The 72,089-nt window shown below is 38.9% G+C and overlaps 2 protein-coding genes across 2 annotated transcripts; one reads left to right on the top strand and one right to left on the bottom strand.

Moving 5' to 3' along the window:
* Positions 1–37,735: 37,735 nt before the first annotated feature.
* Positions 37,736–52,314, top strand: LOC108677712. The gene is made up of 6 exons (XM_018165980.2): positions 37,736–37,867; positions 46,665–46,846; positions 47,045–47,240; positions 47,571–47,693; positions 49,259–49,453; positions 49,733–52,314. The coding sequence occupies exons 2-6, from the start codon at positions 46,669–46,671 to the stop codon at positions 49,896–49,898; spliced, it is 858 nt and encodes a 285-aa protein (XP_018021469.1). The 5' UTR covers positions 37,736–37,867; positions 46,665–46,668; the 3' UTR covers positions 49,899–52,314.
* A 3,437-nt stretch (positions 52,315–55,751) lies between these two features.
* LOC108677707 (ELMO domain-containing protein 2) lies at positions 55,752–64,389 on the bottom strand. Its single transcript, XM_018165973.2, has 7 exons — positions 63,225–64,389; positions 61,834–61,990; positions 61,365–61,548; positions 59,057–59,154; positions 58,392–58,460; positions 57,302–57,441; positions 55,752–56,335 (listed from the first exon to the last, which is right to left on the bottom strand). Exons 1-7 carry the CDS (start codon positions 63,388–63,390, stop codon positions 56,124–56,126), a joined length of 1,026 nt encoding a protein of 341 aa, XP_018021462.1. The 5' UTR covers positions 63,391–64,389; the 3' UTR covers positions 55,752–56,123.
* Positions 64,390–72,089: the final 7,700 nt, after the last annotated feature.

Raw genomic sequence — 72,089 nt, 5'->3', positions numbered from 1 at the left:
TGACGTACTGAAAAGTGATGAACGTTTTGCACATGGTTGAACTATATAAGGTTGGCCCACGAGAAGTTCCGTCTTTCAGTTCAGCTTTCTTGTTACGTCACGTAGATCGAGAAACGTAAACAAACCCGTCATTCCCATGCCTGATTGGTCGACTGTTGATCGCATTTCGGCGATTGGTTATGCCCATGACGTCGCTGAGATCAGTGACGTCACAGGCGAACAACGAGCTACATCCGCAAAAATGGGCTTCTGATGGGTCAACCTTATAGGTTTTGCAAACGTGAAATCGTGGATATTATGCTGTGACAGCATCATTTCATTTGTTTGGTTGGTCCGCGCTTACTGTATAGTATACGATGATTTAGCAGTGCCAAGGAAAATGTGCTTCATATTCCTGAAAACTATATTCGTCTGAATGGATTGTTTTACCTGAGAAACCTTCACAGAACTTGTTTTGGGGGGATCGGCAGGCTTTCCGGAGGTTTGTCCAGAATACCATAGAATTCACCAGTAAAGCGATTTAGAGCGTAGCAGAAATATAAAACAACTTGACGTTCCATGCAAAAAAAAGTACGATATCAGGTATGAATAAAAACCTATAGGAGTGCCGTGCATAATCTCGCATAATCCATAAGTAACGTGCAGAATCTCGCAATAATTATTGTACAAATAAATTAAGCTTGGTGGAGCCAAAAAAAACTCGGTGGATGAACAGTACAGTTTTAGCTAAGCTGAACACAAGGGTGGAAGCATACCAGCGTTATTTACAGACTCGTAGCGATGCTGACTATAACCTATACGCAAGAGCTCGAAATCAAGCTAAAGAAAGCTGTCGCACCGCTGTAAAAACCCTCGAAAACGTATTGCTAAAAATGCAAAAAAGAACCCGAAAGCCTTCTTTTTATACGCTAGCTCGAAGTGCAAGATGAAGGACGGTATTTCTGATTTGAAAGTAGATCAGGGAAAGATATCCTCTGATGAGGGCAAAGCCAACGTACTTAATCATTTTTTCAGTAGCGTATTCACTGAAGAGGACTTGAACAGTATTCCAACTATTGAGGAGCGCCCAGTCGGCTCTAAATTAACAAGCTTTGAAATACGTACAAGAAGAAGAGGTTCTCAAGCGCCTTATCGCTGTAAATCCAAACAAGTCATGTGGACCAGACGGCTTCCACCCCAGATTACTCAAAGAGTTAGCAACTGTCCTAGCCAGCCCTCTGACGTCACTTTTTCGAAAAACTTTGAACGAAGGAATTCATGGCTTATACAAGGTCCCAGAAGGATTACTAGAATTTGAAACAAGAACCAACACCAGGGGCCACGGCTATAAACTAAAAAAACAGCGTTGGAACACATCCATGCGACAACATTTCTTCTCGCTTCGAGTCACCGACATGTGGAACAGCCTCCCTGATATTATCGTTGAAGCTCCGAGTATGAACATCTTCAAAAACAGACTAGACACTAGACGAAGCTATGCAGGAGCATATGTTCAGTCTTAAAATGCCTAGCAAATTACGGATCAGGCAATAAGTAAGATCGGGTTCCAAAGGCCGGATCCCTTGTGAATCAAGTCACGAAAAGTTCAAGAATCGGCAACTGGCCATGGGCCTATTTCTTCAACGCCGACACTTCTATTCTATTCTAATAAATTGAAAACCATGCTCAACGTAGTTGTAGTGCGATGTAATGTCTTTGAGCGACGTAGGGCCTTTGAGGAAAATTGAGATATCGCGATATACGTACAGTTAATCCAAATTACAACCTGTTGTTACGCATGTTAATTATATACATAAACATTTTACATTTGTGGCCTAAATATATGCTGCTGATGAATTATTCATGACATGAATAATTTTACCTGCAAAATAACATGTCAATACACAATATTATGGTTTTGCTGAGACAGCTGAGTATTAAATACCGCCATGGTTGAATTATTACATTCAACTATGATATACCCAGCAGCATCAGGTTTGTCGATACCCGCTATCCAGGTCGAAGCGTTACGAAATCGGTCTGAATCCGGGAAAGTTTGCGTTAATTCGTCCAAATTTATCAAAATTGTACATAATTACACGTTAATTAATTATTGTACAAGTTGTTTGAAGTGATCTCGAAGAAGAAAGTTTTGCATTGATCACTTTTACCATGGTTGAACTACCTCGAAAACCGGTGTATAGGTACTAACAGGCGGCAGGCACCATCCCGCTCAGCGGCCGGCTCGAGTTCGAGGATTCGACTTCGAGCCGATTGCTAGTTGCCACGCATGCCAAACGCTGTTCGATGCTGTCGTGTCATGTGCTGCCCTCGTGCCTCGTTCTGTCATTCGAAACGCTCCAACACTTGCCTCTGAATTACTGGTGTACCTAAATGTAAAAAAATAATAAAGTTGCTCTGTAGATTGACAAACAGTCTGACTGTCTGAGCACTATTATCAATTGAATTTGACATGCATGTAGCTAGGTACTCTAACAGTCTAACTTTTAAGAGAGCTTTACGTTGATCATGGCGTTAAAAATTTAAATGATCAATCATTAAACTACCTAAATGATGAAAGCACCAGATTACTGGTCAATGTTTCAGAAATGCCTTTTATTGGATAATATTTAATGGATTAATGCTGTTGTGGGTTCAAATTGTAGACGAAAGTATATAGGTATACGGTTATTTATGTTGGTTTTGTTGCTACTTGCTAGGCTACTAGGCAGTAGGCTAGCCTACTACCTACCTACTTAGTTAGTAGTGAGTTAGGCTACTGGAAACTAGGAACTAGCCTAACTGGTAAATTGCTATTTCTCTTCCAGTCTTTTTAGTTTTTGGTCCTATGTTTTGGCATGGACAGTTCATAGTGCCAATTGGCAAAGGCAAAGCAGAAATTTTTTAGGCCTTTCAATTTTGAGTCCTAGCTAGGCTACAAGCTACCTGCTACAACATCAACAGTCAACAACAGTAGGTATTCAACATACATTTAAAAACCAGTAAAGTATGTTGAATTGGATAAAATTATTATTATCATGTTTATCATCATGTAGATATAAAGTAAAATTTTTAATTTGTTCTGGGTCAAAAAATGAACTGGTTTCCCAGGTTTCATAGTGTGGCATAAGAGTCGTTGTAATAGTATCTCAGGGGTCATCTGGTCGTTGAAAATCCACATGCCAATCGTTGGTCGGTAGGTTTTCCAGTCGTTGGTCGGTAGGTTTTCCAGTCGTTGGTCGGTAGGTTTCTTAGTAGCTAGTTTGGTCACAGGTCACTTAACAACAAAAAAATCATCATTAATAAGAAGATTAGTAGATAACCTCAAGTTTTTGTACATTGGATTGTTAATATGCAACAAACCACATGTATAATGCATTAATGGTTTAATTTCTTCACACCAGGTACCGTGCCTTCTTTACTCCTGAATGAGCACTGACGTCTGACCGCTTCTAATAGTGATACGTAAATATTGCACATAATCAAACGCAAGCTATCCCTAAAATGCAGAGGTCACAGCTTTCTCGGAATGGCAAACTCATTTTTAAATACAAAAACTAAGATAATGATTTTGTTTCATTTTCAACTCTTTATCCTATGCAGATTGCATCGAATTTATTCATTTTCAGCGTTGTCAGCTGCACCTGACAATAAAATAAGAGACATCAATCCAGCACATTCCAATATGTTAGAGTAATCGGCAATACTTGAAATTAAAAAGAAGCACAGAATAGGCAAATCATGCAAATGAAGCTTGTGCAATGTATAACAGGCCATGACAAACTTCTTTGGCTATTAAAAGGGCTTTCTTTAGTCAAGAAGTTTAGTTAACTTTAGTTTAGGGTCCAGTCCTGGTCCAGACTGACCAGTTATCAACTTATCAGCAACAGTTACTATAACAAAACTAAGAATTTTTATTTTAATTTCATAACCAGTAGCACTTCTTGCACAATTAAAGTTACAATGAATATCCAATGCAAAATCACGTATCCAAAGCTAAGCATGTCGCATCGAACGGGTTTGCATCTTCCGATGATGGCAATGAAATAAATTGCAAATGTTGCCTTGATCTACAGGTTGAAAATTCTTGGAAAACTAAATACAGGGATTAATCGATCGTTGCGTTAGAAATGTTTGAAAATGTTTTCCATGTAAACAGAACTTGATATACTGTCAACCGGGGCAACTCGGGACTGGCGGGGCAACTCGGGATGCACCTCCGACACGGCGTAAAACTGTTATAGTAGCGAAACTAATTGGAATATTGGAAAACTAAATATAGTGGCGTAAATGCCAACATTTTTCCTATCTATGTAGTATAAAGGCAGTTGAAAAATACGACATTTACTAGCTTTGAATAATTCCTGAAAAAAAGGTTGAAGAACGCTGTTTTGAAAAGTTACTTCTGCTAAGGTCTGTAGCAAAAAAAATATTCACCGTATTAAAAAATTTTACTTACATAAAAGTTGCACCCAGGTGTCGGCTTCAAAACATAATTGGCAGATTTTGCCTATCTCATTCCAAAAAAAATGGCGGCCATTTCCGCACGGCGAGGTTACTCAGGCCACCCCCCCGGGGCTAGTCGGGACACCTCCAAAAACGCNTTATACACATCTAGATGTGTATAAGAGACAGCCCCCCCGCTGAGCCGGACCGGGCGATGCTCTTGCAAACGCATAAGTACTCACAATAATTCCCTGCCACCATGCCGCACTCCACGGGCGCTCCAAGGCTCCGCCGCAGAACACGGCACGGCCGTGGAACACGGCAGAGCCGCAGAACACGACCAAGCCGAGGAACGCCGCAGAGCCGAGAAACGCCGCAGAGCCGAGAAACGCCGCAGAGCCGAGCAACGAGTCAGAGCCGCAAAGAATATCTATATGCACAAACATCTATATCTATACAGCATATCATATCTCTATATATACACATGGACCTCCTCAGAGAGGCGGCCCAACAACTTTGGATGCTACCACTACGACTACGGTCAGTCATCAGGTAAGTATTCTTTTCAACAATTCTAGTTCAAATCTAGTATTAGTTGTCACAGTCACACCCATGCCCTAACTTGCGCCACACATGAGATCATTATGCTAACTGAAGGTCCAGCCTGGGTGGGGGCAGCCTGGAGCTTCTTCGGACTCAACAGCGCCGTACCTACTCGAGTCGAATTTTTCGGGCAATGAGTCGATTGCCGGACCGGTCCCGGCGGTCTGGGTCCGCATACTTGTCAGTTCCATTCCAAACGTCCAACACAGAGCATTTGATTTGATGCCGGAAAGCCGGTTTGAATGTGAAGAAGAAGTCATGCGCCGACCTCTTGTGACACCTGGACTAAGCAATATTTCTATAATTTTTGTCTTCATTTTCTCATTTCAGTTTCTTTCTTCTCTCAGCTAGTGCATTCTCTTCGCGTTGTCATCAGTTTCTCATGATTCGAAGCGATGAGAGGGTTAAATTAGTAATTCCTTTTTGTTAGAATGGTGAGTGTGGGAGGCCTTTAAAAAAAAGATGGAAATTGTCATTAGACCCATAAATCCCCATTCCCAGTGCTCTTCATTGGCTATAAGGTAGTTAGACGACCAGATTGTGACTTTGTGTGAGATACGTAGCAGTTGCTCGCACTATGGAATGCTGAACTCTTCTGAGGTAATTGCCTCCGCCAAGAAGCACACGCACTGACGCACAGAGATGAAAACACAGTGCATGAAATGCATTTGCATTTTGCGTGGCAAACAGAATCTATCGATCGCAGCGGAGCATCGTGCTTTTCCGGAATTTGAAGAGAAATAAGTTAAAATATATAGAATAGCTGAATAGAATAGAAGTGTCGGCGTTGAAGAAATAGGCCCATGGCCTCTTGCCGATTCTTGAACTTTTCGTGACTTGATTCACAAGGGATCCGGCCTTTGGAACCCGATCTTTCCATAACTGACCATTAATTGAGATAGCTGCTGGACTTATTGCCTGGTGGACTTGCATGTCTAAAATCGACCATAAATGCTCGAAAATATTCATGCCTGGTGATTGTGTTGGCCAAATGAGATGCTCAACTTCATTAGAATGTTCAACTTGTGGGAGGATAATTCATTGGCGTCTGAGCAGCGCTCCATCTTTCAGTATGTGATCGACCTACAGTCCAAATTGGAAGAGTCGGCAAAGCTTGCCGCCGACAATTCTTTCATCAGTGCATCGAAATATAAAAGCTATTTCGATGTGAAATCCCAGGCACGTTCCTTCTCTGTGGGGGACGAAGTTCTCCTCCTCCTTCCCGACTCAAATAAAAAATTGCTGATGTCATGGAGCGGGCCGTGGAAGATTTTGGAAAAACGCAATAGCGTAAATTACGTTGTGAATGAGAATGGTCAACCCAAATTGTACCGCATGAACCTTTTGAAAAAATACTACCGTCGTGACGACGACCACAGTGGGCCCGGCAACGTCAGAGCCAACATCCCTGGACCAGCACTCGGGTACTATGCTGCTAATGTTGTCATCGAAGAAAAAGAACACCACCGCAGCGAGCTACCTGTCATTTATGCTAACGCTAGAGAAGAAGATGGCAGTTTGGATATAAACCCTTCCCTACAGCCGATCATGTACAGAGATGTAAGAGATATCTGTTCCGCGTACAAGGACGTTTTCTCGGATATCCCTGGCATTACACGTACTGTTGTTCACGACATTGAATTAACTGTATCTCAGCCCACTAGGCCCAAGAGCTACCCCGTCCCAGTGCACCTAAAGCCGCACTTTGAGAAAGAGGTGGATGAACTCCTAGACTTGGGAATAATTCAACCATCAACGTCACCGTTTTCGTCCCCCGTCGTGATGGTTCGGAAACCTGACGGGTCGTTCCGCCTCACGGTCGACTACAGGTACCTAAATTCAATTACGGTCTTCCGAGCGGAGCCCTCTGGCTCCATGGAAGAAGACCTTCATAAATTTGCGAACTGTCAATTTTTTTCAGAGATTGATATTACTAAGGCCTACTACCAAATTCCACTTACTGAACGAGCTATGAAATTGTCAGCCTTCCAAACCCATAGAGGTTTGATGGAGTTCACTCGTATGCCATTTGGCGCCGTGTGCGCTTGCGCCACTTACGTGTCACTCATGAGGTTAGTGTTGGACGGCTTAACTAATGTCTGCTTTTTTTTGATAACATTTTCATCCATTCAGTATCCTGGCAAGACCATTTGCAGGCCCTGACCGCCGTCCTGGCTCGTTTACGGCACCACGGGCTGACCGCCCGCCCCACCAAGTGCCGCTTCGGCTACCAAGAGGCTCATTACTTAGGATTCATCGTTGGCCGAAATTCCGTTGCTCCCAAGAACGACAAGATTAAGCCATTGCTTTCCCTAAAGCCACCTACTACAAAGAAGAACCTTAAGTCACTTCTAGGACTAGTGTCTTTCTATCGCAAATTCATCCCGGGGGCCGCTACCCTGACGGCACCCCTAACAGAGATGTTGAGAAAAACCTATCGTGAACCGCTTCTCTGGGACAGACACTGCACTGAGAATCTCGCAACCTTAAAAACCCTCCTCGCTAGCGATCCTGTCCTCGCTCTCCCGGACGTGGCAAAAACTTTCATCCTCCGCACGGACGCATCGCTGGTGGGGCTAGGAGCCGTGCTACTTCAGTACCATGAAGACGTCCCTCGTCCCGTCGCTTACGCGAGCCGAAAGCTGCTGCCTCGCGAACAAAGATACTCCACCATTGAGAGGGAATGCCTGGCAATTGTCTTTGGCGTTGACAAATTTAAATTCTACCTTATGGGAAAAGAATTTGTCCTCGAAGTGGACCATCGCCCACTGGTTTATCTTAACAAGTTCAAGGGAAGTAATAGCCGTCTCGTTCGATGGGCCCTCAGTCTTCAACCCTACAGATTCAGGACTATATATATTCCGGGAGCGGAGAACGTTGGAGCTGACTTGCTCAGCCGTACGGTAGAAGAGTAACCACCAGGACTCAATTAGCATTGTTACGCGTTTATGATTTGTTCTTGTTTCTAGTAGTTTAGTTGTTCGTATGTTAGTTATTTAGAATAGCAGTTTGCGCAAAGTTGATGTTGCGCTCTGTTGAGCCTAATACTGTAAGGATCCTTTGGCGCCTGCCCTTAAATTTAGTCATAAAATCTTAAGCTGCGCTAGATTTTCTTGAAGGGGGAAGTTGTGTAAGGGCACGCGATCCGCTCTACTTAAAGTCACTTGTTCTGCATTCTAAAGCTAAACTCGACGCTAGGGCCGATTGTAGACTTGGATCTTGTCCACCCACACTCGACAGGTGAGCTTGTTAGCAAACGGCTAATTCTGGTTCTATAATTTTGTACTATATTTTTTGTGATGAATTATCCATTTTGAAATAGACCTTGAAATGCCCAAGAAAGCAATACCTACATGACTGTTCAATCTCGACAGGTCGGACCTGAACGGCCGAACCTACCGTCCCGCAAGCTCAAATCTCGTTGCCTTATTATACTTTAGATTTTCCGGGTTACATTCCATTACTTTACGTAACTCAGCTTTACTTTACTGCACTTAATGTAACTGTTATTTGCTACCGTAACTTTTCCGTCACTTTGTCGTAGTTTTGCTTCGCGTAGCGCCTGAAGTTGACTCCCCTTTATTTAGCATTCTTTGATCTATTGTTAATAAATGTTTCTGTTTACTCCTGAAGTTGTATTGCATCCACCCCATACGTTAAACGAACCGTATCCATTGACACTTGTGATATTGATTACAACAGCACTTCTCACGCTGTCGATACGCTTTATATGTTCGATGCTAACATCTTCCAAGGTACTCGTAAATGATGTAAATACCACAAAGAATTCAAATAGTAAAAGTATAACAACAACTCAGTCTACAAAAAATTATGCGTTCATTTTCTCCGGAGAGCTCTTCCATCAAGTAAGCGGGTCTTCCGTACTAGCAAGCATATTCCCTAGGTACTCTAAAATTATCGAATGCCTGAAAGCACGTTATGAGAATTCTCATAACATATACACGACACGTTTGAAATCATTCTACGAAGGATGCAAATAAAACCACGAGTTGCAGTTCATGCAATCCACTGACACAGGCTGGTCGTTAATTTTTCACTTGGGAGAAAGCTTGTGATTAAATATGTAAATTTGTGTCCTGTCAACGTCGAGAGGAATCACTGGATTATGTTCTAAGTTTTCCCAAACTTAAAAATATTTATGTATCCAAACAACATTCATTGAACTATCGGACCGATCTTCGAAGTATAGTTCCAGTTCTCGGGAAGACTAAAATGGTTCCAACCAAAACGCACCTCTGGCAGGAAATTGAGCATCCAAAAACGGTTTTGACAGCGAAGACACGCCTGATATTTGGCATATTAATTCCATGTCATTCATATCATATCATAGTGATGTCGGTGCTGAAGAATGGGCCTGATGCGGCCTGTCGCCGAATTTTGTACTTTTCGTGACTTGTTCACAGGAGATCTGAATACAGGTCCTTTGACCGGGTCTTCAAAACTGACGATAATTTGAAATATAATAATGTAACATATAATAATATAATTTAATATACATAAGCGGTATATTAGGACGTAGGCCTGTCGCCGAATCTTAACATTGCAGGACATCCAAAGCTTGTTACGGGCTTGAACTCACTCACTGCTTGAGGTCCCCATACAGACGTCGATAACAGAGGCTTGGAAGCTTCCTAATCTTTATTCACTTGACAATTTAATCATGTGATAAATATAGATAGAATTCCTTAGAAAGGGGTAAAAAACTGTATAGTAAACCAATAGAGGTAATTACGGGACAAGTTTGTTATTTAATAAAATCACCTAGAAAAAAATGTTCATCCATACCTACACTCATAGCTTTGACAGATGGTGTTCAATTCTCAGCTGACAAAAGAGCAAAATTTAAAAAAAATTGTATCTGAATGATTACCAACAACAGTGTGTGGCAGCAGCGGGTAGTATCTATAAGCACTAGATTTATGAGACTAGTAAAATACCCGACGAGCTTGCTTAAATCGCTCAAGTGTGCGCGTTTAGATCGATTCACTTGAATATTAAGTAAAACAGAAGCATCCGTGAAGAAATCCAGAAATTCTTGCGTACTCAAGTTTTGATAATGCCAAAATTAGGGTGTGCTGTAGCAACACGTATCTTTTTGAGCGTAAGTATAAAAAGTTACAAAGTTTTGATAATCCGGCCCCTGTACGCAGCGTAGATCGTCCGAAACGGCGGAGATGGAGGCGACGGAAAAGTTAACTGAATTTCGGCAGCTACAAAAATCTACTCGACAAAGAACGGCATTGAGTTCAAGAAGCATGAGCAACCGGACGCTCAGGTGCTTATTTCTGGCATCAAGAAATAATAAATTTTAAAAATATTCATTGAAAAGTGACTCGACAACGAAAGAAAATGAATCATGACAGAGTTTGTCTAGAAGTACAGGTACAACTCTCGCGCACTGTGCAGTGCAGCCAACTTAAAATTCTGTCGAAGTATACACAAACGAAATAAATAGATAGTACCTTAACACCTGCCTCGCTGCTTCAAGCGTCGGTGACATTTATCATAATAATAATAATAATTCATTATTGAACAAAAAACTCATTTCATCTTAAAGGATCAGTAACGAATTTGTTTCAACTGCTATGCCACAGTGTCTCCAGTTTAACACCCAACGCACTTTACACAAAAATCACATCTGCTTGCAACACAGTGAGATTGAGTTTATTTGCAATTGCGCCAGATACTCGATCCCTGAATACTGTCTATACTTTGTCTGCTCGTCTACGACATTCGTCACCTACTAACCCAGAGACTGTCTACAGTCGGCGCCCCTAATACGCTTCTAGATTTAAATCCTTGGTGACTGGGCATGATTATCAACCTTCAAGTTTCACGCTCGTGAACATATGCCACTGTAAATAAATGTTTGCCTCTGGTCATAACTTACTTTGAATGGAACGCTATATTTTTGCGCCCGTTTCTCTCTGATCTCCTTAGTTGTGTCAAAGAGCGAGCGCGAGCAAGCGCCAGCTGTGCATGCAGGTTTCATCAGCCACATGTGATCCTAAGGGAATAAAGTGCTTAAGCTCTGAAACACGACTGAGAAAATATTGTTCCCTACTACCCACTTACAATTCCCGTTCCGGGTCTCTAAACATATGGCGCGCGTTGCGAAATCAGGCTAGAGCTGCCATCGCTCTCACATGCATGACATCATTTCCTTAGCGATTTAGGTGCGTGCCATGTTATATCTTGAAATGATGATCGAGGATTTGTACGAATTTCGTTGTGAAATTTAATAACAACTAAGAATTAATAATTAGTTATGCTTGGTTAGAATTTACATCACTGCTGTATAATAATAAGCAGAGCTGTAGTAATTCCATTGACAGCTTGAACCATTGCAGTGCAAGAAATTTGAAGGCTGCGTTTCGGCAAAAAAGTAAATAATTGTCAAGAAGCATCGTCCGACAAACAATTATGGAACTAAAATTTCAAAATTTCAACCTTTGAAGTTATACAAGTAAATATCGAAATGATACCAGTGTGGTGCAGAAACTATGTCTGTATTGAAAATGTTTCTTATCCATGGATATTATTGCAAAATTTTACATGATGTCCTGCACGAGGCTTGCTATATTACTTTAAACATTTACCTGGTTTTCATTGACAGGTTTTACTCACAAAATTTCAATGTTTTTTATAACGGGGTTAAGGGCACTAGAGATTCTTGTTACCCTTACAAAAAATACATGTTAGCTCTGGAAGGTTTTGTCTAGGACTGCATGCTCATTGCCTCTCCAACAACATCCTTGCCTTTGATTTCTTCTTATTCGACAATCAGCGGCATTCAATGTTTTTTATACCGGGGTTAAGGACACTAGAGATTCTTGTTACCGTAACAAAAATACATGTTACCTCTGGATGGTTTTGTCTAGGATTGCATGCTCTTTGCCTCTCCAACAACATCCTTTCCCTTGATTTCTTCTTCTTCGACAATCAGCGGCATGTGAGTGGCGACGGAACGAAAGTCCGACGTTGATTCATGCGAAGCCAAAGTGGCCATAACGCACGTAAACACGCCGATTGCCGTGCCCTACCTGACTGTAAAAAAGAAATGTCTATTCATTTCAGATTTCAAGAGATAAAAATTCAATTGCCATAAATGAATAATTTTAGAAAAAAGTTTCTGTGCTTATTTTAAGAATTAATTTGTACTAACTGTGCCGATGTATTTAAGAAATATGCTACTGCAGTAAACCTGCAGGTCACGAGCGCGATAAAAACTGTTTGAGAGAAATTTTTATTAAAGTGTTATTTAAATTTACTGGCAATAATTGAACTGTAATTACAACATTTGCTGGTGAAAATTCGATTTGCCTATTGTAAATATTTGTGCACTATTAAATTCAATAACTGTTATTAATTTTCACCTCATTTCTAAGCAGTATACAACAAAGTATATGACAACCAGCCATGAAAACCGCGTTCAAATGACACATAATTATTAGGCATGCGATTGAGGTACAAGAAAGAGCAATAAGGATAATACGCTCACGTTATATGTACATGTTATGTCACCGACATGTAGAACAGCCTCCCTGATAGCATTGTTGACGCTCCGAGTATGAACGCCTTCAAGAACAGACTAGACGAAGCTATGCAGGAGCATATGTTCAGTCTTAAAATGCCTAGCAAATTACGGACCAGGCAATAAGTCCAGACGAAGCTATGCAGGAGCATATGTTCAGTCTTAAAATGCCTAGCAAATTACGGAGCAGGCAATAAGTCCAGCAGCTATCTCAATCAATCGTCAGTTATGGAAAGATCGGGTTCCAAAGGCCGGATCCCTTGTGAATCAAGTCACGAAAAGTTCAAGAATCGGCAACAGGCCATGGGCCTATTTCTTCAACGCCAACACTTTTATTTTGTTCTATGTCATGCTGCATAGTAGTGCAATAGTGTGACATTGCAACATGAGGCATGCCAGTGCACTAGGTATGATGTTAGACACGAGGCATGACAGTGCAATAGGTATGATGTTAGACATGAGGCATGACAGTGCAATAGGTATGATGTTAGACATAAGGCATGACAGGCATGGGTATGATGTTAGACTAGACAATAGGTATGATGTTAGACATGAGGTATGACAGTGCAATAGGTATGATGTTAGACATGACGCATGACACTGCAATAGGTATGATGTTAGACTAGACAATAGGTATGATGTTAGACATGAGGCATGACCCTGCAATAGGTATGATGTTAGACTAGACAATAGGTATGATGTTAGACATGAGGCATGACAGACAATAGGTATGATGTTAGACATGAGGCATGACCCTGCAATAGGTATGATGTTAGACTAGACAATAGGTATGATGTTAGACATGAGGCATGACAGTGCAATAGGTATGATGTTAGACATGAGGCATGTCATCATGCGATGGCTGCAGCTCATGCAGGCTGGGGGGGCAAGGAAGGGGGCGGCGCGCAGGCTTTCTCCACGAGTGACGCTGTGTCGCTGTATAAGCGCACTCAACAGCGGGTAAATCGTCAGAATTTTTGTAAATAAAATCTCATACATCATGTTCAAGTACATTATCACGCATATAATTTTTCTATTATTTGTGCTGAAAATCAACTTCGCTAAAAATACCATGCGTTCGACTTATATTCTGGTTTGTAGGATATAGGACTACTGGAGCGCATAGTGGAAACCTCAATGGTAACTTGCGGTCTTGGATTACCTGACTATTGGATGGCGTCGAATTGATGGGCCAAAAACCTTTTCAATGTTTTTGTTTTAAACGTAAACCTGCAGATAATGTATGAGCCGTTTATGTTGGAATCGTAGTTCATGTTCAGGCGGAAATCTCATTGAAATTGCCTTTTTGGAATTCATGAAAAGTTCATGATTATGATCATTTTTAACACGTATTAATCGATTAAAAATTAAACTTGCAAGTCTGAAGATATTCACTGAGGAGCATAAATTTTAAAGTGAAATTTAATCAACAAAACAAAACGAGATGGCGTAAACTATAATCAAGTCAACCGCTATCTGGTATTTATTACTTCACTGCTGTTTCAGCGCCTTGATTGGTGAGCAGTTACTTCTTTGACTGATAAACACCATGACTATGGCCATGGTTAAAATAATATATCTTGGTATAATGGTATCCTATGGTTGAGAGATATAACTGTATCAACCATGAGTATGGTCATGGTTAAAATAATATATCTTTGTATCTTATGGTTGAGAGATATACCTGTATCAACCATGACTATATGGCCACTCCTCTCACAGCCTCACTCGTCCGTATCAACCATGAGTATGGTCATGGTTAAAATACTACATCTTGGTATCTTATGGTTGAAAGATATACCTGTATCAACCATGACTATTGACTATATGGCCACTCCTTTCACAGTCTCACTCGCCCGTATCAACCATGAGTATGGTCATGGTTAAAATACTACATCTTGGTATCTTATGGTTGAAAGATATATGTACCTGTATCAACCATGACTATGGCCACTCCTCTCACTCGCCCGGGCCTGGGCATTAATTCCTGCCTAGCTGGATAAAGAAATAAGGCGAGGTTCACTTTCTTTTCCGGTATGCCACGGACATAACCTCTGTCCGGGTCTGTTTTCTTTCATTCACTGACGTGGCAGACTTTCGCTTGCCGCTGAACTAACATTGTCATCCATGATCTTTACGCGAGATACCCCAGTGATAGTTTAGGTGAATGGCGTGATTGTTTTTTATGTAATAGTTTATGCGTGTGAATATAGTGAAAAGATATTTCCTTGTAAAAAAGTTATTTTCTACAAAGCAAGCGTCATGGTTACGTGAAACGTTCTTCAATTATTGCTGGGGTTCAAATAAATTGTTCGACATTTTTCGAAGAAACAGTTTAGAACAAAATTATGGTTCCAATTAATCTGATGTATGATGTTTCGTCGTAACTAGAATATTTTTCTTGACTCTGAAAGGATTTATACTAATACAATTCCAAAGTGCCTGAGTTTTTATGGGGTAAATGTAAAGATTAAATTGGGAGAGGCTCGATGACAATACCTTTCGCAGATTAACTTTCTACAGGGCTATGGTATGTATAATATTTTTAATGTTGGACTTAAACTATCATTCATACAGAGCACCCACTCTAACGTTGCGTCAGGAATTATTTATTAGTATCTAATTTTAAGCATTTATATAGCTAATTTTTATTTATGTAGAGCTGTGTGTGCAACTCACAGTTGTCAATTATAATCAAAGACCTCCTGACTTGGTATTGAAAGCAAGTGATTCACGATCCAGCCGCGGACCGACTACATACACTGAAATAAATGATGGGTAATTGTGTCCAAAAACTGACACACTTTCTTTCCGTATCAATGATACGCCTTTTGAGTGGGTCACAATGACTCACACACAAACAAGAAGTGCATCAATATTTGGACAAAATCTCGCTCACTTCTCTGAGTGTATCCGCGGTCACGACCCTGTAGGCGGAATATTCATGTCAATGAATATGTATAGCTACATGCGGCTATATACTGCAGTATAGCCGCTGTACTGTATATATGCGGCTATACTGCAGAACCGCAGCCATAGCAAGAGGAGTGTGCTGTTTACATTTTTTATTTAAGCCAGCTGGTTTCTAATTAATTCGGGAGAAAACCTTGGCAAAAGAAGCGTGATAATGCAGTTCTGAATGTCGTCTTCTTTGTTATTCTTCAATAGTGCAATTATGAACAAAATCACGTCCAATTCTCTTGCATGGCATGGCATGCAATGAGTCAGATATTCAAATGTAAATAAATAGATGAATGGTTTGGTGGGCTGAAATGCACAACGTTACTTCCCACCTAGAGTAAAACTAAACTAAAATGTGCTTGTGCAAAATGTGACGTCAGTATATAAAGGCCGGATCCCTTGTGAATCAAGTCACAAAAAATTCAAGAATCGGCAACAGGCCATGGGCCTATTTCTTCAACGCCGACACTTTTATTCTATTCTATTCTAATATTCATTTACCGGGTTACCGCTTCCCCTCAGTTTCAATCAGGCTATTTCTTGCGCTGTGCAGGCACAAGGCATATACCTAGAGCCAAAGATTCTGGCTATGCAGGCTTAATTTGCTCGTTTTATTTAGAAATGAGCTGTACTTTTTATTTAAAAGTTATTCCAAACGATTGGTTTCTCGCTCGAAGTTACACGTTTTCAATTCCGTTTCACACAAAAAGGAGAAGGTGATGAAACAAATCGATGACGTGCATGTAAGCAGTTTAGGATAAAAAAATTAAAAATACCTGATGAAAAGAGCGTTATTAATCCCAAGGCGGTTTTTACTATTTCTTATATGCCGAATGATTTAATTGGGTAAGCAGAAGGCGCTTCAACGCTAAAACACTCATTTTTTTCAAATAAATTTAACGTCAACTGAAAGTAACTTTGAATCTGTCACAGTTGCACCTTCTATGTTCCTCCGGAAACCCTGAAGGGTTAGAAGTCACGTTCACTCGAGCACATCGCAGACACAACAATGTAGGTAATAGAATAGAATAGAAGTGTCGGCGCTGAAGAAATAGGCCCATGGCCTGTTGCCGATTCTTGAACTTTTCGTGACTTGATTCACAAGGGTTCCGGCCTTTGGAACCCGATCTTAGTCGGGTTCCAATGGAATAATCTCACGCAGTCGGGCACCGCTGCAGATACTTTCTCCGATTTCGATATCCGGGTGCATGCTTGGTTATCAGAGTCCGGATACTGGGCACTAGCGTCGCAATAAGGTGCAGTGAAAGTATTTACGCTCGACAGCGTCGCCTGCTGAAGTGCTGCTGATGTCCATCTCTCCATAAGGGTTTCCTCGAGCTAACGATGTTGTTCTCTCACGTTCTTTTGTGGCGGGTCTTTTAGTCACATAATTAATGACGATGACAAGCGACTGCATTTATGCAGGATTTCTCACTCATTGTCTGTTGTGTGTTTTTATTCGTGCTTACGAGCAATAAATCTACTCTTGACATTTGTACTATTTTAGTTGTGCGGGCACGAAAGCTGTTGACAATTTATAGTTCACGTTATTTACGACCGATCAAGTAATTCGATTGCTTACGCCTGTTTAAAGCCTGCATTATTGACAAGATCTATTATGGAAGGAATCTTTTTCTGCGCCACGAAATATACGTTATAATAATTGATCCGGAGCTAATTACTCGATTATTTAACAGTTTTTCCTTGTGAAATTTAAAAAAGTTTTTCCTTGGGAAATTTAAAAATAGCAGCAGATTAATAAACTATGATCAGCATTCTAACGCCTAAATTTTTGCGTTGTCCGTAGTAGTTCATTTCTCTGACCTACGATCACTCGGCTGAGCGCTGGATCGATGTTATATATAAAAGACGATGGGATGTTTTTCTTTTGTTGTAGTGATTGTTAAAGATAAATAGTTCTGATATCGGTGCTTAAATACAAGTTGACGCTTGAAACCACGAGGCTTACATGAAATATTTGATATGTGGACATATTTCAGTCAGCAATCATGATATGAGAAGGTTTTCAAATTGTTATTGTGCTGGTTAATGAATAAGTTTAACTTACAATCCCCCTTATTGCGTCATCACCACGATCAAGGGCTGGCCAGGGTGCTTAGAACTCAGAGACTTTCATTGCCTCCACCGGACTGTGACATGGCAGTAGCATGGACAACAATGCACTGCTTTTGTTGTCACGGCAGCAGCATGGACAACAATGCTCTGCTTTTGTTGTCACGGCAGCAGCATGGACAACAATGCACTGCTTTGTTGTCACGGCAGCAGCATGGACAACAATGCACTGCTTTTGTTGTCACGGCAGCTGTATGGACAACAATGCACTGCTTTGTTGTCACGGCAGCAGCATGGACAACAATGCACTGCTTTTGTTGTCACGGCAGCTGTATGGACAACAATGCACTGCTTTGTTGTCACGGCAGCAGCATGGACAACAATGCACTGCTTTTGTTGTCACGGCAGCGGCATGGACAACAATGCACTGCTTTTTAGTCACGGCAGCAGCATGGACAACAATGCACTGCTTTGTTGTCACGGCAGCAGCATGGACAACAATGCACTGCTTTGTAGTCACGGCAGCAGCATGGACAACAATGCACTGCTTCTGTTGTCACGGCAGCAGCATGGACAACAATGCACTGCTTTTGTTGTCACGGCAGCGGCACGGTTTCGCGCTATGCAATGAGCAGTGCAGTACGGTTTAGTATGATTTTTTCCATTCTATTGCCTATGTGTTTTTGTTCAGGCTTTTCCAGTCCTTGAGTATCGTGGTCGTAAATTTTTTTAGAGCATTCATTCGTTCTAAACAAAGATACGGCACCTATATTAAATTAATACAACTTTCAGATGAACATCATGGTCAAATTTCGAATTAGCATCTCAAATTAGAATTCAAGTTTGATTATATAAGCATGAAGTTGGAAAGGTTGGAAAGTAAATTTATTGCGTTCTGGAAAAAAGTTTGTTCTTCAGAACCATGTTGAGTCTGCCGTGAACGTCCTTATTAACAATTTTACTATTAAAAAGCTGATCAGAATCACCTCGACACGAAGATTTATTGCACTTTGGAAAAAAAGTTTGTTCATTTAAACCGTCTTGGGTCTGACGTGAACGTACCCATTAACAATATTAATATTATCTGACGTGAACGTCCTTATTAACAATATTAATATTAAAAAGATGATCAACAACACCTCGGCAAGAAGACGCAACGCGTTCACCGAGCATCTGTCGCGTATGCGGGGCACGGACGTTACAATAATAAACGACCAAACCTCGTGGCACGAATTCCATCTGCCATTTGCTCTACTTCAGACCATCCCACATGCGCACGATGAGTTTCAAAACTTGTAAATAATCTATAGCAGGAGGAAAGTTAAGCTTAAGAGAAATAAGTTGAACCACTTGTTGTGGATCAAGTTATCACTGGTTTATAACTGGTCGTATTTTGTAACACTTTTTACAGGATGAATGAAGAAGTGATAGCATATGGTATGAAAAATAGGTAGTTATGTGATGGTTTTAATATTATGACCAACTTTAAAGAAATTACACTGCGCGTGTCGCTAAATTCATAGATTTTTCGGATATGTTTACATCAAAACTCATTCTAATGTTTCTTGGTTAAAATTATTTCTAATAGAGAGGCAATTATAAAGAATGAAAGACATTAAAAATACACTTGGAGATCGACGGACCTCTGACCCAAATATTAAATGGCTGTTCTCGAGCGTAATGTTGAACATCTGCTGCGGCTGAGAAGGGAGCGATCGAGTCGTCACGTGTTGCCAGGCTTGGTTTGATTAATGCATATGAATGAATGATACCTTGGATGATACCCTGGATGATACCCTGGATGATACCCTGGATGATATGCTAGATGATACCCTGGATGATACCCTGGATGATATGCTGGATGATACCCTGGATGATACCCTGGATGATATGCTAGATGATACCTGGATGATACCCTGGATGATATGCTAGATGATACCCTGGATGTTATGCTAGATAATACCAACGCATAGCCAATAACTCAAAGAGCTCAGTTGAATTAAAACATGTACTATGATTTTATCTTTATTATGTTACGAGAAAATGCATTAGTTGCATAATTACATTACATAATGCACTTACTGCACAGCATAATACCAACATCTTGGTACCCATGATAATCATAGGTAAGACAAGGTTTTCACCTCACGTTTTTGTTCCTTATTGGTAAATATCTTCCAGCATATCCAGCAGCCGTTGTTTTACGATGGTCTGGTCATCAATTTAATCTACGAGAAGTTTCCTTAAACGGGGCTATTACATCCCTTTTTTATCTAAAGTCTGGAGCAGAAAAGGAGATGCATGTTTTAGTGACTTTCAAATTCAGACTTTCTCGATGCGTGAAAGCACAAAATGATTTGATGGAAGTGCCCTTGTCTCCGGGGCATCTTAATCTTATCACAGCACCGCGGGTGGTGCTACGAGTCTCTGTTATTATAGGGTGCACAATAGCTCTGCTCACTGCGTAAACGCATTCAATTGAATCCAGTTATAGATGGCGATAAAGATGGTTTATCTATTATACCTCGTGCTTTCATCGGTATTACCGCTTAGTTTTATGGAGTAAGCTTGAATTTTATTGAGTAAACAATGACACCGATTTTTCGCATGCAAAGTCAATTAGCGTTGTCTCTGTTGTCTCTCCCAATATAGCATCGTAACCAAGATCGTTATACTCGTTCAAATGGCTTACAGACAAATTTAATTGATATCTGGGCATTATCTCGAAACTCACGTAAGCAGAAAATTTGCCAAAAAATTACAAAATTCATCAGCATTTTTTTACGGTTTCATTGTAAGTTCGATTTGACATCGTGTTTTACTAGTAAGCTTCCCATCTGTTGAAATGATAATTGCTCCTTATATGCACGTCTTGATCCTACGCACCGATTGAAAGCTAGAGACTTTCTCCGCGTGTACCGCGCAATTTGGCAGGACAAAAGCTGTCACGACCTTTGGAATCGCAGAGCTTGCTTTCTTAATAGCTTTGTCGTTAGAATTTCCCTCATTTGGCCTATAGAACAACTCACGTCCGACCGCAAATGAGACGAGGGAGTTGTTTCAGAAGTAGTCATCGAAAATAAAGCTTCTACTTAAAATTTCCCACCAGGTGTGATTGATAGTAAGCTTTATGAGATGAGATTAAAATAAGATAAACTTTTAATTTAAAAATAAGCATTATAGATAGCCACAGAAAACGTATTATACACATGAAATTCAGCAGTTTTTTATAAATTATCCGGCAGGCATGATCCATAGAGAATTCTGTTAAAATTGTTGACAAAAGAAATTAGTCTTATCTATCATCATTCACGTGATGCTGAAGGCTGCATGAATGTAAGCTGGTATTTTATGAATTAATTTATCTGGTGTAAGACTGCCTTAGAAAGTAAAGGGGTTAATACAATTTAAATTAATTTCGAACACGCAGACCGTGCGCATGACAATTCCCTACACTATAAGCTGGAATGATCTTCAGCGCTAAGAACTCTCTAAGGATTCCCAGCAAATTTTTTATCCGAATAGTACCAAGGAGGTGAGCTTTAGGAATTTTCTAACTGTCGAAAATGAAGAGCGTATGTAGGTCAACTTTCCTACCTGCTTTAGGATATTCTTGCTCGTCCATTAGGAGTTAGAGGGAAAAACTACCTGGAAAGCTTCGTGCGGTGACATGGTCGTTTCCAGGTTGGCTCGACCACGTATTACCGGTACATGCAGTTATGCTTCAATGATTCATGTTTTCGAAAGTCAATCCAACATAAAATGCATGATTGCGAGTATTGAATTGTCAAAACTGGCTGGAGGTAATATCCAATCGTGTTATTTGTGATTTTTTAGTAAGTCGGGTTAAACATATTTTCTATAGGCAATTGAATTCATGCTGTAAAATAAAAATTCAACCTTTCTCCATGTATAGGTTTAAAAGACTTTACTATTCTTAACAATAAAGATCTCGAAATTTTTCGAACAGAACAATAGTTTACTTTATTTCGACTTCGGTATTTGAGGTTGCATGATGGCAAGCCGAGAAGAATGTTCGCGTGAACCAGTTTTTATGTTACGATTCCAAACGACTTTTTTGATGACTTTCTTCGAGAATTGTGGCGCGGAGCTGTTTTGAAAGCAATTTGTGTTATAAAATCTTCTGAACATAAATTTTTGGCGTTCCATCAGTACGGTACGTAGACGATATAGTGATGCTGGCACCAATTTTATGCCTTGTAAGGATAGTTGTTGGCCTAATTCACTAGAATAGCTGCGGTACCGGATTAATCTGAAACTATCATAATTTTATTGTTAGTTTTTATACGACACCATAGTTCCCGAGCAAGCTTTCTCTGGTCGAATAATTAACATTAACGTTTTAAAAACTTCTGTTCACGACGTGTCAGTGCGAGAGCTGCATGGCTCAAACATTTAGAATAGAATAGAATAGAATAGAAGTGTCGGCGTTGAAGAAATAGGCTCATGGCCTGTTGCCGATTCTTGAACTTTTCGTGACTTGATTCCCAAGGGATCCGGCCTTTGGAACCCGATCTTTCCATAGCTGACGATTGATTGAGATAGCTTTGAGAGCTGCATGGCTCAAACTGAAACTTGAAGCCACGTCATTCTTCAATTCAAAATGTAAGCAATGAGTTGACATTACGGTACAAAATTGAATGATGTTACTTGTGCGAAGTTGTTTCGACACTGGAATTGCGACATTAAATGGTGTTAGAAAAATGTTCGTTTTGAAACTTGAATCCGTAATGCAACTTCGATATCACGTTGATATACGACATAATTCCAATATATTTGTATTATGGAGTCTAATTGTGTATGAGCATCATTTTATAAGCGACTACATATTGAATAAGAAGGCAATGCTATGTACGACTTTAGTCTACTCACAATCGAATATCGCCGGTACAATCAAATTAACCTTAACCCAGTTCAGACATAATGAAGATTGTGTAAAGAGTAAATTATAGCAGTTTAACCAAACCCTTTCCATATTTTGTAGCTCTTATAAATGTTATTTCTGTGCCTAAATTTTATAGATATTATTTATTTATTTTTATTCTATTACAATAGCTTCAACAACCTACTTCCAACAATCCAATCATGATTCAATCGAATTATTTTTTTATCTAAATTTGTATTTTTGGTGGTTTAATCCACTTATTATATAATTACAAAGGTTTCATCAACTTGCAACATAATTACAAAGGTTTCATCAACTTATTGTGCATCAGTTAATACAAAATAACTTGTGAAACTATTCTCAGTCTACGCTGAGTGAGAGATTCTTTAGGAGTGAAGCAACTCAGGGCGTAAAAGTATTCTAAGAAGATCCGCAATTTCCAGGATTGGAGGCATCAACAGTGGGGACTCATCTCCTTTCACCGCCAAGCTTTCGCGAGTGACTTTTTCTGGCACTTGGCAGCATTTTTTCGTCAAGAGGTGGGCGCAAGAATTGGACTGCTACGCCAAGACGATGGCGGAGCTCCCAATAGGCGCGATGCATCAAGTGAAATCATCGGTGGTTTTGAGCCGGCTGATCATAGGCTGTCGGGAGGCCTCTTATTTGGTTTACCATTAATTGACGACGACACCTCCCAGAACCATCGCGCTGGGGGAGGAGTTTTTTCTGTACGGAGATCCGGTTGCCGGTCTTTTGCTTACTACTATTTGTAGTACAAGGATTTTTTCTTTTATACATCCGAGCCTATTGGACGGTCGCTTTCATCGATTTAAAGCTAACCCAAAAGCCCTTGAGATCCGAACGAAAATTAACGATAGTTCAGTGAAAAAATCTTACTGATTGTATGTACAGTATATTTGGAAGGAAGGCTCTACCAAGCAGGCTCAACGCAATTGTCTATGTAAATTTATGTCTGATGTGTTGAACTAATCCTAAGAAATATGTAACAATATACCTCACGACAATGTTTCGAAGTATAGAAATATTTAATAAATTTTATTGTAAAATCTTTATTCCAATAAACCCGATGATTCTGCATTATACCCTTACTGAGCTCTTGTGGTATCAATTTCATGCTGAACTGATTACTAATAGTTACTTACTTGTAGCTAGCCATTATTACAGAATAGAATAGAATACAATTGTCGGCACTGAAGAAATAGGCCCGGCCATGCATGGCCTGTTGCCGATTCTTGAACTTTTCGTGACTTGATTCACAAGGGATCCGGCCTTTGGAACCCGATCTTTCCATAGCTGACGATTGACTGAGATAGCTGCTGGACTTATTGCCTGGTCCGTAATTTGCTAGGCACTTCAAGACTGAACATATGCTCCTGCATAGCTTCGTCTAGTCTGTTCTTGAAGGCGTTCATACTCGGAGCGTCAACGATGCTATCAGGGAGGCTGTTCCACATGTCGGTGACTCGGAGCGAAAAGAAATGTTGTCGCATGGATGTGTTCCAACGCTGTTTTTTTAGTTTATAGCCGTGGCCCCTGGTGTTGGTTCTTGTTTCAACGCTGTTTTTTTAGTTTATAGCCGTGGCCCCTGGTGTTGGTTCTTGTTTCAAATTCTAGAACTCCTACTGGGACCTTGTATAAACCGTGGGTATAGTATACTTGCATGCTTCAATATTATACTTCAATCTCGGAATTATCTTTGTTGCACGTCTTCGAACACTCTCGACTAAATTTTTGTCCTTTTAAACTCACGGTGATCACACAGCGTTTCCTAACTCAAGATTCGGGCGCACAACAGCAACAATAAACAGTTTCATCGCTTCAGCATTTATGTACTCGAAAGTGCGTCTGATCAGTCCAAGTTGTTTATTGGCTTTATTAACTTGAGCTTCAATAGGCTTAGAAAATTTCAACTCATTGGCGGCATAAGCTTCTGAATCTTTTTCCATTGTCGACTTCGACATCATCACTCTGTCGTTGCAACCGTGTCTTCTCATACTGTAATCTTGTTGTTCATTGTTTTTGCCACGGTGGCTTACATTACACTAGTCGGCATTAAAAAGCATGTATCATGCAGCCCAGTCGAGTTAAAATCACCCATTAGACCAATAACGATTGGAGTACCGCAAGGCTCTGTTCTCGGGCCTCTTTTCTTTAACATTTTCATAAATGATATCGCCTGTTCTTTTAACGTGAACTGCAAGCTCTTTGCTGACGATGCCGTTTTCTATGTCTCGAGGAGCTCCTACGATGAAGTCAGGATGTTTTCAATTTAGTCACTTTCAGTTCCCTTTTGTCTTATCCCATCGTCATTATACGTTATTGTTTTTCGATTGTATAATATCGCTAATGTCGCCTGTGAAGCTTTTTAGCTTATATGGGCATTCGCATGGAAGCATTTTGTATTTTTTTTTCTCCAAATTTTTGTCATTTTCTTGTTATGAATTTTTTTTGTATGCTCCTGTGTGAATAAAGAATAAAGAATAAAGTCAACCAGCCTGTCAAGATCACCTTGCAACTGTACTTTTTCCGACGTATTCTTCACTGTATTATACACATTTGTGTCGTAAGCATCCATCGAATTAATAACATTGTCATTATTAAATTTGCTTGACGTACTATTGATGGTATCTCAACTATTACAGGGCGATATCAACAATTTTTAATCAAAAAGACAACAATCGAGTATATTCCCTCGTGTCTCATCATCCAGCTAATAAAAGTACCAATATTGTGGTAAAGATGTTAGAGGTGTCATGAAATATGAACAGAAACGGACTTCATTAAAGGCTTACATATTCCTATTGGAGTCGCTGTCAAGATTTGACCTACAAGATTTGTTCATGGCAAATTTATTTGCATTGTATCAGTTATGATGGTTAAAAACGAAGGATTTCATGCGTTATCAGAAATGCATTAAATAGACCCTTTGCTGATAGAATGATATAACCCGATAGAAATAAACCCGTTGCTGAATATTTCCCTCATTTTAGCGCATTTTCTCATTTATGGAAAAAATGCACTATTATGCTCGCCATGTCCGTCTGTCTGTCTGTCCGTCCGTCTGTCCGTCAGTCCGTGACCTCAATTTTTCGTCGACGAGAAAATGCGCTCTCTGTCACTCACTGCAGTGAGTACTGAGTTATATTTTTTATGGCGTCCTGTCGACCAGTGCAGCTTGTCGCCTAGCGTAGATCGCCTAAATTCCCGTCCGTCACCAGCAAGGTTGAATTAGTTCAACCATACACAAACAAAGGCGAACACTCATGACCGCCTCTCTGAAATAGTTAAAAAAAAATCGACTAAACGTTGTCGAGATCACATACTTTTCATTTGCACACTGATAGCTTACCCATTATTACGATTGTGTGAACAAGCTAAGCATGTCATGGCATTGAAATACACCAGAAAACTGTTGATCATAGGCATGTGGATTTCCTTAGTTCATCTCCTCACCCCCAGTCTCTAATTCATCGCTGGCATAAACATAATAATTTCACAGACGAACACCGATCTCGATTATCTCAACTTTAGAAATTATGCATTGTATTTTATGTTGTGCAATGCATCCATTTTCTAAGAAATTAAATGTTCAGATGAATGAAATGTAGTTTATTGTTTAAAAGGAGCTTGCGTGAGCGTCGCTCCCATGTAACGTGCTAGTAAAACGGTAGGTGAATAACGAGCTGACATGCTGCGGTGTTGGGACGGGCCAACAGAGCCTGGTTCAGTCTAGTATTTTTACTCCAACGCAAGCTAAGAACGCGGCACCTGTGGCACTAGAGAAATTTGGAGGACAAAAAACGTGTCCGGTTTGTTTCACACAAAAAAACGCCAACATTTCAGAGTGGACCCCAGGAATGAGCTCTCCCAGTAAGCATCGAGCCGGAGGTGTGGCACATGAAGGCTGTAGGATGGCCAAAAACTGGCCTACAACAGCATGCCTATGATTTCCCGTTACGTACAGGACCTCATTTGGCCACCCAAAGACCTGCCGCAAATAATCTATGCGTGTGGGCTTCTGTGAAGTTTTATGAGAGCTAAAGCAACGACCCTCAATAAGAAATGCCAGTTGATGCCCCTTTCTTCTATGTGCTGTTGACCGAGATGTGCTTAAGAGAATAAATGTTTTTAATTCTGCACCTCCAAACTAACATGCTTGAAAATTTTTTCATTTGACAAGGAGAGCAAATGGCATTGAAGATGAATTTTAGGACAACAGTTTTAATTAAGAATTGCACCAGTTGGGATAAACCATCGATGAGAAATCTTCTTCATGTTTGAACTTTTATTCAAGCAATATTCGCTAGCAGTCTATTTAGTTGATCAGTATCACGAAAGAAGTGATATTTTCTTCATATTTTAAGAAACTTGTTCTTCAGGAATTAGCTGAATTTGTGGCAAAATTCACGATCAATTGATTTTCAATATAAAATACCTCCGTAAGTTAATGAAAGCTAAATGAGTTTTTGGGCTAAACATGACCATGCACAAGTATAGAGTATATATAGGGCTATTGTAATATATTTTGAGAGGCTGGTCGATAAATCATAGGTAATTTTGTTTTTTTTCCCCCGACCACTCATCAAAACCAATTTGTGGAAGTTGCAAAATTAGCAAATCATGAATTTAAATGTTTTATATATGTATAATTCCCGCTCATACAAATGAACTGAGATTTAATGAAGTTAATGAGCTGCAAGAAATGAAATCGTGAATGAGCACGAAGTTTGACAGAGAGCACAGTAGTTATAACAAGTTCAACAAATAAAATGATTGTAAACAGAAGCAATATATTCGGAATGTATTATTATATGCTTTCAGAATGAAGAAAAACCTGAGCGAACTACGATCAGATTTATGGATAAAAAAATATAATTCTCTTTCTCTTGCTTATTATTTAAGTTGATTCGGGTTGATCTAAGGCTGCTGGTGGTCGTTCTTTAACTTGCAGGTAATGGAGACTTAATCATCTACATACTCTTTAGTACATATAGTTCTAATTACAATAATCACTCAAAATATCCATGTGCATCAATTCGGGTTCACTAAGAGGATCGAACGATCGAGGATTATCGATAGAGGATTTTTTTTAAATTTTTTTTAATTGAAATAATATAGAAATTACATGTGAAAACATTGTATTTTTAAAATTCACTTACTTGAAAATGATGCTTTTTCAACTTCTAATTGTTTTCCAAAATTGTTCGTTCAAATATTCTGCCACTAGTTTTTATATTGGAATTTATAACACTTCTGTCAGAAGGCTAGTTGGTTTAATAGTATTTAAAATGCATGGATTAATGATTCGTGGACGTCACGTAGCGTGTTTTCATTAAACATTGGGCAAGGCTCAGTGTCGTCCACCGATGTTTTTGCAGTGCTTATAACATTGTGTTTTTAGCGCATTTTCTCATTTATGGAAAAAATGCACTATTGTGCTCGCCATGTCCGTCTGTCTGTCTGTCCGTCTGTCCGTCTGTCCGTGACCTCAAGTTTTCGTCGACGTCTACTAGTTAGTCACATTTACATCATCTTGTACTGGATGTTCACATGAAATTCTGGTAGTTAGTCGTAACCTTTCTACTAGTTAGTCACATTTACGTCATCTTGTGCCGGATGTTCACTCAAGGAATGATGACCGACTGCGGTTAATGGCGCTGGCGAGTATAATGCAGTCAATGTGAGCAAAAAGTGATAACCTTTCTCCGCTAGTCAAGTTGGAAGCTCTAGCAGTTTTTTCTTGCTATCTCTACAGAGAAAGTTCTGTCGCGGTAAAAAGTAGTTCAGCGAACTCTTGAACGTCACTATTGCTTTCTGGAAAATTTTGCGATGACAGAAATGATGTAATGATAGTATCTTGAAGTTTCACAAGCATTGTTTTGACGTTTTTTTTTTGCTACCGACTGAGGATTTAGAATCTTGAATTATACTGCGGGATTAAAAATATTGGGCTTGTTTCATATCAATGTACTCTATGATGATCCAACTTACGGGATGGGAACTTTAATTTATATATCAAACAAAAAATGTCCATAGACATTTTTGAAAATTTATAACCAATTATCTCACAGCTGGCGGATGTAATTGTGCTCAAAAACTAGTACAAGAATAGAATAGATAGAATTGTCGGCACTGAAGAAATATGCCCATGGCCTGTTGTCGATTGTATGTAATGTAACATGTCAATAATTTGATTTTCTTCGTTAATATCATGCACATGAGGCTAAGGGAAGAATAGTTTGATTACTATTTTTCAAAGCCCAAGTGGACTTTTAGCGTAGAAATTTAACCTTAGAACAATTTCACGTTTTGCAGCTCATGTAAAGATTCTTACTACCTGCAACCGGAAACATGTTCCTTACTATCAAAATTTATCAATTATTATATACTTGAATCGTCAACGGTTGTACCCATAGAATGCCCTAATAACCGTGAATATAAATAGAAAAGGAATTTTTCAGAAAAAAAAATAAAATAAATTGACCTAACAGTAACTAGCTTTATAGCTAAAAATTTCTGTTACATGGATATCGTTTAAAAGGCCTGTCGGAATTAATGACAATGTCAGTTGTTGCCGCAAGTATTAAATCATACTAACAATGGTCACTCGGTGTCCTTAAATTAGCTTGCAGCAGAACGCAGCATCCCCGGGTGTCTTCTAGTCTTCGCAGAGACCGGCAAACCTCTTACGGAGCAAAGCTTCATACATTGTGTCCGTCCGTAAGACGCCTTTATTTCTACAATTGTGAACACTATACATTACTGTATAGGCAATTAATTGAGGTCAGACCGGCAAACCTCTTACGGAGCAAAGCTTCATACCTCGTGTCCGTGAGACGCCTTTATTTCTACAATTGTGAACACTATACATTACTGTATAGGCAATTAATTGAGGTCGGATCCATGTGCTGGGTCCCAAGTTTGGGCAGTCGCGGCAGTCATTCACCTCGATACGAAACACGAAATTAGTAAACACGAAAGTAAAATATTTTGCCTTTAATGATCATTTTCAATATGTAAGTTAATACCGCTTGAAAGAACCTGGGTTAGTAACATTAGCATCCCAGTGCCAAATCTTCAGCATATTTTTGAGCCTTACATGGACAACTTCTATTGCAAGTTAATGTGAGTTTGTAAAATATTTTTTATGACTAACTTGGCTACGGGTTTGAATTTATTAATAAAATTCTCAAATTAATAGCACTAAAATTCTAATGCCTCAGTTTTATATTCGAGAAAAACGAATTAACATTCTATTTAACACTTTAAAACTATTTTATTCAACTCGTGATTCGCGTTTCGCATCTGATTTAATACTGACCACTAACTGACGCTGGAAATTTGACTGGAGGCCAGGCTGCGGGTTGATGGCGAGTATCGGAAGCAAAAGTTTCATTATTTATTGCTACAGGCTTTAAAGAAAGGCCAAACTTTCCCTAGAGTAGAACAGGAAATGTAGGGCATGAGCATCCAAGTTTTTATCTTTACTTCAAGATCAAGACGAAATAAGAAAATCATATTCTTCTTCTGGTCGGGGGAGAGAGCAATCGGAGTTCCAAGTTGAACTCTCCCTTACGGTTCAAGCCGTCCCATTTTTCCGATATATTTTTAATTGACATTAAATTACAATGTTTGAATATCACAGTTGGCGAAATCTCCTCGTTAACCTTGAATCAGGCTTGACCTTGTATAAGTGTTCATGAATAATGCACACGAGAAGGAAGTTTACAAAGAATTTGAAACACAGCAACTGGCATCTATCTATTTATTCGAAACTCGTTATATACTCGTAGTTATAGGATGCGCATAATTAAAAATGGATTTAAATAAAATTTCTCAGTTGAACAGGAGTATCAGAAATAATTTTGAAGAGATTTGTTTGAGGGAGGTTATATAGTAGTTATTTTCACACCACGACTTTTTTTAGTTTAATAGAAAATATGGAAATGTGTACAAGTAGTATGCTGATTTTTTTTAGTTTAATAGAAAATATGGAAATGTGTACATATGTACTCATGTAGTATGCTGATTTCAAGGAAAATGTTCAATTGGTGCTTCAGGTGATCAATTAGGCAGCGTGCTGACTGAAATTTTTTGAACTTTATGCCTGAATGATGTCATAAAACATAAATTGATGCACGTTCATATAGAAAACTTTCCCAGTTCAGCTAATAATAATTGATGCAGTATTCCGCTCCTCCAGCGCGGAATACTGCAATATAGTGATGAAAATACCAGTTTTGGGGGAATAACCATAAAACGGCATGCTGTACGTGATCGCAAGTAAGTTGTACAATGTACAGCATACTGTTTTGCTGGGCGCTCTTCTAGTATTTACAAATAATGTTAGTTGCTAGCCTGGATTTTTTTGAAAACTGAGGAAACTGTACATTTTATTCGGAAATTAAAAACTCAGCATAAACGTTCTTTTTTAATGGTGTATATTTTGTTCTAAAATAGTTTATAGGTAGAAGTGCTGAAAGCGGGAAAATTTTAAATCATATAGTGGGTGTATGAGTTGGAGGTTATGTAAATATCTAAATCAGCTATTAATAAAAACGAAGGAAGAAGGTACAGAGTGTACAAAGAAATGAGAGAAGTATAAAGGGAAAGCGTGAGTATACATAGGAGTTTGATAAGAACTACGGATAAGATTGCAGAAATATGTGAAACAGAGTGGGAATAAAACTGAGAGAAAGATTAGCTGAAGTGTGGAAATACGCAGTCGGCAACGGCAAATTTTTCCTTCAAAGCCTTCACAAAGCCTTCAATACTAAGAAATAGAAAAAAACCTCCAGTAATGCCGGTTATAGATTGATAAGTTAGAAATACGCAGTCGGCAACGGCAAATTTTTCCTTCAAAGCCTTCAAGATTCCTTACTATGCCGACGTGCCAGCAACGTTATCCTCAACGCACGCTGCACGAATGTCATACAAATAACGAGATCTCCGTACTCTCTCTGACATCAGCTTCTTTTATTCTGCCGGCGATTGAAGAAATCATACAAATAAAAAAAGAAAAATCATACAAAAATAGAGAAAAATCAAATGAAGATCAAATAGAGAAAAATCATACATGAAGAAAAATCATACAAATAACGAGATCTCCGTACTCTCTCTGACATCAGCTTCTTTTATTCTGCCGGTGATTGAGGTCGCGAGACACAAATTAATTGTGCAGATGAGTTCATGTATCTACACTCCAACAGTTTATTTAACCTTTAAACGGCTGGAAGAAATAACAGTTATTTTATTGTTTTAATTGTTTTAATGAATAACATATGTTTTAATTCGTTCAGGATTTAAAGAAACGACAGTTATTTTATTTCACTTACGGTTAAAGGGATAACAGTCATTTTATAATAATAACTGCTTAAATAACGCCAATATTCTCTCCAATAAACGGCTTACTTTACAGGGATAGCAGTCATTGCATTCCAGTAACGGTGTAAGGGGCTATACTTATATTTTATTCCATTACCGGTTATAACTGTCAAGGATAATAATTTGAATGGTATAAGTGATCTGTCGGTTTTACATATGAGGCATTGAAATCACTTTACGTATGCAAAGTATATTTTCACAGTAAACATCTAAAGAAAAGTATAACAGACAGATATAAATAATATTTTTCTTGTTTTAGGAAACACGGAAGACACTCGTATCTCGTGCATCCCCAAATAACACAACACATTACTGAACATCAGCCAGGTTCTTAATTGTACGAGTCCTCATTACCCTGGAGTTTGTCACACTATATACGCGAATTCACTTGTCAAATATATAGTGTGCTACATAATCAACATATCAGACATGAAATACCAATAACATCTTTATAATTACTATTGTTATTAAATATTATTCTAAGATGGTAAAGGCGCCTATGAATTTTTTTAAAGAGTAGGTCAAATCTACATGGCAAGGAGAAAACGCGAGGCGAATTTTCACACTTACTCTCCGGTCAACTTTAGGAGGCCAACTGCAAGCTGCAGCCAAAAGTCTGGTCACGCAGCTTCCTGCAGGAGTTACACGAGAAGCTTTAATCGTTCCTCTAATAAATAAGCTAGAGTTGCTCACGAGATCTTTCTGGCCTTTGTAACAGGCCATGGGCCTATTTCTTCAATGCCGATACTTCTATTCTATGAAGTGTTGCTTACACACAGTTTTACATGTTTGTTCTGTCTTCTACTGCAACAGCTACAAAATAAATGAATTTGTTTCACGGTTAATTTCATTTGGTGAGTTAGCATGACACCTAAAAGTTGTAAAACTTATTTTGATTACCCAGGTCCATTAGCTCATCCAAATGAAAAGGAATTTTTGCACTGATTTGTGTGAAAAAAATGCATTTCATGAATGTGAATGGAAAGAAAACATGTCGTCTCAATCCCTAAGTCGGGCTGACCATTTAACACACGGTGTGTTCAGATTACAAGGGTCTTGTGCTGTAGTGAGTGTAGACACATGTCTTCACAATTCTCAAGTCGGGCTGACCATTTAACCCACGGTCTGTTCAGATTACAAGGGTCTTGTTCTGCAGTGAGTTGAAACACATGTCTTCACAATTCTCAAGTCCCTCTAACCATTCAACACACGGTCTGTTCAGATTACAAGGGTCTTGTGCTGCAGTGAGTGTAGACACATGTCTTCACAATTCTCTAGTCGGGCTGACCATTTAACCCACGGTCTGTTCAGATTACAAGGGTCTTGAGCTGCAGTGAGTTGAAACAATGTCTTCACAATTCTCAAGTCGGGCTGACCACGGTCTGTTCAGTGTTCAGATTCAAGGGTCTTGTGCTGCAGTGAGTGGAAACACTGTCTTCACAATTTTCAAGTCCCTCTAACCATTTAACACACTAGCCGTAGGTTTAGATTTCAAGCGTTACCAGCACAGTCTGGAGCGCCGCCATATCGCATGAGTCATCCATCCATTCTCTGTAAGCTGAGAGACCTATCAATGACTGATTCCTTATTAATAAGTCAATAATTATATTGTTACATTAAAGTCAATGGTTAGATTACATTATTATAATCAATAGTTTTTTCTGACTGAAAAACTGTATGCGAATTCTAAGCTAAAAATAAAAGTTAGGATAGCTTCTAAAATAAGGAAGAAAAATTTGCTTAACCGAAGAACGAATTTGTGTCTGCAAGTTATTGATTGTTCAAGTGTAACAATTGACATAAAAGCAACCTTACTATTTACGTTATACCTTTTAACTGCATAAAATTGTTGATGAATCAGTTTGTGGTTATTTATTAATTTTTATATATTTGTTTCGCTAACTTATTTACAGCTCTTTCAGTCCAAATTAGAATGTACATATGTTTAAAACCAATTAAGTAAACTGTATAAAATAGTTAAATTAGTGGCTCGTAAGACTACCAATAGAAAAGTGCAACTTAGTAGCTCATCGTCATGGCGTCAATTTACGACAACAATAAAATTCATACAGATACGAACGCCAGAAAATATGTTATATGAAGTTTCATGCTGTTTTCAGCACTCTATTTGTATGGAAATGTTAAAAGAATGGTTGTGAAAAGAGTGGTATGAGGATATTATAGGGGAAGAGGATAAAACCATACTTGAGCTATAGGCTTTCGGCGCAGTAAACAGATTCCTGTGAAGTGCCTCTCGTACTTTCACTTCTGGCGTCCTTCCGCCAATTGTGACGGGAATGCGGAGGCGAGTGCCCGTCCTCTGAGTGATACTGCATTTGCGGCTAAATAACGGTTTTGTAAATACAAATCCCAAGTGAATTAATGATCATAAATTAACCGACATCCTGCTAAATTTAAAACAGAAAATCAAATGCATTCAGCAGGCCAGACAAAACCTTGTAAGCAGGACAGATCCCGAAAGCTGAACTTATCCGGCTTACAAAACAACACAAGCGAACAGAACACATCAGTCCAGCAGAACATATCAAGACGAACTCTCTCTGCAAAATAGATTAATTCTACAAAACCGCTACGACCAAAATAAATGGCCGGTAAGAAGGACACATCCGACAACGCACAGAATATCCTCGCAGCTTGCGAGTGTTTGCGGTCAAGCAAGAAAAGCCTTCATACATCATACATGATGTAGGTATGGTCATACATCATACATGATGTATGAAGAAAAGCCTTCATACATCAAAACTGGAAACCCCCGAGGTTTGCGGCTGAAAAGATTTAGCATCGCAGCGTCTACGCGTGGCTCAATTGTGGCCCTGGCGCATCTAAGTCCGTTGACAGTATTAACAGTCGTATGCAAGGTAGGCTACGACATGAACATGTTCCATAGTAGAAGTTGTAAGGATACAGCTTAGTGAACACAAGTAACGGACTTCTGGGACTTTGACTACGAGAACAAGGGCACACCATACTAAGGTACTCATGCTAGGATACTCATGTTAGGACACTCATGCTAGAACACTCATGCAAGGACACTCATGCTAGGATCCTCATGCTAGGACACTCACGCTAGGACCCTCACGCTAGGACCCTCATGCTAGGACACTCATGCTGGGACACTCACGCTAGGACCCTCATGCTAGGACACTCATGCTGGGACACTCACGCTAGGACTCTCATGCTAGGACTCTCATGCTAGGACATTCATGCTAGGACACTCATGCTAGGACACTCATGCTAGGACACTCATGCTAGCACACTCATGCTAGGACTCTCATGCTAGGACACAAGCCCCAACGCATCCTAAGAGACACGCCGGCTAGGGCACATCAACGGTAAGGACATCCACGGACGCCCGAGTTTCGTGCTAGGCAATGAATGAAGCTTTGTCCGCAAGTTCAATACGCAGCTGAGTAAGCAACTGGAAAAAAGAAAGTTTACAGTTGGAAACACATAAGAGTGAGAAAATTGTACACAAATTAACTTATTTTTATTTAATGCACTTGATTATAGTCGCCAAAAAACAAGCCGATTAAATTTATTTAAGAATGAGATATCTTGCCTTGTCATCGGCCAGAACATCTTGCACCCAAGGAGCTGCTGAGAAAATGTCATGTCTACGCTGACATCGCCGTAAATCACAAGGGCGAACTACACGATCTCTTACTCTCCTGATTTTTTATTAATCAGAAGAGTAATTTTTTTAGTTAATATTAATTCAAATTAATTAATTAATTTAAATTAATTAATATTAATTAAATTAATTAATATTAATTTATTTCTGATCTTGATCAATCTAACTGATAACTCATAAAAGTTTCAACCACATTATATGCTCTGTTTGATCGCTTAGACAATATATAAACTGAGTCATATTAAATAAAGGTCAAGCTTATTATTAGTTAGATTCTAACGGAACTGAGCAACACCCTAGGTTTCTCTGATGCTCAAATAAAGCAGTGGCGTGCCCTCCCTCTTTCACTTCATAATATGGTTGAGTTCAGCGTAGATATAATCAGTATATATACTGCACCGTAGATATAATTAATCAGTATATATACTACACCGTAGATGCACTCAGTATATATACTGCACCGTTGATATAAACAGTATATTTACTGCACCGTAGATACAGTATACTCAGTCTATATACTGCACTGTAGATACAATCAGTAAATATATACTGCACCATAGATATACTCAGTATATTTACTGCACATTAGGTATTATCAGGATATATATACAACATACCGAATAATCAGTATTCGGGACACACATGCTTAAAACCAAAACCACCGGCTTCGTCAGAACTTTGAGATTGTTTTCCGAGTAGTTTTTTGCGCCTGTAAAATCTTCCTGTAGTATCACATTATCGAAATTTTAGCATTATTTGAATTGTATCCAATTTACTTGATTTCGTTCATATGTCAACCCAAATTTTGTTACTCTATGCGTCTTTAACTTGAAAATGAATGTTGTACATTCGAAACGTCGTTCAATATTAAAAATATCTATCGGTAATTTGATTTTCAATCTTCCAACACCTACGAAGAATTTAGTACGACTTATTGAAAAAACTAACAAGAAGTTAATAAATAAAACTAATTCTCTGGTCTTTAACAAAACTTGCTTAAGAGAAGAAATTCTGCCAGCCTATACTAATAATCAGTATATGTACATATAAAGCCAAACGCGTGGCATGGATTATTTTATGTTCGGTAATCGATTTGAAATAACCGAAATGAACCTCAATGCGAGATTGTAACGACATATTGTATTGAACCGCAGTACTCATGACACATGAAATCTTTCAGGTCAGAGCGACCAGTGTTCGCAGGCTGATAATATATTTTGAGAACGTAAAGATGATAACAACTAATCAACATCCTCACACTAAAAAATCTATATTCTAAGTTCGAAAAAACATGTAGAAAATTAAAATTGAACAATGTCTGTTTTCGGCGGCTCTTTGTCATGTAAAGGTAATGCAATCGCTAAATATTTTTTTGCGTCGTGCTTTGACACTTTGATAGTCCCAACCTTAGCGTAAAATTCAACTAATAAAATTTTACCGTGGTAATCCTTCGAAGATGGTTGTATTGTCTCGTGACTGCAATTAAAACTTGTTTAGTGATCACATCGGCGTGGGTGGGAATGGGATCAGAAGGAGATTTAAGATGTTATCGTTATCTCAGAAAATATATCCTGTGCATTTTAATATTTAAATATTGCAGTCGTTTATAGAAGCATAATAACAACTACTTCAAGCGCGCTATCTCACAGGTCTTTCGGCTGCATGTGCGCATCGGGAAACGCAATTATAGAACATATATGACGGTTTTCTTTCCTTGATTGGAATATTCTAAATGTCCCTTCACTAGAGTATTGAGTTCCATGATACGTTTTTTTTTTAAATTTCGCTACGAGAGTTGGACTAGGGGGCGCGTCCGTGCCCTGCTGGCCTATTAACGCATGCAAGGCTGCGGCAATACCATCTTTAGGAGCGGGTAGACCGATTGCTAATGCGACTTTATTTCTCCAGATCTAGTTAAAATCTAACCGCTCTTAAGTTTTCCAGCAAACCCAAGCCTTGCTTAACATCACCAAATTTGATACAGAGAGGCACGCAACTCCTGCTCTACTACGTTCACAATGAGAAGCCATTGTGAATTTTTGTAACTTTCCATCCTGTTGGTGAAGCAGGTCGGGCAGCCTATCTCGAGAGAGATGCATAGAGCGCGAAGAAAGGAGGTATATAAGGGCAGAAAGTCGACACCCGCGCCATTATCGTGTGAACAGTGACGCAGTACGTAGTGCCCTCTGTGTCTCTGCACCTCCCGTGCAACTGCCCTAGTTCTCAATCCGGACTTGACCGACCGGCATTCTACCAACACTCGCTCAGATCACTCGTACAATTCATAGTAAGTTACATTTGCAGATTTTTTATTGGGTGTGCGAGAAGGATTCAACAAAGCAAAAGTTTCTACAGGTCGGCTTGACCAGCTAATTTACCCCGTGTAATCTCCAGTGAATTTCGTGGGGGTGTTAGAATTGGTTAATGAATTTAGAGGATTACGTTACTGATTCAGTTTTTTTTAGGTTTCTCGTCTTCCACCTGAGAATGAAGTTAATCGTTTCAAAGAATAAGAATTAAATTTTTTTATTAGATTTTTGTGTTCTTATGCTTAGCTTTCAGTAATTACGGTCCAGTATTTTATGATACTTTTATTTTTGCCGGAAAATCTTCGTCCCATTTATAAATTAAATAAGTTATATAAGCTTCCGTTATAAATCACGTTTTTTTTTCGAGAATAAACTTTAAATTAATATCGAGACTACGCATCAAAAAAACTTTACCTTCCGATTATTATTTCATGTTGATCATCAATGGGTACGGACGTAAAAACATTTATTTTCAAGTTTAAGTTTAAAGGTAAACAAGTTTAATCTAATTACGAGTAGTTTGTTAAGATAAAAAAATAAAATATGAAAAAAAGTTTAACAGTGCTTTCTTAAAGTAATTTTCTATAAATTTCTCCGAGTGATTTTTGAACAAATCTAAATCTTGTCGCAAGTCGGTAGAAAGAATAAATTTAATTTTTAGATTATATATAAATATTGCCGAGCGCTGCCCCGTTACCGAGCGCTACAATTTGCCCCCACTGCCACTATACAGTAAGATATTCCATTAACGACTTACAGCCATTACTTACAGGTCGGTAGCTGGCGCGCGTTGCAGTTCCCTCCGTGGCTGCATATGACTGTAATGCTCAACTAAACAACAGCAATGATCGTCAATCGTGCAGAGTTTTAAGTATAAATCATTTATTGTTCAATACATGCGATTGAAATCCGAAATCCAGTAGTTTGAACGAGTATTTTGGATTGAGAGGAAATTAAAGCTCTGATGATTGACGCTGTAAATGATTTGGATTCGTTAATTTAATACAGTAATGACCATAATTTTCTGTTTAAAACTGAATGAATTATTGCTCTGCCACTTATTATTGAATTATTTGAATTGTTGCTTTACAACTTGTTTTCTTTCGACGAATAAATCAATATTTTAAAATGGAAAAGATAAAAGTCAGATAAGACTCAAACATGAAATGCAACCCACAGTCGAAGAAAGTCGGTCAACTTTAACGAAAAACTAGCAACAGTTTGGAAGTTTAAATTCTGGCTATCTAATTATACTTAGAAATTATGACGATTGTCTGCTAGCTCATGAATATTTGATGGTCCATACTCATACTTCTCATATCGGTCGTGAATTTTAATGGAATTAGCGTTTGTTTGTTTTCTCTTCCCTGTGAGTGTAGACGGGCGTGCGCGTAGCCGCCGTCTTCAGTATAGGCCAGCCTAGGCAAACATTAGTACGCAACAGCGCGTGCGCAGGCAGCTGCCTATACGGTCTTTTCTTCTCGAGAAAATTGAAAAAAAATGTTGCATGCGCACTGTCTGAACATGTTCACATGAAAAAACATGTGAACATATTTTTTCTGAACATGTTCACATGTTAATGCGTTGAAAATTGTTTTTCAAGTTTGTTTTATGGCTTACAATGAATAAATCTTGTATAAGTCATTTGATTTATCAGAAGATATTGCGTTTAGCAAATCGTGTTAAAAAATTTAGAGTTCATTTTCTTCGTTGTTCAGCTTATTAATTTGGCAGAGCTTCAATCTTTTTTTCGTATGATAGAAAACCTAAAATTGAACCATCTAAAGTTACTATTTTGGAACCAAACTAAATGTGTTAGAAGCAGCAGAATAAATGAGAATTCAAAGTAATATAATAGGTCAAATAACTTACACAAATTAACTTGTGCACTTTATATTGACGGTTATCATCTGAGCTAAGGATAACAGGTTATTTTTGCGTTGTTTCCTCGCCTAGAAACACCTTTTACTCGTATAGGAGCTTGAGCCATCAGTGACCCGTAGATTTTTGCGGCAATTTATCATAGTCCCGCACTATGATATATCAATGGATTATTACGCTTTGCATGTACACGAGTATCATTGGACACCTTACTATAGTTCTAAAAAGTATTACTCAGTAATACTTACTAAGGAAGGTCAGTTTCCTTGCACCACACTGCACTCTATGAGATCTCTTAGATCCATTTCTGTTCGTTATGTTCTCCTATCTCGAAGCTTCAGTTCAGCTTATGGAGCATCTTTCCTTGATTGAGCTCAGTTACAAAAAATACGAAGCCCATTGACCGTTGTCACGCTTCAATCATTTTCCTCCTCATTAAAAGCAATGATGGGTCCGTTAGTCACTCGAGTGTGCAAGTTGCTGACTCCGAAGCAAAGATCAACATATTCATCACGGTTTCGACGGGCTCGAATCCGCATAATCGAGATCGAAAGAATTTCTATCACTTCACCGCCTGACCTCAATTCCAGCATTTCAGTTTAGATCAGACGATGGCACCGGCATAAAGTATTCGAAATGATCTGTAAACGAATAAATTTATAATTTTTAGCTGCGGTGTTTGCAGCAGCGAGAGAGTAAACATCGTGAGTGTTTACGGTAGTCTGCCAATTAACTTCTTTTCTTGACGCTACGAACCCTCAAGGTACATAAAGTGATGCCTCTTCCATATGGCGCTGTGTGCTCATGAGAGATCGGCATGCACCTTAGATTTGCTGTGGTATTTCTCTAACTTCAGCAGAGGACTCTTCAAATATAACAACGTTGATCTAAGCCGATGACAATGCAGCACGCGAGCCTTATTTCTGAAAACTTTCCTCTGCAATCGCATTGAATTAATCTCGAAAAGTGACTGACTCTAATCTGCTTTAGTCGAGTGCTGCTGCTCTTTTACACAGGGGAGGAGCAATACCTTTTTGCAAGGCAATTAGAAGACCACTTTGATGGTGGTATGATTGATCGTGGGATGGTATATTTACAAAATTATATGGTATATATACGACATCTCAGAGAACAACAATACATGAGAGCTTGATATATTGTAAGGTAGAATCGTACATAGCATACACCAAGTCTGAAAAAAAAACAGGAATCCTCTAAGGATTAATAAGCGCATTTGTAACGCAAATTCCCTATCATTGACAGCTTGGGCTCTTGAGTCCCAGAAAATTATTGTTTGACTCATTCAATGTTTTATTTGTCGTCCTGACATGAGGAAATTTTAAATTAAATTTAATTAATTAGATTTCTCTTATTTTTCTTCGTCGTTTACTGACCATCACAATGAAATTTTCGGTTACCTGATTGTCTCAGAATAAATAGTTATTCGTTATCAATAGCATTGGTGAATACACGTTAAATCAACCTGTCGATTGCATAAAATAAATCTCTAGGGAGCTTCTCATCGTTCATACTATTGCATGCCACAGAGAACAGTTCCAATCCTCATGTGTAAGTGACAAAAAATATTGAGGTTGTAGCTTGTCCCGTTCCCTGAGGTGATCGCGCCAAGCTCGGTGTAGAAAGTCGGGCTCGGCATGCAGAGGAGCAGGCAGCGGCAACGGCGCATACCCGATCGATTGTAGATTTAATTTCTCACTGCTAGATTGATTAAAATATTCAAGAGGGAATTACTCTGTGGGTTACAAAAGGACTTATGGTGATAGAGCAGGAAATTGCTTACAGTAGCGATTCCCCACGAAAAGGTGTCTGTCAAGCGCATTTGTGGATTTTCAAAATAATCTTGCAGTGTCAATGTTTTAGATCTACTTTAGACTTGTGAAGCAGTTCCGGATATTTTCAACTCGTAATGAGACAGTCTCTATAGATACATAGTTAGTGAAATAGACTCCTAGGTATTGCCAAAGCATTTATTGTGAATGCAAGTTCTACACGAGAACATGACCGTAAATGTTTACATTGGTATAGGTGGAAAAATTCACAAGTCTTATCCAGAAAACTTTCAAATCGACAGAAAATCATCTCTCATTTGCTGTTCTCAGAGAAAGCTGCTCGACAGTGTAAAAAAATTGGAACAGGTCCGTAATATTTGGACTTCAGCGACAGTTTCCCCCAAAATAAAAGAAATCGTCCTGTAGAACGCGACCTTAAGTTGGGCGTTGTTTACGCGATCTTTGAATGAAATATTAGGTGAAAACTGCCGAGATGTTCATTGTTCAGCGATCTCTTGCACTCTCAGCAATAGCAGAGATTGAGCTCAGTGAGAGAGAAAAAGAAAGCGACCGTGAAGGACTGGCCGCCGCATTTTCATCTCTGATAAAAACTGGCCGTCCGGGCTGGAGTATGCGGGTCGTAGACTCGATCGCAGGTGCGAGCTCTGGGCCCAGAGGCCCTACGTGTACATGATTCTCATACTATTTGTGCAGTATATTATAGACTCTTTGTATATTATCCATGTACTATTTAATAGACTTTCAGTATTCTATTTATACAGTATTTACTAGACTCTAAGTTTACTTGAAGTTTCGTCCCCCATTCACACATTAGGTTAGAGAACCATAGTTGCGCTAACCGTTTCACGCAATCGATACAAAGTCATTATACTGAACTGCTTCGCCATACCTAGATGATACCAACAATAAATGTTAATTTTAAATGAAAGAAATAATGTTTATCATCTTTTCTCGATCAAAATTGGTGCCAAGAAAAATATTTTAATTTCACAGTGGTGAGGTTGAACCGAGAAAGCGTGATTGGGGTTGACATAAACCTTGTAAAAATAAGGTAATGCTTTTACAGGTAATTCTCTGCACTATTTCTTAACAATATAATCGTTCCAGAATCGTGGAATGACTCTGACACCGCATAAGACCGATTGATGCCAAGATTATAATGATATGGCTACTAGAGATTGCATTAAGCTTACGAGCACAGCAGAGTTATTAGTTTCATAGAAACCGAGTCGTATTTATCACGATCCTAGCGTTGGGGCCCAAACGTCTTGTGGGGATGGTCATGAGCTCGTATCAATCTTGCTTCACGATCAATGGCTATGGTAATTCATAGCAACTTATTATCATGATTACTAGACCTGAATAATTCAAATTAAGTTTAAGAAGAAGTTGAGAGGAATTAATGCGAGTTTCTGAAATAATTATTATAATAACTCTAAATAATTATTCAGTGAAAGTTGAGATGAGAATTAATCTCGTTACAATCTCATAAGAAACAAATACGAATAAATTACTATGCGGTCATCGCGTTAACTCACGCACCAAACTAGTGCAAAATCTCAATTAATGAGAAGGTCAGCAGATCTTGTTAATAAAATTATTACTTAAATGGTTTACTAGGCGTCCAAGATACTATCGGTTGAGGCTATGATCACAGCACGAATTATTTTTACGTCTTTAACGTGCGTATTGTTGTACTCCTGGCAGGTAATGAAACATGGCAACCGAACACAAGAGAGGTCATTTTGGGGGAGCAAGCATAGATTCGTCTCGTATAAACTATTTAATTTAACAGTGAACATTAATGTAACGCTTTTGCTCCGTCTTAATTGCAACACTTAATTGAGTGTGCGGTGAAAAGTACGAATGATTAGTTATTGTATTTAAGTAGTAGATGGATAGAAATGCCGATCCTTATGTTAGATATTAACTTGATAAAGAGACAATATATGTTCTCATTTATGATGCTTCTTTTTAAATTTTTAGCTAACATTTCCAATGTCACTTATTGATTCCAACGGCCCTAAAACTGACCCGTCCAAAATACGATGTCTCATGTTTAAATTCAGTAATTACACGGTGAATACATAGGATTCAAGCGACATTGACGATTAAAGTACGAAGTCACCGTCACTATTTTAAAGTTAAGTTCAGTAATTACACGATGAATACATAAGATTCAAGCGACATTGACGATTAAATTAAGAAATTACCGTCAATATTTTAAAGTTAAATTCAATAACTACACGGTGAAGATTCATAGGATAGGATTCATAAATAAGATTCAAGCGACATTGACGATTAAGTTTAAGAAGTTACCGTCACTATTTTACGGACCAGGCAATAAGTCCAGCAGCCATCTCAATCAATCGTCAGTTATGGAAAGATCGGGTTCCAAAGGCCGGATCCCTTGTGAATCAAGTCACGAAAAGTTCAAGAATCGGCAACAGGCCATGGGCCTATTTCTTCAACGCCGACACTTCTATTCTATTCTATTCTAAAAGAATCACGACGTGGCGTTAGGTAGGTAACTCGGCCAGCGGCAGATGCGCGCTACAGAGTAACGGTCGTACAGTGCAGGCAGCGTTCCGTTGGCTGCTCTGGGGCACTCCCCCCCTCTGCCTGCCCTCTCGTCTACCACTCCTCCTACCCTCTACCTCGTTCTTATAGACAACGAGCTCTAGATCAGCGATATTTTTTCAATATTATGGCTACGCTGGAAGAAACTCTTGCTGATTTTTAAAATAACGGTAACCTGAGCCGAGGCGGTAATGGTGTGAGTAAATAAGCATCTTCGCAACACGCAAACTCTAGGAGCATCGCAGGGGCTCTTATGTCAGAAATTGCACTAATCTATTCCTTATAAGTAATATATTCAACCGAAATATGTAAGTGGTGAAAAATATGTAAAATCAGTAACATATCTCATTTGTATTGCTATCTATAGCAAATTAGCGATAAATCATTGAGCATCGAAATATTCCGATGCTGCCGTTCCGATGAACAACTCTGACTCGTCACTCAAATGCGAGCGATATAGAGCAAAATACTTAAGAACTTATTTGCATTCATCGATTCAAAAAGCCTTTTGGCCCCAATAAATAAATAGTTTGAGATCGAGGATTCTGCCTTAAACTTGTTATGAAAAAAAGAAAAAAAAAATATTACTTGATGTATAGAAGAACTTAAGTAAATGTTAAATCACTGAAGACTTGTCACAGCTCTCGTTGGTCACCTGAATGCTGGACTCGCAAATCCTATTTCAATGCACTGTTAACGCAACTTTCAGCACATATAATTACAATTAAGACACCAATAAACCTGCAACTTTATATGATGAAAATCACTACTTTGGTTTAAAAGTTAAACTATATGGTCATGAACATTGTTCGTTCAATGATGATCACTTGAAGACAACGGCTGCATGGTTGTGCTCGTAAGGAACATGTAACAGCGATGTCATCCAGCGGACAATGAGTTCAGTGAGCCTCTGCAAGTCATGGCTTGAGTGACGCCACATGTTGCTACTTTAACTAACACGAATAATTTTACCGACACACGAATCTATTTGTTACGAGGAGGCTTGAACAATGCCCTTCTCGCCATAGAGTGAACAGAAAATTTATAATCTTTTATTTTCACAGCCTTCATACTTCGCAGGGACATTTTTTCTTCTTTTTCCTAAATAATTTTATTCTGTAAGAACCGTGTAAATTTACCAAGAAATCACCCAGTGTAAATATTATGCAGAAGTGCATTAGATCCTTATTCACTAGAAATTTTGGCAGTGAGAGAATTGACATTACGTTCATCATATAAAGTTTGATGGAAGTATACGTACGTGTTGTGCTGCTGCGGTGCCCATGTGAAACCGAGCGCCATCGATCCATACGTCCGTACGTGTCATGAACGTCACGCGACCAATCAGTTGATTATAGCGGTTTCAGCGTTATTAGGCCGTAGGCCTGTCGCCGATTCTTAACATCGCAGAACATTCACAGCATTTTGCGGTCTCGAACTCGCAACTCACTGCTACAATTCTGCTATGCTTAACCGCCCGGCCTCCTCGCCGATTCTGACCAGAAACTGGCGCACAGAGCTGGGATCGAACCCGCGCCTCTCTGCGCCAATCTTGGTACTCTGTACTTTAACCACTGGGCCACCCTGCCCTTTCCACCCTGCCCTCAAGAACTTTCCTATGGAAAGTTCTTGAGAAGAAAGCGCACCTCCCGGGCATCTATAGCTTTTATTGGCATCTATAGCTTTTATTCTCAACACACAAGGCAGAAAGTAAGGCACCTCCTCCGCTGAAACTCCAATTAACTACAATCACATGTTATTCTGATGGTGTTGTTGGAGCTGTAATGTTTGAAGTTACGCGCGTGAAGGGTGGGAAGAACACGGCAGCACGGAACAGGCTTTATTGGAACCAACATAATGAACATGAAACAAGAACGAAGGCTTACGGAGCACGACTTCTAAACGTGCTTCATCTTAGCGGCTAATTATTAAGAATACAGGAAACTTTATATGCTACAGGAGCCACGACGGATCCGTAGATTACCATGAACCAAATTTGGGGATTGATTCACTGGGTCTCAATGTGTCGAAATTACGCTGTTTAAATTTATCTTTTTATAACGCGAGAAAATATTTGGTGAAAGATACAGTTACAGTTGACCACACAAAAACTTGCAAGGGCCAAAAAAAAACAACTTTCAAAACTTTCTTCTGCCTAGCAAAGCCGCTGATTGCGCGTTAAACTTTTAAATCGTAAGAACCTCTTATTGTTAGGATTTTGCTTGACGTTTGAAAAATTAACCAAATTAAATATGTTCCTTAATGAGTTTGAGTGTAGGGTGTAATTCAATAAAGCTTTTTTCTTCTTCATATTGCTCTCAATTTCTTTCACTCATTAATTAAAAAAAATACATAAAATTTTTAGCTCAACAGCGAAGACATTATTTTATCAGAAACAAAACAGTATTCCTCTTATTCTTATTCTTAAATCGTCGACTTGCACATTTTTGAAAATGCTCTCACCACTGGAAAAGAATGATATATTATAACATTTCTCCTTCAGAAAGATGCATCGTTCAGCAATGCTGCTGTTGTTGGTGGGCGTGACCGCCGTGCTGGGAGCCGCCGTTCAAGACTCAAAAGCCACCGAAGAGACAGCGCCCGAATTGTCAGAACAAACACAAGTGATCAAAAACTCCCCACAGCTCGCCAGAATAATCAAGAAGGGCAGAGCCTACACCAGAGGTGAGTGTGGCTATTTGGCTATCGTTCAAACTTCATATTTCGAAATAATTATATCGAATGAATGCAACGAAAAATTTTTTACGTGTGATGGAATGATTCAAGTAATTTATCCCATTAGCTTTGACCTCTATTTTTATTGGACTGACGAAAATATGACTGACCTACAAAACTTTACTCAAACATACGTGCGTATTTCAGGTCGATCTTTCTTCCAAAGAATGAGTACAACCTTCATGAACTACTTAGGCTTTGGTAACGATGACGAGTACGAGGACTTTGAAGATTCGGACTATTTGTACCCTGGCTTAGATCATTCTGGTGTGCTTGGCAACCTCGGCTCCTCTTATGCCGCCTACAACCCTTACCAGAGCAACCACCCCGCCCGTGACGACAAGTGAGTGCTACTATGAACGCTCCGTATATACGCACACCACGATCGCGCGTTCGTTTGTAGGACAGAAATGACACAGACAGAAATGTTTGTTGATTATTGAAAAAAAACATTGTGCCATACTGTATATAACTGTTTCCAAGTTAATTACAATCGTAGATTAGCACTTTCGTCTAATATTCTGATAAATGATTGGATGATTCAAAGGCTTAAATGATTCAAAACTTAGATTCTTTTATAGAGAAGTTGTTAAATTTTGCAATAGTCTCACTTACATATGTTTTGATGGGTGATTTTAGTTAACTTAATATTTTTCTTGATTGATGCCCTCAGCTTCGAAGAAGAGGACGAGTACACCTGGGGGGACTTCGCGTTCGACGCCGCAGTGGTAGCGGTGCCCATGGCGCTGGTGCTCGCAGCCATGCCCACGGGTCTCTTCACCATACCCATTGTCGGGTGAGTCAAGGCTTCCCACGTGATAAAATACAATCATAAATATGCATAAAAAATGGTTCCCCGATCTGTCTCTTTATCTTATTAGCGTGATAAAATACACTAAAAATATGTATACAAAAATTGTTCCCCGATCTTAGAGCAGTGCTCTTTATCCTATTAGCGTATTATTTGTCCCGGATCTTGTTCAAATAGTGACACACATTCTTACCCCCCAACACGAGTAGAGTGCGCACGTAGCAATAAAACGACCTGTTGCCGGGCCAAACTGTGTCTGTAGGACATACACACAAAAAGCTCATCGTTATAGTCTATATAGTCATTTATTATGACTATAGTCATTTATTATAGTGTAGTCATTTAATCACATCGCAAAGACGCAAACATATTCAATGGATGTTGCAATGGGATGTTGGGGGTACATATTCAATGGATGTTGTATATGGGATGTTGCAATGATATTTAAAAGTTTTAGCTCAATGAGAAGTTAATAAATCATATTATATGCTTATTCGGTCTCCCCAAACTAGAAAGGTAATCGTGAATAAACTACGAATCTCAGCACATGTATTCGTACGATGATCAAGCCTAACGTTGTTGGGTATGAACATATTTTTTTATATCATCCAGTAGATTTTCTCTCAGAAAAATCTGGAACTTTAGTATCAGCGTACAAAATAATGAATTATATGATTAAAAATAAAGTATGTAAAGTTTTCTAAAAAAAAAATCCGAAAATTTTTCTTGATGAGGAAAAAGATGTGAATGATTTCCATCATATATCCTTCTTATTGAAGGAAATCATGTGAGTGCCTTTCGCCGTTGGCCTAATCTCCCAATTAATGTGCGGCTAAGGAAATAGGATGCAACGGAAGCCTGACTGGGGCATTTTTTGTGCGCATTGCGTTCAACCTGCGGCCTAGAATTCAAGAGAAAAAATAAGAAGGAATTTGAGAAAGTGGAGCTAAAGGAGAAATCTTATCTGAAGTTTCAAAAATTAAATATTATTATCTAAGTCATCTACCAATAGATCCCGTAGTCCGTCCTTGGGGAAGTTGGAAACAGATGCAAAATCGTCAGACTTGCTGAACAACTTTTTCTTAGACCGGCTACTGCTCAGTGAACGGTTTGCACGGGATCATAAAAACGCGCTGCCCGAGTGCCACACTCGGCCTCGTGTCCTACTTTTGAGGACAAACTACTGATTCCTCCAACCAAATTGATACGCTGAACTAAATTCCACAGCTAAAAAAATTATTTCCGTAGGACCACGGAGTGATTATAATAGCCTCTGTGAGGCCCTTACGTTCTTATTCCTACCTACGGTAGTCCGCATCGATAGTAGAAGAATTGTTTAAGGTTCTAGTGCCGCGCCGTACAATAAATATCTGGTCATTTTGTTGTTGTGCAGTGTTCTGATGAACATAAATGAACACATTTTATAAATTTAATTTAGCTAAACTAAACTAAAACTAAAAAAACTAACTAACAGGGAACCAAAAAAGATAGATACTTTTAAATAATATTTTGGGAACGCAAAATGACAAATATTTCCTGGCTCTTTGCAGTCGCTCGATGTCCAACAACGTCGAAGAAACTCTAAAGCCCTTCGAACTGCCGCTCCTGAGGGCCGTTGAGAAGGCGGACTTCCTGTCGTACACCACCAGGGACTGCCAGGAGCGACTCTTCTGTGAGATTGCGCAAGTCGGGCGCCACGAAGGCTCTTCTATCTTGCAGAAGATTATGTACCTCACTGCTACTTTGTGAGTAAATAAGAATAATTTTAATGCTGAATATCATGAAGAGATATATAAATATTGATTGTGATCCATCATTTCGCATTTAAAAATTCTAAAGATAAAATTTCCATTTTAAAAGTAAATGCAATTTTAAACAAGCAACCGAAAAAATTCACATTGCTTTAAAGTTTCGGACTTATTCAAACTTGGCCATATGCAAGGAAAATGTTTGAAGTTCCTTTTGGATTGAAAGAATTAAGGCGCTATTGCTCCCTGGTTTATAATTGTTCTTTGTTGCATTAGGACGCCAGACGAGTATGCCAAGACATACACGGTCGAGAAGCTCTTCAAGTCTGCTCGCGATGGCCACTGCGAATCTTACAAGTGCGTGCCGCTCATGGCGCCTTCCAAAGTCAGCAAGCAACAAAAACAAATCGAGGCTGAGGCAAAAGCCGTTAAAGAGGAATAACTGTAAGGGTTAGCTTTAAATCGACATGGACCAGCTAAATGGTGTTTAAAATGAATCTTAATACTGGTACGTTGAGCGTTGGCTCTCATTCACAGCGATCAGGAATGGCAGAAACTTCATAATACCTGAACACTTCTATGACAGTAATCGAACGGTCAACGAGTTTGAGTACTTAAGAGCGTCGTACTTGATTTCAAATCATCTTATCTTATGATTAGAGAAGCATGATGACTTGACAGAAATTTATTTACGTTCGTCTCATAATTGTACGCGCGATTGCGCACCTAATTTATTGTAATTTATTTGTTATTTATTGTGGTAAGTTCTTACCAAATCGTGATTGTTGTTTTTTCTGTATCGTAAGTATTTATTGATTGATGAACGTTGCTGGATGCTCCAGTTAAATTAAAAAAAATTGTTATTTATTGCGTAGTTCTAAGTTTCACAGTCGAGCAAGTTATGCTCCTTTGAACAAAAACCTGAGGTAAAATGATCTGTTGAACCAGATAGGCAGACCTTGTTCCAAAATAAGCTTCCTTCACAGCTTCAGTCGACTCGTGTGAATATTTACGTAGAGTAACTGATTTAATGGACTGACATAGATAATATAAACATAGTTAACAGTTTTGTTTTTGTGTGCGACTAGACTGAATTAAAAAATTTTATATGCTGCACTGAGAACAGAACTGCGGGCAACTGTAGAAAAAGACGTGTAATAAAGACTGTCACCATCTCACTTACAACCGAAAGATATTCTCTGACGATGATTAATCACATTTGACTAACTGCCACAAATTCACTAGAAAACTTTTATTACGTTTAATAATATGAACAGAAGCATTTGTATCTGGAGCTCGAACAGAGTGTAAATTTAGCCACTGTGAGACATGGAGTGGGTGTTATGGAACCTACAGTTGTCAGCAGTGGTGGAAAATAGAATAATTGCTACGCGATTTGTACAATTAAACGCGCTATAGTTTCGACAGATTTTTAGGGAATTGCCCATTTTTTAGGTACCTAATATTTTTGTCCGGACAGATCACCAAAGAAATTTAAAGATGTATTAATGTTAGACCAGAGCGACCATAGACGAAATGTTATTTACGTAGACCTTTGCTCAATTGCACGATGACTGGCAAAGTCCCCTTACTTGGCATTACTTTTTAGTAACTGAGACTTATGAGTGTGTGTAAATGAGTATAGAAAGTGGACGAATAATCAGAATGATGGAGAGACAGCATTGGTACAAATGATATATTTATACTGCTTAGGACTGAATACAGACGTATACTCGTTATAGAGTCAATGGACATTATTTCTTTACTTTAATGCGCAACTAGACTTCTCGAACTCTGTACTATAAGTTATCGAACTCTGTAAACTATATAACAACAGGTGACTCAACTACTAGTTCAAACATTTCACGATTGACAACTGTAATCGAAGTGACCAAAACCCTCCGTCGAAGTTCATGCACTACTGGATGTTTCGAGGATGACTTCACGACTGACTTCACGACTTACGTCAGATAAGCGACATTTTCTACTGTGACTGTTGACTTTGAAAGGCCACCAAGAAATCACGACGGAGTTACTGAGCGGCGTTTCCTCGAAATTTGACACAGCGCGAAGAAAGACGGACGCACTTGCAATACAGGACATTTATCCGACAGACGAATAATTTTTTTTACGGCTATTTGGTTCGCTGCTACGTATAAATGACCTTTTGGACTCAATTCTGTCTGCGAGAAGGACATCGATGCAGACCGACTACTTAGACCAATATGATCGAGACTAACCCCAAAGAACGGCCACAGGAAGAAGTCATTGCGACATTCAACAGGTTGTAAGAGAAAAGTGTTTGCTGAGACAAACACCATCAGAACATAACTGCTTTACCGAGATGACTAAGACCACTTAAGGCTACTGCAATTACAGGCACTAATTTAGACGACTTCCCTATTATACAAGCTTTTATCATGACCTGATAAATATTTCTTTCGAATTTTTGAGAATCATCGACGACGAGTGGACGAAGTCCTTAAGACATTGACACAAAGATTTGTGACTGATGACAACCGAACTCCCGATTGACGACGTGGAAAGGGGATTATGCTTCAGTAATTACAATTTTTTCGACGCTGACTGACGTGACACAACTTCGTTTGTATGGCAGAAACTTCGTGTTTCACAACTTCGTGACTTTGTTTAGGCAGAAGTGAAATGTTCGATACAGGACAGCTTGGACCGACTCCTACATGACCTACGAGTGAACTACCGACAGTAAAATTTGACTGGCAACCGATCAGGAACTTTTCACCCCATTTCAAATGAACCGTTTTGTTACGTTGTTTTTTAAAATATTAATTTCATCCAAGTTTCAGCATATATTTTCTTCTAATAAAACAGACAGTATCCTGGCGTGTTTGTTTTCCTTGGAAGGCAGAACTTATTGCGAGTTACATTAAGACTCGCATGAGAATTGGAAAATAACGTTCTTTTGAAATTCAGAAAAATAAGAATCTACATTCTTCCTAGTGTCTGTTGTAGAGAATTTTTTGAAATTCAAAACAACTTTTTGCGATGACAAATGACGCACTAGTTGGGTCAAACAAGTTGACTTCGATGCAGTAGAATTACAAACAAGTTCTCCTGGAACAAAGTAAAAAATATATGTACATGAAACATAACATCATAAGGAAAGTTTTGGAATACGTATGCGATTGCACTGTCATTCGTTTCTGTTGAATTTGTAAGTAGTAGTAAAACGTTTGCTAGCGCTTCAGCTATCAAGCTATTTCGCACCGGAGATCAAAATATCAACATCGCCAGCGAGGCGGAAGGTATCAATTATTCAATAATCTCAAGTTATTCATCACTCACAAGGGGTGGAAGGTCTCAATTGTTCAGCCCGCTGAAGCTGGCTCGAGAGAAGCAGCGTTAGCATCTCAAAGAGATGAAGTGACAAGGAGGGACAGGTGAAAAGCAGTAGAAACGAAGACACTCGAACAAGAGGTCGCTTACACGGGACGTCGGCCGCCCGCACGAGAGAGACAGAGAAGGGAAATGTAAGGAATCCTACCTACATAATAACTTAACCCCACAACTGAGACCTACGGTCAGACACCGCGAGCTCAGCGGTGGGGCGCTCAGGAACAATCCCCCTAGGAGCGCAATATCCCCATGGGACATCTGACGAGTCCAGACACGCGTCTGAAGTCCCCCGAAGGGCGTAGTTTATTTAGAACTTACTTTTAAGAGACCAGCTATAAAATACTTCACTTATTAGCCATAACTTCGTCTGAATATTTTCAAATAATAAAATAATAAAAACCAAAACAATTTTCAAATAAATCTCAAAGCTTTGAACGCTACTGCCATTAATAGAAATCAGATATGAAAATATAGCGATAATGCTTCATTCAAACATACAATGCACTGCAGCATGCAAAATAGTAGAATAATTACACCAAAAATAGATTGATTCGTCCGCGCTTCTTTACCATCACAAAATACATTAAATCTTACTTTAGACGCACGACGGAAGTTTGAAGATTTCCAGCGACCCGCAGGTAACGTGATTAAACCGAAGCCCTCGGAAGGACGAAGAAGGGAGCGATGACCACAACCGAAGACAGCCGTTCAAAAGACTCTTATACTCTTATTATAAGAGTATAAGAGTCTTAAGATAAGAGTATAAGATAAAAGACTCTTATACAAGTTACCTGGCAGGCGCATCAGGCAAGCAGGGAAGGGAAGAACAAAGACAACTTGAACAACACTGCGACGGTAACTCACACGCAGGTGTTAAATGCTCTGTCAGGGCTGCTGAAAACTGTATAACATAGTACAGAGAACATGAATCGTACTGAAACGGAAAAATTTCCTCTTCCATACGTTGACCAAGATATTAACAGGTTTTTCTAGAGCACCTTTGTCGACAAGTTCCCCAACCGAGCAGGCAAAGTGATACAAGGCCCAGATTTTAAGATTCATTATAAGACAGTAATTGCCGAAGTTCCACAAGTTTAAACACATTTCAAGTTGAATTACTGAAAACGCGTCTTAACAAAAAGTTGCACAATAAATTTTGAGTCATAGATACTGAGTTTGGTCATAAATAACAAAATAAATTAATTCAGGTTCTCTTGGTAATAAATAAATAAGACTGTAAATTAAGAACAAAACACGCCGTGCGACGCGCGTGTCCTCTCAAGTCGTTTCTGAGATAAAATTTTAGAAAAATGATATGGATCAAAAATTGCGAAGTGGAACAGAAACATTAACAATACATATCACGCAGAAGTCAGTTGGAATGAAGTGTTATTCACAATAAGCTAAAACTATACATTACCAGGTAATGTCATCCATTTTAACACTAGTCTCGAATCTCGGTGAAAACTCCAAGATTAGTTAAGAAAAATAGTCTTTATTATTACGACCTGAACTCAACTGGCCTGTGAGGAACACAACTCTGCTGAGAACTTTGCAAAGTATGCAAGAATTTGCTTCGAGGAACGAAGGAATCACATATGACCTTGTACTTATCGAATGTAAAATATACCTGTCATCAAAATAATAAACACCTTGTAACATAATAAATATATAAACACCTTGGACACCACACTTGAGGACAGATCATGTAATGACGGCATGACATAAATTGAACAGAGGGACAAAACGAGGTGTTTGGAGTCCCAGAAGACGGCCCAGGTTCACCCAGTAGAAAGTGCCTTCATTACTTTAACATTCAATTAAAGTATTTAAGAGCTTCGAATCAGTGGAGTTCCGGCATAGGGCACTGATATAATCTATTAACGTCAAACACAGAATGTGGAGAGACTATCTATCATGGAATTAAGATAGCAGCGTACAGTTGATTTGAAAATTCGTTAGAGAACAAACGTGAAGTATACAATAGAATACTGTATAATTCAAATTTATACTACCTATAAAATTTTATGCCTTATAGGGCTCGTATTAAAACCATTCAGTGCCAAATTATGCACAGTAAACTTGAACTAAAATTACAGATGCGAGCTCCGTGGCAGCTCGTGCAATGTGCATTTCACGCTTCCTGTGCTTCCCGCCTATACTTTCAAAAAAAGTTAAGAGATCGTAAGTTCATCAGCCAATCATTGACGGCCTTTCAAGCAAAATCCACCAATCATAGACATGAAAATAGAGCGTAAATACTTACGCTCACTTAGCGAATTTTGAAAGTATGGCCCCCGAAGAATAAAAGTCGTGCAATGATTAGTGACATCGTATGTCAAATTCTTCTATGTTACAGCCATATCTCTTTTTTCCAGCCATATGTTAGGCGCAATAATGGAGATGAATTCCTTTCATACAGGTCTCAGGAAACGCAAACAAATCACCAAATGAATAAAAAACATTTTTCGAGCATAATATATGGTTTCATGATTCATGTTGACGTTCACTAAATTCCAGAATAATGAGAAAGCATTGATCAGCTTGATTAAGCTTGCAGGGGCCATACTTTCAAAACTCGCTAAGTGAACGTAAGTACTTACGCTCTACTTTATTGTCAATGATTGGTGGATTTTGCTTGAAAGGCCGTCCATGATTGGCTGATGAACGTACGATCTCTTAACTTTTTTTGAAAGTATGGGCCCTGATCCAGAAAAGGAATGCGTGTCACGAAGACCTAGACACTTAAGCAGGCATAAGCCTCGCACTTCATCAGTCATTGTCGTGATGGTTATCACTTATCAGCAGCAGAATAGCGCGAACCCAAGCAATGATCAAATAAAATGGTTAATAATGGTCAATACGACTTCGTTGAACCACGAACATGAGTACAAATTCTAGGTTATCTGATGTATCTGTATCAGAAAAATATAATTAAAACTGAATGTTCTTAGTGGTATACCTATAAATGATAAACAATAAATTATACATCGCGAGAGGTAAAAATGAGATCTGGCTTGGGTTTGAAGGGATATTGAGAAAAAATGCTCTTCTCACGTGACAATTGCCTCCCGTCACTAGAATTGCAACCCACCAAAGCGCACCAGTTGAGAGCGTGCACCCATAAATTGTATAGTACAAATTTTCCCACATCAGAAATAGCATAATTTTAATTTCTGCAAGGCAATTCAGCATATATATGCCATCAAAACGACATGATTAGTTATCGTTGAAAGTTTCACGGTACAAAAAACTTAGACAGAATGCTACAATTCCCCTGACAGAACTGGCATTATACGTTGCGCAAGACAAAGTTAGTCTTGAGGATGCAGTCGTAGCTCTTAAGCTGAGCCCTGAGCTTCTTCTCAAACAGATCCCTGACTCTGTTGAACTCCATGATGTCCCTGGGCTTCTCATTCCTCCACAACGAGTCGAACTCGAAGAAGATGTAGCAGTAAACTTGGTGGAAGTGTCGCAGTGACGGCAGCTGCACGCCGGCGGTACCTGAGCACAATGTTGTTAGTAGCTATGATAATAAAGATATGATAATAAAGATATAAAGATATGATAAATATTTGTCAAAGATGCAATTGAATAAACTTTTTCAGGATAAACTATTTCTATGAGCTCCAGTTTGAATTGAATTCGTCGCTGTGGGAAAGGCATACGAAGATCAGCAAAATCTTGAAAGCCTGTATCGACTAGCACGTATTCAGCAGGTTTAATTAGCATTACTTTAATTAACACAAACGTCTAAAACATTAAATTTAATTCACTGTTGCTCGAGCAACACTACAATATTCGTTCGTGACACAAGACCTGCTATGGCAATGATTGATTCAATTCGACAGTTTGATAATCAACTCTAATAAGACTATAGATCAAGCCCAGTGACATTACATACAAAATTATCATCTAAGTAAAAGTATTCCAAATTACATTTTTACAACCCTCTTGAAAAAACATGTTTTATGCGCCGCTGTTTAAAACTTGACACATATTGCCAGTTATTGTTACAGCTGATGGCATGTCAAAGAGTACCTGATGTGGAGGAATCATGGTTAATACCCCTCTTTTTTGTGCCCCTGTTTAAAACTTGACACATTTTGCCAGTTACTGTTACAGCTGATGGCATGTCAAAGAGTTACCTGATGTAGAGGAGGCATGGTTAATACCCCTATTTTATGCGCCCCCTGTTTAAAACTTGACACATATTGCCAGTTATTGTTACAGCTGATGGCATGTCAGAGAGCTACCTGATGTGGAGGAAGCATGGTTAATACCCCTGTTTCATGCCCCCCTGTTTAAAACTTGACACATATTGCCAGTTATTGTTACAGCTGATGGCATGTCAGAGAGTTACCTGATGTGGAGGAAGCATGGTTAATACCCCTGTTTTATGTGCCCCTGTTTAAAACTTGACACATATTGCCAGTTATTGCTACAGCTGATGGCATGTCAAAGAGTTACCTGATGTAGAGGAGGCAGAGAGGGCGGCCTCCTTCATCTCCTTGACGGCGACGTTGTAGAAGTGATGCTTCAGTGCGCCGTCCTTGAGCAGCGTCAGCGCCAGGTGCGTCAGGTTGATGCCCACGATGCCAAATGAATATCTTCAAATGAACAATACATCAGAGAGAAAAATCTAATTTTATCTTTTGCAGGGAAAATAAATGATGAACTTTAAAATAAGCCAACTATTGTCTTTGAGAAATCTTTCGGTACAGGCTGAGCCGCTGAGGACAAGGCTAAGTCAAAGAAAACTTATGTTATTGTAACCTGAAAATCAAGATCAGTTACTTAGTACATGGCATTGCATGGTGTAATTTAGCATTTTGATTGATTATCGTTGATACGATATTTAACACTGCATGGGCGAAGGATCTCTCACAGTTGGCGTCCCATCCAAGTTGGACTGAGAGTAAAATTTTCTGACCCTACACGTAAAAAATATAACTCAGTACTCACAGCAGTGAGTGACAAAGAGCGCATTTTCTCATCGACGAAAACTTGAGGTCACGGACGGACGGACAGACGGACGGACAGACAGACGGACATGGCGAGCACAATAGTGCATTTTTTCCATAAATGAGAAAATGCGCTAAAAAGTTATATACAACACTGACTTACCCAAGCGGTCAGCAACATAAACCCAATAAACCCAATATAGATTGTTAAGTCTTATCTCTCTTTTGATGTTACAATGTGCTGGACTAGAATATTGCACAAAGAGCTATCTTTTGACATCCATAGCCAATAGTAACTGCTGCACATATTATTGTACAAATCTATGTGGCTAAACAACTGTCTCACACATTGATGGATGAATGTCCCAACATCACAAATAGGAATCCCGAAGTTCTAACACTAGTTTATGCCTTAGTTGTGAACAAGACTTCTCAGCCAACCAGTAATCCTCATTGGTTGTGTGCCGCCGTCCTGGTGTATCAAGAAGTTCTATCTCCATCAGCTAGTGTCGTTTGAAAGTTATTTAACTGGCAAGTTCTTCATGAAGATCAGAATTTATTCAAGAATTGAATGAGATCAAAAGCTAAAGGCTCACCCGTAGCGAGGATGGCAAGATCGCGAGAGCACGTGCCTTGCTGCCGACTCATGAGTCACGGCAAAATACCTGCAGAAATATTAAACATAGACAAACATAGACTAAACATAGACTAAAATAGACTAAAATAAGACTAACCTGTCATTTTTAAAGCTTCACTTTTGATTGATTAACCAATTATTTTGATGTGATTGAGTGATGTTAATAAGATGCAGGAGAATCAGATCGAGAATTTAAAAGGCAAAACTTTTCTTTTTTGCAGAACAGAAGAGACAAACTGAGAACAAAATAGATCACAAATTCCAGATTAATGCCAAAGAGAGAATCAGATTCCCAGAAAACCATGTCATTTTATACAAGCACTGGTAAACTAACAAATTGCTGGTTGATGCAGTACCCATGAAAACCTAAATAAATAACTCAACATAAATTCACTTCAATCATTTGATATTAAGGAATATTTGTATAAATATGAATCCATTGCCTCCGTTCAACTAATATATAAATGAAAATAGATCAAAAGTGCTGAGACTTACAATAAATTTTCAAGGAACATAAATTCACTTCAATCATTTGATATCAAGGAATATTTATATAAATATGAATCCACTGCCTCCGTTCAATTAATATATAAATAAATATAGATCAAAAGTGCCGAAACTTACAATAAATTTTCAAGGGCAAGCAGCCCCATGCCTCTGAAGTCTGTGCAAGGATCTTCTCCTTGGAAGCCAATTTCCTGCCACTGTTTGCTCACAAGTTTCTGCAGTGAAAAAATAACTGTTAATTTCTTTGTTGTCAAAAGATCTTTCATTCTATAGTTACTATAGTTACTGACAACTCATTTTTTAAAAAAATATAACTGAGTACTCACTGCAGTGAGTGACAGAGGGCACATTTTCTCGTCAATGAAAACTTGAGGTCACGGACGGACAGACGGGCATGGCGAGCACAATAGTGCATTTTTCCATAAATGAGAAAATGCGCTAAAAAGGGAATTGTAGAATAAATTTTAGCAATTACAACTCATTTCTAAAAAAAAGTGAATCATAGAATAAATTTTAGCAATTTATACGTGGGAGAAACGCCTTTGAGGCATGCAATTGGACATGATAAGAGTAGGTGACGATAATGAATGGAAACTGTAGTATATAAAGAGTCACTTGATATACAAGTTTAAGATATTGTACACTAAATGAAACATGAACACTATTTTACACTGTTTCATCAAATTAAAATTCCATTGCACAATAAATGCATATCCAGAAACAAAAATGAATTTTTCTAAAAATTAGCTGTTGAAAAATTACAAACTTGAAACGTAGCTTAACCCTCTAGCACCCAAATTTCTCACATGTACAAAAAAAAAATTATATGTAATTTTTTGAGGGATCTATTCCTAATTGCACTGAAGAATTATTCAAGGTTTTTCAAATTCATTCATTTTAAAAATTTGAAAGATGACATACATGTCCACATGGTCGTAGCACAAAACTGAAACTAGTCTAGACAATTGGACAAATGAGCTTCATGCATGAACAAAATAAGTTACACTTCTAATGAAAAAGCTGCTAGCATGTACCGGTAGTATAATTATACTTGAATGAATATAATATGCTGATGTGCTACAATGAAGATATCACTCGTCTGAAACATATTATTTGAGTTCATTCAATAAAATCTGACATGCTAATAATCAACAGTAGGTCATGTAAAAGTCACCACCTGCATGTCATGTAGAACTACATGCATGCCCAAGCATGCACAGTAGGACTGCTCTGCACAACCTCCCTTGCAAGGTAGCACTATTGTGCACGGCCCTCCCTGCCGTGTAGGACTGTAGAGCATGACCTTGCATGCAATGTATGACTGTTACATACAGCCTTGTCCAGTGTATAACTATTGCACATGACCTGCAGCGCATGAATTGTGGCTTCTGACTTTCTGAATTGTGGCTTTCTGACTTAGTACACCCATATAGAAAATTTTTAGGCTCTTCTTGTTAAAAAATTCAAATTCAGAGGACTTAACCTCAACTAGTATTGGATTGTCATCAGCATCTCAAGTACTTTTATCAATTTTATGGGTAACAGTCTCAAAAAGACTGGAGAGTTATAGTCAAGGACACCATTATCATCTAATCAATTGTCTTTATGGTCACTGAGAGAGTAAGTACAGCAATATGTCGCTCTACCTTGTTTGCTTACATGGATTCATCTTGGGTAAAAAAATTTAATTGGAATCCACTAAACAAATCACAAAATACATCAATATGTACAGCTGACACTCACCCGCTAACATAACAATCAATTATTAACTCGTTTCAGAAGCCTGGTTAGGTTCACACAGTTTAGTTAGTCATTAGGTATTCCACCAAAGCATTTCAATATGCAACTAAAATTATGAAGTAAACCTGAGACTTTATGTATTTAAATTTTGGAGCTAAGTCATATCACTAGAGGAAGAACTACACTGAATTGCCAAGTATCAAACAGAAAAATTCTGTTTGCCAGCTGTACAGCAGTGTCACAGAACATGTATAACTGGACATGTGTGGTGTATTTCAAAAATAGGGTTTGTGAGCTCAACTTTACATATCTGGCTTGCTTAAAAAATATGATACAAGAATAACACAAACTACCAATATGCATCAATAAACAATCAAACTAACTCCTAAAGCATGCCTAAACAAGAACATAATTTTTTCATTGCAATACCATAGTGACAAAAAAAAAAGTTTTGCATGGCAGATGAAAACAGCTCTTCATCCCAGTTGAGCACAGCCTGTACTGATGTGCAAGACACAATTCCTTTGTTTGTTGCTGCTGAGCCAATCTCGGACATGTTCTGAACATGACTGACACCACTGAAGCTCCGCCATATTTATAGAAAGCATTTAATATGAAATTTTTGAAAGGCAACATATATGTACAGCAGGACACTAAAGGGTTCATAAAAACTAACAACAATTACCTGGAGATGTGAATCAGGTTTGAGAGCTTGCCACAGAGTTTGCAGTTTGTCAGTGACTTGTTGAGCGTTGGCAGGGAGCTGAGCAGCCGTTGAACAACCAATATTACAGAGGGACTCAACCTCACTGATGAGCTGCCTATAGCCCCAGATGCTGCCTATGCATGACAACAACTGGCCTGAAAACCTGCACAAGCAGAGATGCTCTGGACTTCTTATGCTTCTGATATTGAGCAACAAAGAGTATATATAAATGAAATATTGTAGCAGCTATAGCAAAATATTTGAGAGTTAATATAAAACTTAGAATTGGTATCATCAGCCATACTGACATTCATGAATGTATTTGTTAACATTCCACAGTCATGGAATGTGCAAATTGCTGATCATAATAATATGGTAAACATTGATTTTGATTGCATTAATCTGAATCAGGAGGCCAATGTTTTAGTAATCACTCATGAAATAATACTTGGGATGAAGTTTGGTGTTGATATCCTTGACTCTGACAACGGCATAAACTGCGTAATGAATCACGTCAGGACGAATCTGCTGTTCTTCAGCTTTTGATGAAAGATATGCACAGCATTTCTGAATTTCAGCATGACGTGAATGCTCCAGGCTGAATTCTGAAAAAAAACAAGCAAAAAAGCGATCAATATAAATTGATGTTATATTAACTTTAAAAATGATTTCATCTTATTGTAATGTATCTATATATAATGTGTTAAACAGTAAGTTCAATTTAGCCAGTGAGTCAGAAATACATAGTGAAGAAATCAGTTTTTAGCATGTATGCAAATGAGTATGAACTATAAACCAGAGAATAAAGTCAATTTTGCTTAGTATCTTAATCTCAATCGAGCATGAGAACTACTTCTATTGATTTTGTAATATTTAACACTTCTAAGTTCAATTTAGACAATTTTATTTGATACTACATAATGACTGTGAAAGATGCATACCTATGCATATAAATTTGGATAAACTAAAATGAAGTTCAGGATACAAAGGTTGGTGCACACTACAGTTTCGGGCCAAAACTTTATTGGTAGTAAAGTTTCACAGAAAAATATAAATCTAAATCTCAGTTTATTATGATTTTATTTTCTGATTTCCTGGCAATGGGACAAAAATAATAATGCTTTAAGTTTTTTCAGCTATTATCATGATGCAAATAAATTAATTCAAGATGAAAATACAAAATAATGAAATAAACATTTATGTTGAAGATCGTCTCGCTCAAGATGACCTGAAATATGCAAACAAATGACACAATGATCTACCTGGTTATATGCATGAGAGTTGAGCACTAAAATAAAGAAACAATGCTAGCTTAATCTAAAACCTTTAATTAATAAAGTTGAAAAAAGTGGCAAGGATTTGTTCGAAGTTTTTTTTGTGTTAAATAATGTTCATCAAAGTTTTAAACTTTATGAGAAATCAATCCAGAAAACTAAAACACATTAAATTTAGACTCCAATTAAGGCTCAATTGCGCATTACCATTTACCACAGCAACTGAAAATGAATTTCATTCAATTTTTGACATATTTTTCCAAATTAGGGCAAGCGGATTCAGGTTTTTATGGCATTCTAAAACACTACATTTATTGATTCATGTCCCAGGCTGCAGTTACTCATGAGTAACTTCAAACTTGCTCTCGCGCTCCTCGTACTCAACGTTCTCGTTGAGCTCCTTGAAATCCTAATGCAACTGTGGTTTAATTTTTGTAGCTTTTTGTTTTAGCATATAAAAAATAATTTTTCTTAGAAATAATTTTATTATGCTCAGAAACATATGTAAATTTTCTTATCCTTAACTTATAGCTACTAAATACCTTTTTTCTCAACTCTTCCTTACCAACTTTGGTAGATCTTTCAGCTCCAGGTAGGGTAGCATAGCAAATTCTTTGAATCTCGCATAGCTGCGTGGATTTCCTCAGCACCCATTTTACCAGGGGACGCATCCAAAGCCAAATAGTAAACCATAAATGACCAAATAATGTTTTCAGCTTTTTTGTTAACATGTTTACCCCTTGGGTTTGACAGCAATTTACCTGCACTCACAATGGCAGACACAACAGCAAATATTGACTTCAACAAGTTGCAAAAAATCTAACAAGTAGAAATGTTCATGTCAGTGCTGGCAAATCCACAACTTTTGTATCAGAATTTTGAAAATATTTTCATACTTTATGACTTTATTCTCAAGCAATTTCAAATTCAACTGATTTGATTTTGAACAGTGTATCCAAGTTACCACATTTCAGTTGTAGGTAGTTGGAATTGGGTGAGTGCTGACCTCAGGTCAAGACCTTTAGATCAGTCATTCACACTGCATAAAAATCTTTAACATAAAACTGAAAATTATAAGTTCATGTTGCACTTGGCTGTTGAAAAAAAGTTCAATTAATAAGTGTGCACTAAAATCCCTATAGACTCAAACATTCAGTTATACATGTCAACATCCTAAAAAACAGAAATAATGGTACTAAAACATTCAGCATGGTTAGCTTTGCCTTCCAACCCTCTCCTTTCTCAACCCACCACTCTTTAAAACCACACTCTTATCATCCACCTTCTGTCCCTCAACCTCCACACGTTCATCAAATATCTCCTTACACTCTCAAACATAGCCACAGTTGCTCCCTCAGACAGACCTACAATCTTCATCATCCCCTCCTCACTTGTTCTCTCACACCCCACTTTATTAATATCATCTCCCTCATTCCAAATCGCCTCCATTGTAGGCTCTCTGTTGCTCTCTCTCATATACCTACCCCAAACATTCCATTAATAATTGCTCCACAGTTTCCTTTTCATCACAATCATGCATAAGACATTTATCTTCCCTCCTCTTGTTCCACCAGTATGTACGTCCATTCATACCTAGCGCCCCTGCCCTTACACAAAACAGAAGGTCTCCTACTACCATCATACATGCATTTGTAATATGGCATCACTTTCATCTGATATAGCTTCAAAGTGTTCTTTCCCTCCATTCCTTGCTTCCACACCTCCATCACCTTCTACTCCCTTACTTATTTCTCTTTTACACTCTTTTTCATCCAACTCTATCCCAGCCATACATACCCTGTAAACTGTCATCACCCATTTGTCCTTTGGTCCAGCAGGCCCTTGGAGCACTCATGCTTCATGCCTACCACATTTGCATACCAAATATATATCTTTCATACCCAATGTTCATCATCTATCCATTCCAGTCTCACTTTATATCTCAAAACTGCTCTCATTCTTCTTTCCTTGAAGGTACTCCAACCCATGTCTCCTCTCAGGGCCTCTACTGCAGTCCACCTGGGGGCTCCTAGTGCCAATCTTGCCACTCTATTCTGTACAATTTCCAGTTTATCTAGCTCACCATCACTATATGCTATCACATCAAATCCATACATAATACTGGGAACTGCCTCACTCTTCCACATTCTTCCACACTTCCCTTTATACTTCATACCTTGTGCTCTCACTTTTGCTGCACTTCCAATGAGATCCAACCATTGATTTGCCTTACTGAAACTTAAAACCTTTGTTTTCTCACATCCCTCCTGGTCCGCACACATAACTAAGTACCTAGACTCATTCGACCCAACAATCTCATTCCCTCCAAACAGCCACACTCTGCCAATATCATCAGCTGATCCATTCACAACAAATACTTGGCTTTTCTATGCATAGAAACACACATTGAAGTCACCCCCATACTCAGTCACACAGTCCAGCATACTTTGTAGTTCTATGCTATTTTCTCTCATAATCACAGCATCATCAGCATACAGAAGAATTTTTAACCTCTTTCTGCCCACATCCACACCATCATCCATTCTCCTCACTAGGGTGCTGTTATGGAACTCTAAGTACAACGTGTACGGTAATCAGCCACATTGTGGGCCTGAGGCGTTTGTTGCAAAGGGTGAGGAAAACAAGAAATCAGTGAAGGTCTCCATCTCCCCTAAAACCATCCTAATCCTTTTTTTGTTCAACATTTTCCCTGTATTTATCTAATAATTTATTCAAGTCAACACAACAAGAAGAACAATGTATGTATATACAGTGGCAGGAAAATGAGAAGAAACCAGCGCAAAACCGAGGCACAGGGGGTCTAGGTACTCAGTCTCAAGAAATTGTATGTACCAGTCTGCCTGTTTTTAACCAATCTGAAAATCAAACATAAAATTAACATGATAAACCTAAGGAGTGCACTAAATCCAACCATAAAATGTCAAGCACAACACCTTTAGCATGATTAAGTTAATGAATCATTTTAGGCAGGATGCATTCTACTTATAATGTCAACACTGAAATTTATACTCTTGCTTTAATTTTATACTTTGACTTCACATGTATATATGCATTTCAGGAGAGGGGGGTTTGCAGGACCCCAGTAGGAAAATCCTGCTTCCTTGCAGGATCATTGTAAGGGGCTTCCCACAACAGTGCCAACTAAAATAATGGTAATAAAGTAATTTAATGGTAAAATAAATTTTACCAATATGGTGTGCAGCACAGGCCTCCACAAGACCGCAGGTGAGGTTCCGGTAGATTTACCAGTTTTTCAAGTTTAAATCTCCGGTAGATTTACCAGTTTTTGTGGCGTACCGTAGCTGCCTAATCGCGGGTCCGAGGACGGTAAGGATAAAAAAAGACGATCTTCGTTTCTTTCTTTACAGGCCATGGCAACAGGCCATGGGCCTATGTCTTCAACACCGACACTTCTATTCTATTCTATTCTACAATGCTTTGCTTCTATCTTGCTCATAATTTGTATTACAGGTACAAATGAAATAACAGCATATTCCATGTTTCATGTGAGAGTACAGTATATCAGTGAGATATATTGTAGAATACCAATATATTAAGATTTGACTTCAAAAAAAAAAAAAATAATAAGTGACCATAGATGCCTTTGTGCCAGTTTGAACATTTATTAAGAATTAACTGATCCCATCTTTGATTCACACAGGCAACTAAAGATAGCTGCACAATGTATTGTAGAACTCAATTTCATCTAATTATTCTACTAGTGCTATCACACACACTCGTGGCACTTGGCTGAATGGAGGCACATCTGAAAGTATCACAGGGTCCAAGGCTTCCAAGCTACCATCAAATTGGCAGGTTCTGAGCAGATTATCCTACCTACACTCACCAGACAAGAGAACTGTTCATGAAAGTGCTGCCACTAGTGGCCGCCCACTACTGCTCAAGAATAAATAAATTTTTGGGCAAAAGTAAGAATTTTGACGACACTAGACAAGTGTAGCATATCATCAACAATATAAAAGAGCAGCCCAACAAATGTCAAATGGCAGGGTCTGAAAAAAGAAGCCAGTAGACAAACAAAAAATCCACAGCTAAAAGAGAATAAATTTAGCTAAAAATTTGATGACCTCTTTGATGTAGCACAGGCTGATGTATTAAATTTAATCTAGATTCCATTGAAGACCAAATTTTCTTGCATGCACAAAGAGAGAAACAAAGATATACCATCAAATGGGGTAATAAGGGACAGGCAGGGTAAATTGGGACAGTTGTCCCACATTTTGTAGATAAGTTGTAGCAGCAAAACTAATCAAAATATTTCAAAACTAAAAATAGTGGCATAAAGTTCAACATTTCTACTATCTGTGTAGCCTAAACCCTAAAGCAATTTAAGAAACTATTCATTTACTACCTCTAAAAATTCCAATTCCCTGAGAAAATTGTTTAAAAATTAGATTTTGGAAAAGTACCTCTGCTAAGGTCAGTAGCAAAAAAAATTATTTGCTATACTAAAAAATTTTGCTCACATAGTGTGAACACAGCACAGTAGCACACACTGCCGCAGTGTGTAATTCTATCTAGAGGGATATTAAATTAACCAGTACAGATAGCATATTGGAAAATGGAAAGCAATACCTGAGGCTGAAAGCTTAGAAAGGCCAGGAATTTTCTACTTTCAGTCCATTATATACATATCCTTTCCAGGCTTTCCCTTTCCAGCTGTGATTGGTTGATGGAATTGTAATGTCATCCCCTTTCCAAATTACAGCTGTGATTGGTAGATGGGATTGTGAATTTGTGATATCATCCTTTCCAGCTGACAGCTGTGGCTATGTGATTGGTTCAGTCCGGTGACTCCGGTCCTGGCAGTCCACCTACTGCCTCTTCTCAGTCTGTCAGTCATGAAGAGAAGAGGATGGGTCATGGGAGAGGGGTGAGAAAGCCAGCTGGTTTCTTGAAAATGAAATCAGCCACTTGACTTTAGACTTATACAGCTACTTGTAGAGTTGAAGTAATAATTCATAGTGGCAAAGCACAGAGTGTTTAGAATCAGTTCATTTTTAATTTTCTCATCCACTCAAGATTTAAGCCAATTTCTTAAGTATGATAATGCTGGTGTGGTATCCATGATACTTTACTGGTCTACTTATAAGACTTAAAAATGAACTTGAGTAAGAGTCTAAAAAAACTCTCTGCTTTGCATCATTGCATGATAATAATAATAGCAGCTTCAGTGTTTATTACTTAATAGGCCATAGGCCTGTTGCCGATTCTTAACATCCCAGAACATTCACAGCATTTGGTGGTCTCGAACTCGCAACTCACTGCTACAATTCTGTTGTGCTTAACCGCCTGGCCTCCTTGCCAATTCTTACCAGAAACTGGCGGACAGAGCTGGGATCAAACCCGAGCCTCTCTGTGCGGCTGTGCCATTCCTGGTACTCTGGGGACAACTGAAATAACCCAGCATTGCCCAATACCAGCATAATTTTCATACTTCACCTCATGCGCAAGCATGCAGCAGAGCAAATTAGCCAACACGATTACTTGCTGAAAGCCACAGGGACTAAATCCCTTCATGGATGCAAACCAGCAAGCTGCCAAAACAATGGTCGTAACCCACACGCTAAACCCCAAAATATTTCTATTCCATGCAGCCTAGCCCCTTCCCCACTTTCGATAAAGAACGCCCTGCGCCACAGTGCTATCAGTACACTGCTACCTCTCCAGCCTGTCCGTTCTTCTGGAGGCTAAACCTCCACGCTTACCCCCTGCTCCCCCTCCTTTCGGCACCAGCTTGCGGAAGAATTCTAACCAAACCTAACCTAACCTTTTTGCGGAAAGGTGGAGAGAAGAAGGTAAGTGTGGAGGAAGAAGATGCTGGTGAGCATCAGGGCTGGGCTTACGCCTGCGAAGTGGGTAAGGTGATGCGACAGTCCGGTGCGGGGCCGTTCCCATTTACGGCAGTCTGGTGCGGTCTGCGGACCCTGTGGCTTACGCCTTACGGCAATTGTAAGAAGTGATGGTATGGGCTTAAATAATTGGTGTAGGAGCTATTGGGTGTAATCCGTTTGGAGTATCAGCTTGTGGGCTGAGGCATTGCTTGTTTCAACTTCAAGCTGGTGTGGTGAGAACCGTGAGATGAGGCAAGTAAGATCAGCTGCATATGTGTTAGGCTGACTATTTCTATTGCATGTAGAGGGTTGTCATTGGCTCTTGGGCTTATTTAAGAGTCAAATTTTTGGGCTACGGCAGCACTCCCGTACTCTGAAATTTAACCACTGGGGCTGGGGCCGCTGGGCCACGGCCACCCTGCCCAGCGAATTCAATATAAAGAAGCAAATTTAATATCAAGTTGATGGATGTGTGTGTATTCTAACTTTCTAAGTATTGCGTTAATCACGGAAGAAAATTTAAAGTTAATCTCACAGGAAATTCTGTAAACACTGAGCACAATCATAAAGCGCTTACTGAATGAACGCCACAGAGGAACTGACTGTCACGCCTGACACGCCACTGTCACTGATGTCACTGAACTTGAAGTGGCGAACGAATGATCTCTGGAATGCCACGGCCATATCAATTCCGCGAATTTGGCAAGGAGTAAAGTAACGGTTTCGATTATCGTATTTTGAAAAATCAAGCATATATTCATTTTCATATGATTAAACTTATAGCCCCCTCTTTGTTTGGTTTCGAATATTATGGCTACAAAAGCATCTGACACAGATAGCGCGGTGCGTTAAAATAAGGCGAATCAATTACGTTTTAACACAAATCACCACTCAGCACTCGTGAATAAAACTTAGCACTCACTAATAGTGATTGAAGTTATAATGAACGCGTATGGTTTTTCGCCATGCGCCTCGTCATCCCTGTCTCCTCGTTCGTCCCTTGGCCACAATCGTGCAAGATCAAGCAGGTCACGTGAGCTAACAATGAACTCTGTCAATTATTAATTTGATGTCATTAACCAACCAATTTTATCCGTCCACCCTAGTTGATTTCAATCTGCTTCTATTAGCACAACTCTTGTTACCCTGGTCTTGAAAACCCCTGTAAAGTAGTCAATAATTAAATGTGCTCGGGTGCCAGCCCCCACATTTGAACAAAAATTTTCAATTTAGCACCGATTTGAGATAGCAATCCTTGTCAAAATTCAGTTAAATTATTTAAACGTATTGAGTTATAATATTATCATAGAGATTGTCTTAGCATACTCGAATCTGATTTTTTTAGAGAATTGAAGGTTGTTGATCTAATAATACTTAGCAGAACTTAGGTAGATATTTTCGGGGGTCAGGACTCAAGACTACGTCACTCATGATAAATTATAAAAAGGTAGTACGGAACTAGACCATGTCATAGTTTTATTATGAATAATCAAGAATGAAGGAAAAATGCTGGATCTTACATTTGAAGCCTCGAAAGTAAAAGTTATTGTGCTTCTATATACGCCGTCAATGACGTATAATTCGCAGCTCAGCCTCCAGTCAGCGGCTACTTCAATAAGGCACTCAGCTCGCCGCTCGTCATCAATAGAAGCCGTATAATTCTGGTCTAATGAGAACACTTTGTGGACCGTGCACCTTATCACAGAGTTCGACGCATCTCAGAAAGAAATTAAACATTTTGAACTACTAAAAATCGGCCTAAATCGCTTGAAAAATATTAAGCATCGTTGTCCCGTCAAGATGAGCGACAATGCATCTGGAAACGTGTCACATCATTTCTAAGTAGCTGAATGGTGGGTTTATCCATTAACAACTCCATTGACAACTGTTACTTTTCCAAACTCTCCACACTAACGACAGACACTGCTTCGTGATGAAGATTTAAAATGGTTTTGTTTTATGATGAAGGTTTAAGATGTTTACCTAACATATAAATGAATATTTGATAGACGTAAAACATACAAAAATAATAATAATACAAAGTAGCGGTTTCAGCGTTTATTAGGCTTTAGGCGGTTAGGCCTGTCGCTGATTCTTAACATCGTAGAATATTCACAGCTTTTTGCGGTCTCGAGCACGCAACTCACTGCTTCAGTTCTGGCTGTGCTTAATTAACCGCCCGGCCTTCTTGCCGATTCCGACCAGAAACTGTCGCGCAGAGCTAGGATCGCACTAGCAACTCTCTGCTGCAGACTGCAGTCCTCATACTCTGAACTGTAATCACTGGGCCATCCTACTCTAAATAATTAATAAAATAATATTTTTAACCCTTTCTAATGTCACCTTCAGTAGAAATAAGTTTATTTTTTTCAGTTATGTGAATGAGAAAAAAACTTCGTTTATTTCGTTGTCCGATGCATTTTAGTCACGGTGCCTTGTAATTTCAGATATGGCTGGCGCTCACGTGGTGTTGCAACTATGAAGAGATCCACCGGGGAAGCCTGCCGAAGACCACCACTGCCCTGGATGTAATGGACTATCATGACTCCTGCCCTCCGGAACGTAGCCTTCAAGACTTCTGGAAAATCATATAGGCAGCCGAAAGCCACCAGACAGAACGAATCAATTGAATTAGACCAATCAGCCCTCAGGAGAAACAGCCGGCGATTTGGTGCACGGCAGGTTTTATGCGAGGCCGGAGGTGGGCAAAGCCAAGTGGTCGCAGGCTGTTGCGCGCAAGTTGCAATTCGAGCGGTGGCCAGGGTATGAAGTGATGCTTCTACGCAACGTTCAGTGGTGGACGGCCATTCGACCGTAGGCTATTCGACCTCGTGTCTGGGGGGTGTAGAGCTCAAAATATTCAAAGCAGAAGGATGTCAAGGATCGGTTACGGATAGAAGGTTCCATTCACGGCTGATTGGTGGATGTCCGGAAAGCTCCAAGGCGTTCGATTCAGGGCTTATTGGTGTACAAAATTTGTGGTGCACGGCTGCGCTCCCGATCCACCGCATTCGCAAACCGTCCCAATGTTCGAAAGAATGTTCTTGTATGGTGCTGTGTTCAAAGATGAAGTAAGCATAATTTATGAGATGAGATTATTATATCTAACATTAATATTTGAAACTTCGCTCCTTTGAAAACGGGAATGAACAGGAATTCAGAACTTCCAAATCTCACTAATTTGGTCAACTTTATAGAAGCAACAGTACGATAGTATGTGAGAATGACGAATCTATGTGCGTTGATTACACGTTCCTATAACCTTCACCACAATGGGCCTCACGTTTCCGAAATATTTGGCCGGATCGCAGCTGTAGAATATGTTTTATTAAGTAAAATTAATTTTATTTGTGGACTTAAAGTGCAACATTATTAAATTAAATTGAATATGAAAATTGTAAAACCTTTTCATATTACATGTTTTTTGGATGAACGTAATTTTCTAGGTCCACATTGGAGTTCAAATTTAGACATGTATAAAAATGTAGACCTGAATTTACTACGGTAGACGAGAAATGTAGGATTTTCATATGACAATAATCATGTGAAAATTT

This window comes from Hyalella azteca, unplaced genomic scaffold (genome assembly GCF_000764305.2).
Source record: "Hyalella azteca isolate HAZT.00-mixed unplaced genomic scaffold, Hazt_2.0.2 contig15760, whole genome shotgun sequence".
NCBI lineage: Eukaryota > Metazoa > Arthropoda > Malacostraca > Amphipoda > Hyalellidae > Hyalella > Hyalella azteca.
Note: the sequence above shows the minus strand (reverse complement) of the source record. Positions and strands in the feature narration are given on the sequence as shown.

Bases quoted from the DNA above. Each gene is read 5' to 3' on its own strand.
- LOC108677712 (XM_018165980.2), top strand. From the start codon at position 46,669: ATGCATCGTTCAGCAATGCTGCTGTTGTTGGTGGGCGTGACCGCCGTG. The intron at 47,694-49,258 runs GTGAGTCAAGGC...GGCTCTTTGCAG, and splicing joins TTCACCATACCCATTGTCGG to TCGCTCGATGTCCAACAACG. The intron at 49,454-49,732 runs GTGAGTAAATAA...TTGTTGCATTAG, and splicing joins ATGTACCTCACTGCTACTTT to GACGCCAGACGAGTATGCCA.
- LOC108677707 (XM_018165973.2), bottom strand. From the start codon at position 63,390: ATGTTAACAAAAAAGCTGAAAACATTATTTGGTCATTTATGGTTTACT. The intron at 61,549-61,833 runs GTATTATTTCAT...CTGCTTGTGCAG, and splicing joins AACACCAAACTTCATCCCAA to GTTTTCAGGCCAGTTGTTGT. The intron at 57,442-58,391 runs GTGAGCCTTTAG...GTTCATTTGAAG, and splicing joins TCTTGCCATCCTCGCTACGG to ATATTCATTTGGCATCGTGG.